This window comes from Zingiber officinale, chromosome 3B, assembly GCF_018446385.1.
Source record: "Zingiber officinale cultivar Zhangliang chromosome 3B, Zo_v1.1, whole genome shotgun sequence".
In the NCBI taxonomy this organism is placed as follows: domain Eukaryota; kingdom Viridiplantae; phylum Streptophyta; class Magnoliopsida; order Zingiberales; family Zingiberaceae; genus Zingiber; species Zingiber officinale.
Genome location: NC_055991.1, coordinates 108,935,731 through 109,007,819, shown reverse-complemented (window position 1 = coordinate 109,007,819; position 72,089 = coordinate 108,935,731). Strand labels below are relative to the sequence as shown.

Sequence of the window (72,089 nt, the reverse complement as noted above, 5' to 3'; positions counted from 1 at the left end):
TAAAATCCTTAAGAGTTGAAGTCGAATTATATTTCAACTAAAATACGGATTAAATCAATGACAAATGATAATCAAAGTGAAGAAATAAATAAGTAGACAACAGGTTCCATTATCACAACAGTTCACAGAACCTAAACATTCTAAAAACACTAAATCTAAGAATTTATTTGTGGTAAAAAATCTAAGCTTGCTGCGCATGAAATGTAATGAATATGGAATGCAAATGCTAAACACACTAGGAGTTGAAGTCTTATGAAAGGTCAGGTGAAAGAAAAGGTGAGGAGGGCCCCTTGAGGAGCAGCACTTTCCATTGAGAATTAGTATTCGGAATCCTCCTAACCAGAAATGTACCAGACAGTAGAATCACAGTATAACAAAAGATAAATTAGACGCACCTTCACATCGCCTCTCTTTTTATCAAAAATCTGGCTCAATATTCCAACGCGCTCCTGGAACCGCCAATTCTGGAACAAGAAAGCAGCTTCCTTGGCAAGCCCTTTGGCATCGGAGAGATTCCCTTCGTCGTTGGCAGGCCCATCCGTGGTCCCGACTAGAGCCTCCATGGCCGAGGGAGAGGCTGGTGAATCCTTAATGATCATAATTAACTTGGTCATGAATCGATTTAACAAGAAGGTCAAAAGAAAATACTCACTTAATGATCAAAGCCTTTAAGTTGTATATGTAGCGCGTCTAAGAAGCCCAACACACAAATCTTATAGAAACAACAACAACAACAACAACAAAAAGAGGTAAATTTATAAACCAGAAAACATGGCATATCAGTGAAAAGAATTAGCATATACATAAAAGAAACTTGATAGTTCAAGGAATACATAAAACCAACTTAGCAACAGGAAATAACAACTCCTCAATCTAGCAAACAAAAATGATAAAATCAACTCAGGGTAGTGTTTAAGGAAATTCATCAAACACATTGCATGCATCAATCAATTAATACTTGCAATCAAGAGATCAAGAAGATGAAACTGTCGAAGATGAGGAAGGACTTCAGTAGCGATGATGGATAAAGGAAAAATTACTGGAATGCCAGCGGCGAGGAGGAAAGTGGTGGTGGCGTCGATCTAGGAAGGGGAAGAGGAAGGGGCGTCGATCATGGCTTACATATAGCATGATAATGTTAAGAAGATGATCTAGCCAGCCAGGAAAATAAGCATATTGTGTTGATTTATAACATCAAGAAGGTGCTTCTCTCAGTCACGATTTCTAATTTCTATGCAAAGCTTGACAAAGTCTGCATAGTTTGATATCTAAATTTAGTTAGTCGATTCTCCGAGACGATAAAATGGACAATAGGAGGTGATCTAGACTCATAATCATTATGGATTACATGTAATATATATCTTGTTATTAAGATGACAATTATATTGTGAAGATTAAGTTATTATAAGAGCTTCAACCTTAAGACACAACCATAGTCTTACCCGACATTCAAATCTACTATGTTTGAAGAGTAAATGTGAAACCAAACCATTTTTCTGAAGCTAAAACATGAGGCGTGAACAAGAGATGACCAAACTAAACTTATTCTTTTAGCAATTTACATTCAATTCAACAAGGATCTCCAGCATGCCCCTTCCAGAGGCGCAGATGAGGAACAAACCCAAACTTCTCCTGGTAACGGATATTCCAGTCCACCAATTCCTACAGTTTGACGAAAGAAAAAGAATTCAAATATCAAATTAAAAGAATGATCTCTAAAATAAAGAGGGGAACATGATCAGATCCACCTGCAACATGGTATCGCTGGCAGTAGCCATTGCAGCAGATTGTTCTTCCTTGGACCACCTAATCTGGCCAACAATAAAAAGTTAAAAGGATTCCATAATAGAAAAAGGAATGAGAGGGATTGGAAGAATAGTGACTGCGAAACGGAGGGAGAGATGGATCCGATCTGCGGGTGAGACGCGAAGGCCTTAAGCCATCCGGCGACGTCGATCTGAAGAATTAGAAGGTGAGGAAAGGGGTCGGCGAGGGTGATCGAGAGTAGAGAAGAGGGGGGCAAAGGTGTGACCTTGTTGAACCAGATCCCGCAGGCGGACTGGATTACGTGGTGGAGGTCGAAAAACAGCGAGGCGGAGGCGAGCTCCTTGGCGAAACGCTTACTGTCGTAACACCGTAGCACATCCTCCTCCTTCCACGAAAAAGGTGCCATCTTTCATAGATCTAGGAAGGGGAAGAGGGAGATGAGGCGAGGAGGAAAGTGGTGGCGACGTCGCGATGGTATACGGTGGACAATGCGATATAGGTTTAGGTTTGGAGGGAAGAGTGAAGTGTTGCAAATTTTGGCTAAGTATTGGTGGAAAAATTAAATTATTTTATTTTGGTTCATTAACACCACTTTTAACAACGATTTTTTACTAGCCGATTTCGTAGATAGAACAAGGAAGCTATCATAGACATCGGGTTTTAAAAAACGTTGTTAAAATCAATGTCTATTAACGAAAAAAAGGCACTCATAGACATCGGCTAAAAAACTGATGTTTATGAGTGAAAACCTGTGCTCATAGACATCGATTTTTGGAAAACCCGGTGTAAAATACTCAAAGACATCGAAATTTGCTTAAAACTGTTGTTGTTCCACCGATGTCTATGAGGGTTTTTCTTGTAGTGCATATATGATATAGATTGGGAAGAGTCCCAAGATGTCTTTCATGAAGATTTGGGAATGTGAGGCTTACGTTCGACGATAAGTCTCCGATAAACTAGGACTCAAATCAAACAAGTACTATTTTGTAGGATATCCCAAGGAAACAAAGGGATATTACTTCTATAATCCCACGTAAGGCAAAGTGTTTGTTGCCAGAATTGGTGTCATTTTAGAAAGGGAATTTATTTCTAAAAGAACTAGTGAGAATAATGTCGATTTTGAAGAAATTCAAGATACACAAACTAGCATTGACACCTTGATGGAAACTGAATAGGTACAACAAGATGTTGTGAATTATGATTTTGTTACACCGCAAGAAGTTGTAGAGCAACAACCTGTTCAAGTAGCACAAGCTCTACGCAGATTTGATAGGACCCATCGTCAACCTGAGAGATATTCTTTTCTCTTATCTGACCATGGTGATGTAGAGCTTATTGGTCTCAATGAGCCTACATCTTATTAGGAAGCTATACAGGGCTTAGATTCTGAGAAATTGCTAGAGGTCATGAGGTCTGAAATGGAATCCATGTATACTAACCAAGTATGGACTTTGGTTGATCCACCTAAAGGGATCAAACTCATTGGGTGTAAGTGGATTTTCAAAGTGAAGACTAACATAGATGGTCATATGTATACATATAAAGGTAGATTGGTGGCTAAAGGATTCAAGAAGATTCATGGTATAGACTATGAAGAAACCTTTTCACCAGTTGTGATGCTCAAATCCATTCGAATCATGCTTGCTATTACAGCTTATTATGATTACGAGATCTGGCAGATAGATGTCAAAACTATATTTCTTAACGGAAATCTACTTGAGGATGTGTACATGACACAACCTGAGGATTTTGTAGATCCAAAGAATACTAGAAAGGTGTGTAAGTTGCAAAGATCTATTTATGGATTGAAGCAAGCTTCTAGAAGATGGAATCTTCTATTCGATGATGAAATCAAAATGTTTGGTTTCATTAAGAATGAAGATGAACCTTGTGTCTACAAGAAGGTTAGTGGGAGCACAGTCATCTTTCTCATATTGTATGTAGATGACATACTTCTCATTGGAAATGATATCCCTACTCTTCAATCAGTGAAGACTTGGCTTGGGAATTATTTTTCAATGAAAGACTTAGGTGAAGTAGCCTACATTCTAGGCCTTAAGATCTATAGAGATAGATCTAAAAGAATGCTTGGTCTAAGCCAGAGTATATATATTGACAAGGTGCTTAAGCGTTTTGCCATGTAGAATTCCAAGAAGGGATTCCTACCTATGTCACATGGTGTGAGTCTTTCGAAGACTCAATGCCCCTCTTCTAAGGAAGAAAGGGACCGCATGGATCAGATTCCTTATACATCTGCAATAGGGTCTATCATGTACGCCATGCTTTGTACTCACCCAGATGTCTCATATGCGTTAAGCATGACAAGCAGATACCAGTTAGATCCAGGTGAAGGTCACTGGACAACAATCAAGAATAGAATATTCTTAAGTACTTGAGAAAGACTCAAGATTATTTCTTGATCTTTGAAGGTGATGAAGACCTTATTGTAAAGGGTTACACCGATGCTAGCTTCCAAACTGACAAGGATGATTATAGATCATAGCCAGAGTATGTATTTTGCTTAAATGGTAGTGTTGTGAGCTAGAAGAGTTCAAAGCAGGACACAATCGCTGATTCTACAACTGAGGCCGAGTATATTGCTACTTCAGTTGCAGCAAAGGAGGTTGTTTGGATCAGGAAGTTCATTACAGAGCTTGGTATTGTTTCTAGTATAGTGAACCCAATAGACCTCTATTGTGATAATAATGGGGCTATTGCACAGGCTAAGGAACCTCGCTCTCATCAAAGATCCAAACCTATACTACGGTGATTCCATCTCATTCGAGAGATCATCGATAGAGGAGATGTGAGTATATGTAGAGTACTGACCGATGCTAACATTATTAATCCCTTGACTAAGGCTTTGGCACAGAGGAAGCATGATGGTCATACTAGGTCACTGGGTATTAGATATTTCAGTGATTTGCACTAGTGCTAGTGGGAGATTGTTAGTATTAGCCCTAGTGCCAATTATGAGATGATTGTAAAGGGCTCCTTTTGTATCATATTTCATTATTAATAAAGGCAAAGTTGGTTATTATATTTACTTCAATGCAGCGCCGAATGAATAAGTATAATAATGTCCTAGAGTAGGAGGTTCTAATCTACAACATATCAATTGGTTGAATTGATAATGAGATATTGTAGATATACATAGAACACTACTCTTAACTATTCATAGTCAAGCATTAATATGCAAGGACAATATTAATGTGTTGAGACTAGCATATAGGCCAACGGATGACTTAATTTCACAAGTCATGGATATGAGATATCAGGTTGACACATGAATATATATTAGAGAATATATACTGAATGACCCACCATGAGAATGTTTCATGGATCGTTATATGAGTGTCATAAACATTCTCATGTGATTATTAGTATGAATAGTCCTTAGACCTGAAGTCACTACGGTTCCCTACATAAGGAGTTGTATACTTTGGCATCGACAAACGTCACCCGTAATAGGGTGGACCATAAAGTCGATCACTGGGTATACAATAAGTTATGCGGAGGGATGTGAGTGATGTAGATGAGATCTATCCCTTTAATATGACAGAAGTGATATCTATGAGTCCCTTGATTAGTAGGACACAAGAATGCATGACCATGCTTAAATGAGCCAATATGCGATATTGAGCTTATTTAATTGAGTGTCTACTTAGAGATCAAGAAACATAAAGATTGATAAAAGGATGACACGATTTATGCCTCATTGATCAATCTAAATATCGAGGATAGAAGGATTGAGTCATACAAGATAATAGCCACGGAAAGGTTAAGTCGGATCTCGACATTCTCGTCACTTAGGTAACAATGATGCCTTGCTAGATGTCACTCATTGCTTATGTATTTAAATGGTGATTTGGATACATTTGCCAACGTTTCGAGAACCTATTGGGTCACACACAAAGAACAAGTCAATGGAGATAGATTCATATGATAGATCATTGGATTTGGATTAAATCTAATTCAAATTAGACTCATTGAGTTAGACTCAATTGAATCCAACTATTGGATTGAGTCCAATTTAAATTAGACTCATTAAGTCAATTAGATTGATGATTAATGAGTTGGACTCATTAAGTGTTTTCATGAATTTGAATTCATGAAGAAAGAGGAGTGAGCAATTCAAATTGCTCATGCATTGCATGCATTGGATGCATTGGATGCATTGGATTCATTGGATGAAAAGTGAACCATTTGAATTGCTCATGCATTGGATGGATTGGATTCATTGGATGAAGAGTGAACCATTTGAATTGCTTATGCATTGGATGCATTGGATGAAGACAAATATTAATGTCAATTAAGGGAATTGACATTAAGGCATGAAGCAATTTCATGAATCTATAAAAAGGGTTTTTTTATTCATTTTGAGGATGAGTTTTTGGTGTTCTTGCTCTTCTTTCTCCTCCTCTCTTCACTTGGCCGAAACTTCCAAGCACAAACTTTGGTTGTTTTCATTCTCCACTTTGTAAGTTTGTGAGACAAACGAGGCTTGTTCGTGTGGATACCATAGATGTGCGACCACTTGATCATGCTAAGATCCACATAGAAAGAAACGTTATTGTCAGGATTGCGAAGGGCACGCAACAAAGGTATTACTCCTTTTTATGTAAAAACTTAGTACTTAGTATATGGTTTCCTTTCGTATGGATCTTCTGGAAAGGAACTAGATGTTTTTCACTGCACTTTTGCGTGTTTAACATCCTAATTCCTTACAGACTCAACAACATTTCGAGTTGGAGACTATAAAAGAACCAACATAGTGTTGGAACCCTAAGGTTGTTTTGGTGTGATCAACAAGTTAAGTTAGGTCATGTTTGTTTCTAACCTTGTGTCTAAGTGTGCAGGAGCTTAGGAGCACAGGTAGTCGAGCGGAAGACGCAGCCAGCAAGAAGGATGGCACGCGGTGCGTCCGAGGGATGAGGCGCTGCGGAAGAGGACACCGGCAGACGAGAAGGAAGCGCGCGGTGGTTCTGAGGGACAAGAAGCCGGAGTGGAAGACTGCTTGAGGAGCAAGAGACGCAGCTAGCGAGAAGGTCGGCACGGGGTGTGACCGAGGGACGAAGTCTGCAGATGAGTATGCTGGTGGACAAGAAGGAAACACGCGACGATTCTGAGGGACGAGAAGCCGGAGGGAAGCCTGCTCGAGAAGACCGGAACCTGGGTTCAGGTGAGCCCTCTTCCGGATGGCAGAGATCACCCAAGCGAGCGGAACCGGAGTTAAAAACCCGGACAAAGGCGAAAAAAGTCAACCGGAGTTGACTTAGGGTCCGAGGTGCCCGGACCAGCCTGGGCCGTCCGGAACCCTTCCGGGCGTCCGGAGATTGAATTTTGTCCAGATCGAGTCAAATCTTGATCTGAACATTGGGGGAAAAATTTTATCCCCCCAGGGTGCCCGAAACCCTTCCAGGCGCCCCGACCGCCTTGGTCCAGAAGCTTAAAATCAAATTCAGAACTCAAGCATTCTTTCTACACTTGTACGCTTTTCTGTAGTTTAGCTTCTGTTGTGCGCTTCATAGCTGTAAAAGGCTTCTCCGCCTGAAAGAGACACTAGCGTTACGCTTTCTTGGATTAACAACCTCCTCGGTTGTAACCAAGTAAATCTCGGTGTGCCTTTTACTTTTCTGATTTTATTTATTGCTTTTATTTTATGCAAGTGTTAGTTTAAGAGTTCGAGAAGGGTTGGTTTTTCTTTTGATTTTGCAGGCTATCCAACCCCCCCCCTTCTAGCCGGCCGCAATGGTCCTACAAGTGGTATCAGAGCCGAGGCGCTTCAGGAGGACTAACCGCCGAACGAATCAACGAGATGGCCGGACCAAGCATTCACCCGCCGAAATACGAAGGGGACTTCGCTACCTGGAAGAATTTGATGCAAGTATTTTTTTTACAACAGACTTTGAATTAACTTTAACAATGGAATCTGGCTTTGTAGCTCCAGAAGGTAAGGAAAAATGTCAATGGACAAAAAAGGAGCAGGCTGAATTCGTGGCGAACGGCAAAGCAGAATACCATCTGCTAAGCGTTCTTCCACCTTAAGAAGTCAACAGGATCGGGTACTACGACTCGGCAAAGGAACTTTGGGAGAAGTTCCTCGAGCTGCACGAAGGGGCGTCCGAAACCAAGCTCGCCAGAAGAGATCTGCTTCGCAATCAGCTCACCAGCCTGAGACTTGGGGAAGACGAGTCAGTCGCGCATCTGCACTCGAGAATAAAAGAAATTATTACCGGACTTTCGAATCTCGGAGAAAAGGTAAGTAACTGAGATTCGCTCAGGTACGCTTTAAATTCCTTTCCTAGAAATACCAAATGGGCATCATTAGTAGATGCATTTTACATTTCTAAAGATTTAGAAAAGATTTCATTAGAAGAATTCTTTTCAACATTTGAAGTGCATGAGTTAAGATGTGCAGGAATGAAGGAGCCCAAGAACAACGTCACCCTCAAAGCTTCGAGAGACAAACGCGAGTCGGAATCTTCTCTCGATGACGAGGAAATGGTGATGATGGTAAGAAGATTCAAGAAACTTTGTAAATCTAGATCTACTAACCATCCGCAGGGGAAGAAGAAAAGGACGATTCGCTGCTACCATTGCAACGAAGAAGGGCACGTCAAGGACAACTGCCCCAAGCTGAAGAACAAGGAGAAGGGTAAGAAGTCTATCCAAAAGCGAAAGGCCCTAAAGGCGACGTGGGACGATACGTCGTCCGAATCGGAAGTCGAGGCATTCTCCGGACTCACACTGATGGCGAGTCATCAAGATGACGACTGTGATTCAAGCTCTTCCGAGATGAGCATCGAGAGCATCGATGAAGGGGGAGCTTCGTCAGAAGAAAGCAGCAGTTCAGGGGGAGACACGGACAACGAACTCGACAAGGTAAGTCAGGTACGTTCTCTTCCTCCCGATAAACTTTTTAAGTTTGTTAAATTATTAACTAAAGACTGCTGTAAATTAGAAAAAGAAATAAAAAATTTAAAAATAATTTTAGCTAAATCCTGCCCTTTAGAAGAATTAGATAAATCAAAATTGGAAAATGTAAAATTACAATTAGAAAATCAAAATTTGAAAAATCAAATAGATAACTTGAAAAACTATGCATGTTCATCTAAAACTAATTTTAGAATATCTAATAATTTAAATTGATATTTTAGATATCACCCGGGATAAATTAGAAACATTTCAAGAAAGTATGTCGTTAAAAACTTTTTAGTTAATCCAGTAGGCTGGAACCTTTATTGGGTTCCTAAATCTTGCTTAGTCTAAATATTAATAAAAATTAGCGCTTTCAGTGAGAAAATTAAACAATGAATTTCTCTATAAGGCTTTGTCTAAGGAAGTGGTTGTTGTTCCAATAACCAAGAAGGCTCAGTGCCTCGCCACGACCTGGAAGCCAAAATATTGAAATAAATGTTTAATTAACTTTCTGTCAAAGCATTAAAATTAAAATTAATTAATGCTTTCAAAGTTTTTCAAACATTTTTTCAAAATATTTTTTTAGAAAAATATTTTTACATGAAATTGACTTAGAAATTTAAATACTTAGAAAATTCTCTTTAATACTTAGAAAAATTATCAGAAGATATTTTGTTTAAGTTAAAGGCTGTTATGAAATAGAAAATTTCTGCTTAAAAGTTTTAAGAATTTTTTTTTAAAAAAAATTGTTTTTGCAAAACTTTCTAAGTTAGAATTTTTTTTCTTATAATTTCACATCGAAAATTTTATTAAAATTTTACTTAAATTTTTTTTTGAGACTATTTATGTGAAAATTATTGCAAATGTTTAAGGATCTCAAAATTTTCTAAGTCTGTAACCCTTAGATTTTTTCTTGAAATCCCATTTTTTTGTGATCAAAGAGAAAGAAGGATTAGTATAAGTCTAGGGGGAGGTAGACCAAAATTTAACTTGTTTTATTTTTTGCACTTAAATACAAATTTAGTTAAGTTTATTTTATGTCTATTTTTACCCTATCTTAACTTGGGTTGCTCACACCAAAAAGGGAGAGATTGTTGGAACCCCAAGGTTATTTTGGTGTGATCAACAAGTTAAGTTATGTCCTGTTTGTTTCTAACCTTGTGTCTAAGTGTGCAGGAGCTTAGGAGCACAGGTAGTCGAGCGGAAGATGCAGCCAGCGAGAAGGATGGCACGCGGTGCGTCCGAGGGACGAGGCGCTACGGAAGAGTACACTGGCAGACGAGAAGGAAGCGCGCGGTGGTTCCGAGGGACGAGAAGCCGGAGTAGAAGACTGCTCGAGGAGCAAGAGATGCAGCTAGCGAGAAGGTCGGCACGGGGTGCGACCGAGGGACGAAGTCTGCGGATGAGTACGCTGGTGGACGAGAAGGAAACACGCGGCGATTCCAAGGGACGAGAAACTGGAGGGAAGTCTGCTCGAGAAGATCGGAACCTGGGTTCGGGTGAGCCCTCTTCCGGATGGCAGAGATCACCCAAGCGAGCGGAACCGGAGTTGAATATCCGGACCAAGGCGAAAAAAGTCAACCGGAGGTTACTTAGGGTCCGGGGCTCCCGGAACTGTCCGGGGCGCCCGGACCAGCCCGGGGCGCCTGGAACTGCCCGGGGCGCCCGGACCAGCCCGGGGTGCTCGGAACCCTTCCGGGCGCCCGGAGATTGAATTTTGTCCAGATCGAGTCAAATCTCGATTTGAATGTTGGGGGATAAATTTTATCACCCCAGGGCGCCCGGAACCCTTCCAAGCGCCCCGACCAAGGCTATAAATATAGTCTTGATCCAGAAACATAAAATCAAATTCAGAACTCAAGCATTCTTTCTACACTTATACGTTTTTCTGTAGTTTAGCTTCTGTTGTGTGCTTCATAGCTATAAAAGACTTCTCCGTCTGAAGGAGACACTAGTGCTACGTTTTCTTGGATTAACAGCCTTCCCGATTGTAACCAAGTAAATCTCGGTGTGCCTTTTACTTTTCTGATTTTATTTATTGCTTTTATTTTATGCAAGTGTTAGTTTAAGAGTTCGAGAAGGATTGGTTTTTCTTTTGCAGGCTATCTAACCCCCCCCCCTTCTAGCCGGCCGCAACGGTCCTACACATAAGTGGCTGAGGCACAAAATAATCAACACAGAATAGTTGAATCACATCCTCTTTGATTGAGCTTTCATTGTTTTGTATCTTATATTGTGCCATTTGTTGTGCTAATAGGTTTCTCCATCTTCGATATTTTACAAAAGAGGTGAGGGACTCTGTGTGTAGGCTAGCTATGGACTAGCAACACCCTAGCAGCTTTGAGCCATATAAATCATCGTGTCTCTTGGTACGTGTGTGTATTTTTATTTATTTATGTTAACTAATATGTATTTATTTTTTCAAAAATATAGCAAAGAAAAAATTTATTTTATAAGTGTGCTAGTCACTTCCTTTTAGCTTCGTTAATTAATCATGTGGCTTGAGAATTATATTATAACTTTCCTTTTTATCAAAATCAGTATAATAATCCGGTTTGGCAAAAGGGAAATAATCTCGCATCTACATGGCTTGATAGGCAAATCAAGACAGTGAAATCAACTCGTGGCCACTATGATCCAATTCATATCATACTGCAATCCATTCTGATCACCAATATCCCTAACACATAACTAAAGCACAGTGTTGTAAAACTAGACGTTCAAAACACATATCGAACAACTACAACATCCAAAACTGTCCAGAATACTCACAGAACAAGTAAAATAGATAGTGGTCCTTGTCCAAATGTGCTTTCACTTCGTCGGATTACTGCAAATAAAAGATGAGGTATTTTATTATGTTTTACGTCTCTTTCCTCTTTATTTTTAGTTCGGCAATTTACCAAAAGGCATATGCTATTTTGATATTTATCAAAAAATATTTTTTTTTAAGTGCATTTCCTATTTTACCCTCCTGACAATTTGACTTTTTTCATCGTTTTCTTTTCTTCACTATATTTCTCTCTCTTCTCTTTTTTTATCAGCAGAACATATGGACAATATTAGTCAATTTTTTCATAACATTTTAATACATTTGAAGAAACAAAAATAAACAACGAATAGCATATTTGAACTCCTTGCAATTTTAGAAATCCACTGGAACTAAAATGAGTGCAATCGGAGCTCTCTAGGTCGATCAGTGGGTTTCGGTCAAAACCCACTGATGGACCTAGAAAGCTCTTATTGCATCCATTTCAGTTTCTATGGATTTTTAAAATTACAAAGAGTTCAAATATGGTGTCCATTATTTATTTTGAATTTTCATAGATGTTAACATGTAAAATCAAAGAATCGGCAAAAAAGCTCACGTTGGGCCTGATATGGAATCATATCAGGCCCGCGTCCCATATCAGGCCCAACGTGGGCCTGATATCATTCCATATCAGGCCCAACGTGGACTTTTTTTTATCGATTATTTGATTTTATATATTAATATATATTAAAATCCAAAATAAATAAAAGACACCAAATTTGAACTCCTTGCAACATCAGAAATCCATAGAAACTGAAATGAGTTCAATCGGAGCTCTCTAGGTCCATCAATGGGTTTTGACCAAAATCCACTGATGGACCTAGAGAGCTCCGATTAAACCCATTTAAGTTTCTATGGATTTCTGATATTGCAAAGAGTTCAAATTTGGTGTCTCTTATTTATTTCGACTTTTCATAGCTGTTAATATGCAAAATCAAAGAATCGACAAAAAACTACACGTTGGGCCTTACATGGACTCATATTAGGCCCAACGTGGACCTGATATGGAATCATATCAGGCCCAACGTGGACCTGATATGATTCCATATCAGGCTCAACTTCCATGTTGCAAAAATTTAATCTTTTTATTGTTGTAGATTTCAGTTTCTAGTATGTTTCCTTCGGCACAGGAAAATATTGGTAACAAAAAAAGAGAGGGAAAATAAAACAGAGCTTTGAAAATTTGTGAAAGACAGTTGCTTGAATGATGTAAGGATCTGACTAACATGCAAGTTTAAACTAATTTACTATCCTCTTGTTTTGTTGGATTAAGCACAGTTAAAATCTCGAATGATTAAATTGCACTTGAATGATTAATCATCTAGTCATAACCAAAGTTAGTTATCTGTTTTGCTGCTGTCACAGTCAGAGAAATTACCACAACGACAGCCTTTTCTCATAATCAATCTTTTTATTGTTTTTCATATACACAAAGCATGTATAATCTCTAAACTCAATATGTAAAAAGTACATTGAGTATTACCGGGTCACATGTAAACCGCGACTATCAGAAAAAACTGTTGAATTTTTACAACATGGAAGTTGGGTCTGATATGGAATCATATCAGGTCCATGTTGGGCCTGATATGAGTCCATATCAGGCCCAACGTGTAGTTTTTTGTCGATTCTTTGATTTTGCATGTTAACAGCTATGAAAAGTCGAAATAAATAAGAGACACCAAATTTGAACTCCTTGCAACATTAGAAATCCATAGGAACTGAAATGGGTTCAATCGGAGCTCTCTAGGTTCATCGGTGAGTTTTGACCAAAACCTACTGATGGACTTTGAGAGGTCCGATTGAACCCATTTCAGTTCCTATGGATTTCTGATGTTGCAAGGAGTCCAAATTTGGTGTCTCTTATTTATTTCGACTTTTAATAGATATTAATATATTAAATTAAAGAATCGATAAAAAAAATCTACGTTGGGCCTGATATGGACTCATATTAGACCCAACGTGGGCTTTTTTGCTGATTCTTTGATTTTGCATGTTAACATCTATGAAAAGTCAAAATAAATAATAGATACCATATTTGAACTCCTTGTAATTTTAGAAATTCATAGAAACTGAAATGAGTACAATCGGAGCTCTCTAGATCCATTAGTGGGTTTTGACAGAAACCCACTGATCGACCTAGAGAGCTCCGATTGCACTCATTTTAGTTCCAGTGGATTTCTGAAATTACAAGGAGTTCAAATATGTTATTCGTTGTTTATTTTTGCTTCTTCAAATGCATTAAAATATTATGAAAAAATTATCTAATGTTGTCCATGTGTTCTGCTGATAAAAAAAGAGAAGAGAGAGAAATATAGTGAAGAAGAAAAAACGATAGAAAAAGTCAAATTGTCAAAAAGATAAAATAGGAAATATATTTTAAAAAAAATATTTTTTTTTTATAAATACTAAAGTAGCATACACTTTTTTATAAATTTAAATACGCTTTTTTATAAATTTAAATACGCTTTTGATAAATTATCGTTTTTAGTTCTTATCGTATTTATACGTATATTTTATTAATGGACCATTCGTCTGCTCACTGCTGTAACCCCGAGTGCCGTGCACGTGATATCCAGTCTTGGTTCCCACTTGTCCGGACGCCTCCGATTCATCATCCACCGTTCGTGCCCACACTACGACGGCCAAGATACGCCCCGCATGAAATTTATATGCCGAATTATTCCGGGGGCCCGCCTCTTGTCTGCTACGTCGCCGTGAACATTTAATTACGGTATATGAATGTTAATATAAATAGAAGAGGGATGGTTCTTCCCTCCCTGTCTCTTTCTTTCCCTCCCAACAAAGGCTCAGAAATGACGGCGACGGGCAACGCCGCTCTGACCCTGGCAGAGAAGGTGCGGATCGATGGGTCGGTGGCGGAGGCAACCCTAGCGTCCGACGGCGCGCTGCGCTGGAGCTCCGAAAACGGCGGGGAGTGCTGCCTCGTCTTCGACAACGAGGTTTTGGGGTTGGAAGCGGCGGGGGTCCGGATCACCATCAGGGCATTCGTTGAGGCGCACAAGTCGCCGGCTTTCTGTGGTGGTCAGGGCGGCCTCGGGAGGCGGGTGAGGAGGGATTATGTTCTGGAGATGCCCACCGAAGAGGCGGCTTCCATATGGATGGATAAGATAAGGGCCTATCTCGATTCCCTTGGTAAATGTGCAACTTGTGTGAAATGAATTGCCGTTTCTTCAAGGAAAGCGTTTTCCCTCCGCTTTCCGATAGTGAAGTTATTTTCTTTTTCACTAATATATATCTATATATTCGGGACAATACTTAACCTAGTCTTTTGTAAAAGATAGTTGACTTGCTTCTATTTTCCTTCTTTTTTTTTCCTTCTCTTTTTAAAAACTCGAATAGAATCAGCTCGACCGATCCTTTACTTGCTTCTTATTCGAATTTTACTGCAAGATTTGAAACCTCGTCCATCCAAATTTTGTAATTTCCAAAGTTCTTGTGGAAGCTTCACCGGTTGTTTTAGTGTAAGCAGAAAAATATCTGAAACGGATAAGCTTGGTTTGCGACTTTTTGTTGGCCAGTCGACATTCTTATTTCCATCATTTGTTTCTCCGTTCCAATAGTAGTTAAATTCTAAAGTTGGCATGTCTTTTGTCCTAACTACAGCGAGGACCCTATGACATCGTTGACTGCAATGAACCACTGTTTCGGAAAACTGATGTTTTCCATTGGGATGTCTTGGCTCTGCCATCTCTGTACTTCTATCTAATTTGTTTTACATTAATTACAATTCCATAATTCTGATTAATTGACAATTTTCACCCTAGTCCTTTTATTGTCTATCACTAATATTTGGACTAGATACTAGTGTTACAAAACAATTATCTTTCACTGCATCTGAGTATCTCTTTGATGTAGGACGGCCAAAGAGGTTGCTTATTGTTATAAATCCATATGGAGGAAAGAAAACTGCACTCAGGATTTTTGATGCAGAGATTAAGCCTCTTCTAGTGGATGCTAATATCATTTATACCATGAAAGGTTCATTTTATTGTTTTTTGTCCACGGTTCATTTCACTTTGTATTTCTCATTCATGTGGCAGACTCCAAACGTTCATTACCTGCTTAACAAATTGAATTTTCTATTTTTATGTTTCTTCAGAAACTAAACATCAGCTCCATGCTCAACAAATTGCTAAGACCGTGGATCTACTAAAATTTGATGGAATTGTGTGTGTTAGTGGTGATGGTGTACTTGTGGAGGTTAGTGGCGTTCTTCAAATCTTAACTAAATAGGCATAGAATAAGCATGAATTTCTGTATCAATGCTTGTTTGTTGTCCACTTGGTGAAGATTTGATACACATTAATAATCCTCCCATATTATAATATTTGAATGATAAATCACTTAGAAATTCTTGTCAGATGTGCATCTCTATTAATTTTTTTACATTTCTCCATTATTTTCATAGCACTGAAAATCCTCCATCTATCTTTTAGTATAGCTGATAATTAGAAAATGCAGAAGTTTAATGCAAGTTCTCATGCATAACTAATATTCTGTCACGTCTTGACGAAAATGCTATCTTAAATCTGTTAATTATTTGTGCATAATTAATGAATTCTTGGAATATGCTTTATGTACTTGCAGTTAGAATACACGCCTTGACATTTGCTTAAGATGGAACATTCACTTTTTGTTCACTCAACTTTCCAACTTTTCGAGATAACTAGTATCGATTGATGGCACTTATGTCATATGTCATTGTGTGTTTTTATTGTTACATCCACTTTTGTAGTGTCCAAAAATGTTGGACAAGAAGTAACCACTGGTGAATTTTTTATCGTTTATTTCTGCACTTCTGCATAGGTTGATTTGTTTCAGTATGATAAATTCTTAGATCTAAGTTTCCACTTTTTTTAATTTCTTCAGTCTAAAACAAGTTTTTTTTTCGTTTTAATTTCTATATCTCATCAGGTAGTCAATGGTTTGCTTCAAAGAGAAGACTGGGATAGTGCTATTCAGGTTCCTCTTGGGATAATTCCGGCAGGTTGTTCCTCAAGCCTAATGCAAATGGTCTATTTGTTTCTGTTTTTTAATTTAGAAAACGAACACAAAACTGGGAGAACAATGCATTTTTTCTGGTGGTGCAAAAGGACATTTAAAACCCTGATTATACCATTCTTCCACAGAGATTCATTATGTTTTGTAATGGCCAACATCTTATAGATAACATACAAAATTTTTAAAAAAAAATCTCAGATTGGATAACGTATCAGTTAATGATTTCTTGTTCCTCAAAAAAGTGATATATTGTCTTTGATGTGATTTTTGAATCTAATAAACTACTATGACATATGTCGCAGAACAATGTGACAGCTATAACACTGATCAGTAGATGTAAGTAGGCATTCTCCAAAACACTAATTCTATCCCGACATCAAATAAGCACACGAGCCCACAATACAGATCATGGTTTGTGGAAGACAAGCATGCACCACTTAGAGGTTGTGTTCACAAATTAACATAAATTTGTTCAAGGAGATATCTTTTCATCATTTTCCTGCTTAAATTAACATAAACTTTATGATCTCTTGATTGTCATAAACTTTATTAGCTTGTTTATCAGGTTGTGGTATTTCCCCTTTATTTAGCTTCTTTATCAATATATTTTGTATATTTTAGTGAAATTGTAACTTAAATGCTTTCTTTTCTTTGTTTGTAGGTACAGGAAATGGTATGGCAAAATCACTTCTAGATTCTGTCGGTGACTTGTACTCTGTTTCAAATGCCACATTTGCTGTTATTAGAGGTTCTGCTTGACTTCATATGTTTTTCCTTCCACAGCACTTTGTTGTCAGTAATCTTATAACATCTTAGTTGTCAATTGTCGTAGAATGCAAAATTTTTAAATGTGTCTATGTTTAGCCATGCAGGTTGCAGACGTTCTCTTGATGTTGTCACTGTTGCACAAGGAAAGACTAAATTTTTCAGTGTTTTGATGCTTACCTGGGGTATGCATAAAACTTAATGCGTGAATTTGTTCTATAGCACCCAATTACATATTCTTTTTATTTTAGCACTGCATGTCTTATTCTTCCTATCACATTATGTAAAGTTATATACCCCTTTCTAATTGTCATATTGGTATTTAAAGGTTTGGTAGCTGATATTGATATTGAATCCGAGAAATTCAGATGGATGGGTAGTGCTCGCTTGGACTTTTATGTATGTATAGCACAACCCTTGACTTCTTAGATGTGTTGTTTGAATTCACATTTTTTATCTCATATATTTTCCCAATATTTTTTTGAGTAAAATTCTCCTAATATTTGGCTTACTTGCTTGCTCTTTTGTAAACGAAAACACCACCTGTCTTGTTTTTTCTTCTGTGGTTTTTGTGTAGAAGTGTTATTACAGATTTTTCTTTGGGTGTTTTGTATCTATGTTCTTGAAACGTAATTGTTTCCTTTTTTTTTAGTTCTGAATTTTTTGTATCGCTTAACTTTTTTGTGTTCAGTTTCAATCTTCAGTATGTCTTGTTAAATTATTTTTCTTATGTTATTAATTGTATGCCACTATCATGGCAACCACTTCAGTATTTTTCTAGCCATTGATGATTGGGCTACGTTATGTGGCAACTAAAGCTCTTATAGAGATTTAAGTGGCCACATCACTGCAATAACTTATGCCCTCTTGTATCAATTTGCTACCATAAAATAAAATTTCTAGTATAAGAAACAGAAAGTGTGTAATCCCAAGCAATTGTTTCTTCAATGCTATCAGTTAGTATTCTGTGGATGATTCAGTGTTTAGCTAGATTGACTATTCAAAGATATGGCAGTTTGTTGACACATGAAACTTAAAATTGACCATGATTAATTGTTTATTATCCTTTTGTCATGAATTTGATTGGTTGAGAAGATTCCCCTGTGAGCTCAAACGTGCTTACCATATCTCTCTTTCTTATAGTCTCTTCTACGCATATTGAAATTGAGAATGTATCAAGGGCATGTTCAATTTGTGCCAGCACCTGGGTATGAAACATATGGAGAACCAGTAAGGCAAAGTGTCTGTGATAGAAATGCTAAACTTTGCAAAGATGACCAACGAGATACAGTAAATTGTAGCTTGTGTGGCTACCAAGGCCTTGCAGTTGGTGCTGATGGATGTGAATGGAGATCTATGGACGGCCCTTTTATCTCAGTTTGGATCAACAATGTGCCATGGGCGGGTGAAGATGTAATGCCAGCACCCAATGCAAAGGTAGTTGCTTATATGTCCTTAAAAATTATAATCTATCTGTGTTGCAACCAAGAGCCACACATAAGTCACCTGCACGATACCATTTCTTTTTATTCCTTGCCCTTTTCTCCTCCTTTTTCTTATCTTTCAAGTACAATTTTGTTCAGCACTTAATACAACGAATTGACTGTTATGGTCTTGACAAACTTATTAATGGAAAATTAGCTAAAGCTTCCAGATCTTTCATTCTAATTATGAAAAAAAATTATATTCTCCAATGTCCAGGATGAGAGCTTTTCTCTGGCACAACAATTTTTGGCTTGTTAAATCACTTAATTTCCAATGCTGTGCAGTTCTCTGATGGCTACTTGGATGCGATCATCATTAAAGAATGTTCAAAGTCAGTCCTCTTGTCGCTGATGCTAAAGATGAGCGATGGAAGTTACTGCAAGTCACCATATGTCACCTACCTCAAGGTGCTTTACACTCTTGCTCTGTTTGAGAAATACTTCATGTTTCTTTCGATATCCACTTTACGACATCAGTAAGCCATGTCCATAAAATAGCAGACATTTCCTCCTGTATCTTTTCTCCAATTTGTTATTCGCTTAAGCAATGTTCTTCTTTTCCCTTCTTTTCCAGGTCAAGGCATTCCGGCTAGAGCCCGGAAAACGAGTAGGGCACCCCACAAAGGGTGGCATTGTTGATTCAGACGGAGAGGTTATTGCAAGGGGAGATTACTCTGATTGCGATAGTAAACAAGAGAACAATCTGATGTCTTATGGTCCTCCCATCCAAATGACAGTGGACAAGGGTTTGGCCACCATCTTCTCACCCAGATGATGAATTGATGATGATCCATCTTGCATATCTTTTGTTCACTGAAGCGAAGTGTAAGAAAATGTACACAGGCGTTGTATGATTACTGTGAAGGTGGAAGAAAGGTGACATAGCATGTGTTGTCGTCCGAGTAATTCTTGCATCCATGTGTATTCTATTGTTTCCTTGTCATATCTGTACCACAGTTAATTAATGAGCAAATATAAATTAGTTATTAATTGCTCAGTGTTGGGAATTGATTCGCCTTGCCAATAACTTTTAAATCGATTAGATTGTAATTAATTGCTCAGTGTTATAATTATTTTTTATCATACTAAGTTTTGCTGATCTACAGTAGATATCATTATCAAACAAGATGCTTCAACCATTTAAGTGGGTAAACGGTGTTCAATTTTTTTTTACTTATGTTTAAATTTATTTATTAAAAATTGTATCGAGCCGGATTCAAAATAATAATAATTATTATTATTATTATTGATAATCTTAATTAGCTTTATTGATTATCTCCGGAGATAATCAGTCCGATTTCATAAAAAAATTTCATCCGATTCAAGTTTAGAGAAAGATGGTAATGTTTAATCCAGATGATTAAATATTATCAGTCCTCCGATTAGATATAGATAGAAAATCATATACAGCTAAATATATTTATGAATTCAAGTATATTGTAGTAAAAAAATAATGATTATGCCTATCTGTCGTCCGTTTTTAATTATAATGTAATCTAGATGAGTCAAAACATTTTTCGATTTATTATAGTGATCGATAATTATTTTTTTAATTGGATTGATCTTATTTAAGATTAGCGGTTTGAAAAGTTTGATAGATACTAGATTAAATGTAAATTATAATTATCTTTTGATTTCTCAATTAAATAAGTAAATATTCTAATAAATTGTTTTTTTTCGACATTAATAAGATTCAATATATTTATTGTTTCAGTAAATCGGTACAAATATGTATAAATTGAGATTTAATGGCTATTTAATGTTTTTAAAAATAAAGCACTCTTTTTAAGGGAGCGGCTATACTTACCCTATGAATTACTAAACACATCCGATTTTCTAAATATACTCATCAAACAAATATTTTATCATAATTCTTTCTAAATACACCTCATAAAATTCCTATATTACCCTTTCTAAAAACCCTAAAAATAGACAAAACCTTAGCATCATCTTCCTACCTGTGATTTTCGTTGTTGCTCCTACCTGTGCCATTTTCACCACCGCCTTCATCATTTTTGTTGTCTCTCCCTCTCATCTCTCCACTTGGGCAACTCGATTTCCAGCCGAATCAAACAATAAAAGTGCTCATTGAAAGCATTATATTGTTTTTGTTAGATTTTGTGTTTAGGTTTCAAGTGTTCATGAAAATCTCTCGAATTTCAGTCGTGCATCGTTCTTCCCTGGTTTGACGCTTGTTCATCTATAATATGTCGAACGCACCAAGATCTGTTCGGTCATGGTCTACCGAATGCAACACAATGTGTTCAATCAATGAACGCCGAACGAAACACTAAACGTTCGGCCTCTAGCAACTGAACACTAACAGATTTGTTGAGTTGTGTGTTGCCGAACACATTGTGTTTTGCTCCATTTTGAGTGGTTGAACATCTTTGTTTCCTTTCAATACATGTTGGTTGTATATCTAATTCATTTGTTTCTTATGTGCAGTAAGAATGTTGAAAACATTTTCAAGGAGGAATATGTAGGGGATCTTGTGGTCGGCTAGAAGGGGGGTTGGATAGACGGCGCCCTCAAATAAATCGCTTCCTACGTATTTCTTAGTTTATGCAGCGAAAATACAAACTAATATGAATACGAAAGTTAAAGACTAAAGGAAAGAATAAGCAAACAAATCGACACGTCAATTTACATGGTTCGGAGATAAGGCTCCTACTCCACGGTTGTCCGTAAGGTGGACGATCCCTATCCGTCGATGGATTATTCCTCGGAAGACCTCCAGCTAGCTCACGTAGCTCCTTGTGGGTGGGGAAAGCTCACCACAACTCTCACAAGAACTCTTGAGAAGCTAGGGTACTGGTAGACTACTAATAAGGGTTAACCACCTCTATTTCATCAGCGTTAACCAAGCTCCTAAGCCTTGATTGTATAGGCCATGGTTTGAAAAACCCCCACCTACTAGGCGACTGCCAAAATCATCAGTCGACTGCCCTTTGTGGATATTCGACTGTTACATCCCAACGGCTCAATACCAATCGACTGGTAAAAGTACCAGTCGACTGCTCCACACTGGTCGAGCGAACAGAAGCATTATGTTCGCTCCCAGTTGACTGCCCGATCGACTGCACTAGTCGATTAATGAAACCACCAGTCGACTGGTACCCGAGTACAATCTCTTAGCACTCGCACCCTCACCCCTTACGACTCACTTAACTCTTCGTTGCAGCTTTGACATCTTGCCTTCAAGCCTACTTCCTTTGGCTCTCGTCCCTCGGATGCACCCAAGCCCACGGCTCGTCCCAATGTTATCCTTCGTGTATGCCTCGAAGTTGCTTCCCTCGGCCTTTGTCCTTGCTGCCTTGTCCACGGTCCCTCGGATGCTCCATCCTTCACCGTACCCGAAGTCATCAACCTGAGTCATATGTGTATCCTGCAAACCTGCACACTCATATACACATATCAAATACAAGGGTGAACCTAACTTAAACCGTTTGCCCAAACACCAAAACACATGGTCACACAGACCATTGGGATTGCTCCAACAATCTCTCTCTTTTTGATGTTTGGCAATACGTTTAAGTTAGGAAAAACATAATAGAAATAAACATGCTAAAACAAATGGACTTACGTTGTCAAAGCTACACACTTGGACTTACACCGCTGAATGGACTTACGTTGCCAAGGATACACATTTGGACTTACACCGCCGAATGGACTTACATTGCCAAGGCTACACACTTGGACTTACACCGCCGAATGTGTAGGACCGTTGAGACCAGCTGGAAGGGGGTTGTTGGATAGTCCTGTAAACACAAAAGCAAAAACAACCCTTCTCGAACTCTTTAAGCTAATACTTGCATAAATAAAGTAAAGTAGTAAATGAAAATCATAAAGAACGAGGCACCAGTATTTACTTGGTTACAACCGATGTGATTGTTAATCCAAGAAAGATTAAGTACTAAAAACTCCTTTAGGCGGAGAAGCCTCTTACAACGTTGAAGCGCAGAAACAGAAGCTTAACTACAACTAAAGCATACAAGTGTTTGGAAATGAAGTACTCGTGATTGTTGAAAAGCTTCTTGACCAAGGCTATATTTTTAGCCTTGGTCGGGGCGCCCTGAAGGATTCCGGGCGCCCTAGGGGGGATAAACTTTATCCCCCAACGATCAGATCGAGTCAAAACTCGATCCTGGTTAAAAGGTTGGTTCGGGCGCCCGGAAGGGTTCCGGGCGCCCCGGTCAGCTCCGGGCGCCCCGGACCCCGAAAGTCAACTCTAGTTGACTTTTTCGTCCGGGACCTCTGCTCCGTTTCAGTCCTGCCTCGGCCCGGGTCTTCCACTCCGGATCCGCTTACTTGGGTAATCTCTGCCATCCGGAATAGGGCTCACCCGAACCCAACTTCCAGTCTTCTCGAGCGGGTTTCCCTCCTGCTTCTCGTCCCTCAGAATCGCTCCGTGTTTCCTTCTTGTCAGTTGCCGTACTCATCCGCAGTCTTCGTCCCTCGGATTCACCGCGTGCCGTCCTTCTCGCTAGCTGCATCTCTTGCTCCCCGAGCAATCTTCCGCTCCGGCTTTCGTCCCTCAGAACCACCGCACGCTTCCTTCTCGTCCGCCGGTGTACTCTTCCACAGCACCTCGTCCCTCGGACTGCCGTCTTTCTCGCTAGCTGCGTCTTCCGCTCGACTACCTGTGTTCCTAAGCTCCTGCACACTTAGACACAAGGTTAGAACAACATATGACCTAACTTAAATTGTTGATCACACCAAAATGACCTTGGGGTTCCAACAGAATGGACTTACGCAGCTAAGGCTACACACTTAGACTTACACCACCGAATGGACTTACATTACACACTTGGACTTACACCGCCGAATGAACTTACGTTGACAATGCTATACACTTGACTTACATCGCTGAATGGACTTAGGCTGCCAAGGCTACACACTTGGACTTACACCGCCGAATGGGCATACATTGCCAAAGCTACACACTTGGACTTACATCGCCAAATGGACTTACTTGACAAAGCTACACACTTGGACTTACACTGCCAAAAGAAAAATAATGTAACATGTATTGTAACCTATCCCAAGGCTCCCCCTACACCTATGCTCCCCATTGAGCTAGAAATTTGACCACAGGGCTTTTTAAGAATCTATCACAAGGCTCCCTCTACGCAAAGACACTTAAGATTTTCTAACTAAACCTTACTTCTTCTCCTTTGACTAACATTAAAAACCTCCAACAATACCCCAATTATTGAAAACTTAATTATCAAACTAACCCTAAACTCATGTATTAATCCTCCAAGTATCTCATACACATACGAGCTGAATCAGTAACAAACAGCACTGAAAAATAGTTTCAGGTTGGTATCAGTCGACTGCCAGAAATACCAGTTGACTGGCCTTATCGAATTCAACACATAGAACCATTTTGTGTTCAAAATACATTATTACCAGTTGACTGGTAACTGTACCAATCGACCGGCGCCCAAATTCCATCCTATCCTGTATTTCTGACTCAATTTTAGAAATGTACCAATAATTCCACGGACATCCAAAAATCCCCCAATTTTGTGGAGAGATCTGTTTTACCCATGTATACTTGGGAAAAATATATTCAAAAATATATCTATCACCAATCCCAAGATTGACACAAAACCTAAAACTAGCTAGATGATTCAATTGAACCTTGACCTAAAGTCCTAGTTTTAACTTCCTCTTAATGTATTTGCTCATACTAACGCACAATGCATCCCTAGCATTGGTTTATATGACATCTCTACATTAAAAACTAATTATCATACAATATGATCCCAATGTCATATTTCCTTGCATGAAACATAACCCATGTGTGCCAATTCCCAAGGTTTGAGACTCAAGTCTGTTTCCAAACTATTTGGTACACTCCATGACTCCCTTAGACTCCCAAGTAAAATCCACTTAAGATCCATTGGCTATGGGTCCTAAATTGACTCTTTGAGCTCCCCCTAGTGCTCTTAGCCTTAGCCACCTCCCTATGTGACTCATCCACAATTGTTAGACCACATCGGTGTACCTCCAGTGACACTTGGCCTACAAACCTAACATTTTTAACCATGGACACCTTGTCCTTGGTTAATTTAACCTTACCTTTAAATGACTTTCTCTTTCCATTTATTGGCTTCTCCTTGTTATAATCATATGCAACCTTAGCATAAAACTTTTCCTTAGCATTGGAGACACTAGATCAATATCTTAAACCTGATCTATCATTGTTGGATTTTTGACTACCCAACACCATACCTAAACCCTTAGATCCAACATTGAATCTTTCTAGGGTTTTCTCCAACTTATCAAGCTTTGCCTTCAAAGTTTGATTTTCTCTTTCTAGGTTCCTAACCCTAGAATTGGCTTGCCTACATTGGACATTCCTAGACCTACCCTTCCTAGGCATATGTCTCTCCTTCTTGGGATTAATGCCTAGGTTCTCCTTAGGTCTATCATGCCTAGATTTATCATGAATGGTTCTCCTAGGGCTATGATCTGCAATTACCCTATTCCTTGTTAGGATCCTTCGTACGGAGGCTAGAGAGGGGGGTGTGAATAGCCGACCCCAAATCGTCGCGTTTCTACAAAACGTGTTAGCGCAGCGGAAAATAAACACAGAAACGAAAGGGAAAGAAGACAAACCTCAAACAAACCGATGTAACGAGGTTCGGAGATAAACTCCTACTCCTCGGAGTGTCCGTAAGGTGGACGAAGCCTATCAATCCGTCGGTGGATGAGTCCCCGGAGAACCGGCTAATAAATGCTCCTTGTGGGTGGAGAAACCTCGCCACAATACTTGTAACAACAAGAAAGGAGTACAAGGAAAGCAAGAAGCAAATACACACAACAATATGAATGCAACACTCGCTTGCCTTATCTGTCGACCGGAGGCGATGAAGCAGCAACTTCACAACCCAACTGCAGCAGCTGATCGACGACTGGAAGCTCACGCGAAGCTTCGGAAGCGAGCTCAACAAAGCTCAGAACCTCAGAGCACAGAAGCAGAAGCTTTTTAATCCGAGGAAGAAGAAGCAGAAGCAGAAGAAGAAGTCGGAGGCTCGCAGCAGCAGCCCTCCTTTTATAACCTGCGAAGAAAACGAAGAAACACAGAAGAAATCTAGCCGTTGCGTCGCAACGGCTAGTGCCGGGATCGGTCTGTGGACCGATCAGGCTCCATGTGGATCGGTCCACAGACCGATCCATTCCCTAGCCTTCGCTTCTGTTCCGTCTCTGATCGGTCCATGGACCGATCAGGAGGTTCCCTGATGACCTGTTGGTTCATCATTCCTAGCATCTGGTCACTCCCTTGACCTGCTAGAATTCTCCACCAAGTGTTCGGTCAATCCCTTTGACCCACTTGGGCTTTCCTCTTCGTGCCAAGTATCTGATCACTCCCTTGATCTACTTGGACTTCCCAACACCAGATGTCCGATCACCCTTGATCCATCTGGATTTTCCCTTGCCTGACTTCACTCACCATGACTTTCACCTAGCTTCACTTACTAAGGTTTTTACCTGGCTTCACTCACCAGGATTTCCAATCTGCCTGGCTTCACTCACCAGGACTTCCAAACTGCCTGACTTCACTCACCAGGACTTTCCCGAATGCCTGGCTTCACTCACCTGGACTTCCACTTTCACCTAGCTACACTCGCTAGGATTTTCACCTGGCTTCACTCACCAGGACTTTCCACATCCGGTCCAGAGAACGAGCTACCGAGCCCTCTCTGACCACAGTCCGGAGAACGAGCTACCGAGCCCTCTCCGTCTTCCCATGTGCCAAGCTTCCATACTTGGACTTCTCCGTGCCAAGTCTCCATACTTGGACTTTCTCCCGTGCCAAGCTCCCTGCTTGGACTTTTCCGAGTCAGGTCAACTCACCTCGGGTCAACCAGGTCAACCTTGACCACGAGTTGCACCCACAATCTCCCAAGCTTGTATCCTTGTCAAACATCAAGATACAACTTTTCTGTTCACGTCAAACATCGTCATAACTCGTCAAACATCAAAACATAACTCGAGTCAAGTCAACTCGAGTCTGGTCAACCAGGTCAACCTTGACCTAAGGTTGCACCAACATTCCTATCATGATATCTAAATCTAAAATTTTGCATGGGAAAATAATAAAAATTATTTCTAGAATTCATAGAAGTATAAGAATTTAAATTTGAATTAACCTTCAAGTTAGGGTATACCTCCCTTACCCTTAAAGCTCACCCTAGACTTGAGCTCCTCTTCTTCTTCTCCCATTTCTTCGATTGCGCTAGCTTCTTGATCTCTCCCTTCTTGGAGCATTTGGTGTGGTAGTGCCCCTTCTCCCCACATGTGAAGCATATTATGCGTATTCTCCTTATTTGGGTCAATGGGCACCTGCTCTTGTAGTGTCTTTTTCATTGCACCCGAAGCACACAATGTGGTCCTTTGACTTTGCTTCGGTGGGGGTGCTTACTAGGTTGACCTTCAAAACTTCCTCTTTACTTGTCTTGGACTCTTCTTCAACCCTTGAGGATGTTGAAGATACTTCCTCATCCTCCTTCTCCTCCTCAGATGTTGAGCATGGCTCAACTTCCATTTGCTCCTCCTCTACTTGAGCAATTAAACTCATCTGCTTGGACTCTTCTTCTCCTTGTGTAGGTATAGGTTCTTCCCATGGAATCTTCTTTATCTTGCTCCATAAATCGTGGGCATTCTCATATTCACCTACACGACTCATCACGTCATTAGGCAAAATATCAATTAAAATTGAAATTACCTTTGAATTTGCCTTTGACCGTGTGGTTTGCTCCTCCATCCAATATCGTGGTCGAAGCTTCTTCCCTTTCTTGTCATTTGGGAGTTCGAACGGCTCCTTGATCACCATCATGGTGTTCCAATCCGTGTCGAAGAAGACCTCCATCTTCATCATCCAATAGGTGATGTCCCATAAGCCTCCACCTTCAAACTTTGGCGGTTCAATCAAGCCGGTCATCCTTGCTTCCTCGGCGGTTAGTTCGAAGGAGAGCGTCTTTGCTCTGATACCACTTGTAGGGGATCTTGTGGCCGGCTAGAAGGGGTGTTGGATAGACGACACCCCCAAATAAATCGCTTCCTACATATTTGTTAATTTGCGCAGCGGAAATACAAACTAATATGCATACGAAAGCTAAAGACTAAAGGAAAGAACAAGCAAACAAATCGACACGCCGATTTACGTGGTTCAGAGATAAGGCTCCTACTCCACGGCTACTCGTAAGGTGGACGATCCCTATCCGTCAGTGGATTACTCCCCGGAAGACCTCCGGCTAATTCACGTAGCTCCTTGTGGGTGGAGAAACCTCACCACAACTCTCACAAGAACTCTTGAGAAGCTAGGGTACTGGTAGACTACTAATAGGGGTTAACCACCTCTATTTCATCAGCGTTAACCAAGCTCCCAAGGCTTGATTATATAGGCCATGGTTTGAAAACCCCCCACCTACCAGGTGACTGCCAAAATCATCAGTCGACTGTCCTTTGTGGATATTCGACCGTTACATCCTAACGGCTCGATACCAGTCGACTGGTAAAAGTATCAGTCAACTGCTCCACACTGGTCGAGTGAACAGAAGTATTATGTTCGCTCCCAGTCGACTGCCCGATCGACTACACCAGTCGATTAATGAAACCACCAGTCGACTGGTACCCGAGTACAATCTCTTAGCACTCGCACCATCACCCCTTATGACTCACTTGACTCTTCGTTGCAGCTTTGACATCTTGCCTTCAAGCCTACTCCCTTTGGCTCTCGTCCCTCGGATGCACCCAAGCCCACGGCTCATCCCAATGTTATCCTTTGCGTATGCCTCGAAGTTGCTTCTCTCGGCCTTTATCCTTGCTGCCTTGTCCACGGTCCCTCGGATGTTCCATCCTTCATCGGACCCGAAGCCATCAACCTGAGTCATATGTATATCCTGCAAACCTGCACACTCATATACACATATCAAATACAAGGGTGAACCTAACTTAAACTCTTTACCCAAACACCAAAATACTTTGTCACACAGATCATTGGGATTGCTCCAACAGAATAGACCAACAACTTCTGACAAAAAGTATCGACAAGAGATACTTGCACGAGAGGTACAATCATTATAAGAAGAGGTACAATAATCATAAGTACCCCAAGAAGAGGTACCACAACAAGAAAATGTGCATGAAGAGGTACCACCACAAGTACCACTACAAGAAGATGTGCATGAAGAGGTACCTCCACAAGAAAATTTACTTTTAGAAATGAATGAGGGTGAAGGAGAGCACGATCCCGTTGGAGGGAACAATGAAGATGATGAAATATTATGCGAACCATTTCTAGGTGGTCCACATGATCCATCACCGTTGTGGGATTTTAAAATGCATGTATAACTATCTTGGATACATTTTCGTGTGATTTTCATGTATAACTATTTTGGATATATTTTTGGAGTAGTTTGATATGAAGTATGTTTGTTGGAAAGAATTATTATTTAGAGTTTATAAATATGAATATGTTTGTCGGACGAGATTGATTGGTAAGTTTGTTAACGATTGGTGAGCTAAAAGCTAAGACATGTGTCAAAAGAATGTATCAATCGATTGACTAATCAATTGAAAAAAGTTCAATCGATTGGGCAATAGATTGAAAAGCATACATACGTGAACAGAGCGCTCTCGAATCGATCAGTTGATCAATTAGATTCCCAATTAATCAGTCAATCAATTGAGAAGCATACTCGTGTGAACAGAGCGCTCTTGAATCGATCAGTTGATCGATTGAATTTCCAATCGATTAGCTGATTGATTGAGAAGTATGCTCGTGCGAACAGAGTGCTCTCTTTCTGTTTTCCTTTTTTTCTATTGTTGGGCTTGATATGAAGAGATATCAGACCCATATTGGCCCTGATATGAAGAGATATCAGGCCCAATGTGGGCCTGATCTCCTATAACAAAGTTGAGAAAAAAAATAAAAATAAGAAAAGAATTTACTTTTTTCAAAATCTTTGAACAACCACTAGGAATGTCGAAAATAACAATGGAGAGCATATTTAGAATTCTTACAATTTTAGAAATTCATAGGACATGAAATGATTACAATCTGAGGCCTCTAGGTCAATTAGTGGATTTCGGTCGAAACCCACTGATCGACCTAAAGACCTCAGATTACAACTATTTCAGGTTCTGTGAATTTCTAAAATTGCAAGAAGTCTAAATATGCTCTCCATATTTTCGACATTCCTAGTGGTTGTTCAAAGGTTTTGAAAAAATAAATCTTTCTTTCTTTCTTTTTCTTTTTTCCTTTTTTTTATTGTTAGGTCTGATATCTCCCCAAATTAGACCCACATTAGGCCTGATATGGAGAGCTATCAGGCCCACATTGGGCCTAATCTCTTATAATAGGGCTGAGAAAAAAAAAGGAAAAAAGAGAATTTATTTTTCCAAAACCTTTGGACCACCACTAGTAATTTAGTTTTTATCAAAAAAAAATAGCAATAGAGAGCATATTTAGACTTCTTGCAATTTTAGAAATCTAAAGGATCTGAAATAGTTGCAATATGAGGTCTCTGGATCAATCAATGGGTTTCAGTCAAAATCCAATGATCGACCTAGATACCTCAAATTACAACTATTTCAGGTCCTGTTGATTTCTAAAATTGCAAGAAGTCTAAATATACTCTTCATTGTTATTTTCAGCGTTCTTAGTGGTTGTTCAAAGGTTTTGAAAAAAATAAATCTCTTTTTTTTTTTTCCTTTTTCCTTTTTTTTTGTTATTGGGCTTGATCTAAAGATATATCAGGCCCAACATGGGCCTGATCTCCTATAATAGGGTTGAGAAAAAAATAAAAAGAAAAGAAGAAAGAAGAGAATTTATTTTCCCAAAACCTTTGGACCACCACTAGTAATGCCAAAAATAACAATGGAGAGAATATTTAGAATTTTTGCAATTTTAGAAATCTACAGAACATGAAATGGTTGCAGTCTGAGGTCTTTAGGTCGATCAGTGAGTTTCGGTCGAAACCCACTGATAGACCTAGAGAGCTCAGATTGCAACCATTTCATGTCCTGTAGATTTCTAAAATTGTAAAAAGTCTAAATATGCTATTCATTGTTATTTTTGACATTCCTAGTAGTTGTTCAAAGATTTTGAAAAAAATAAATCTCTCTTTATTTCTTTTTTCCCTTTTTTCTTTTTTTCCTGTTGTTGGGTCTGATATCTCCCCAAATCAGGCCCACATTGGGCCCGATATGGAGAGATATCAGATCCATATTAGGTTTGATCTCCTATAATAGGGTTGATAAAAAAAAAAGAAGAAACAAGAGAATTTATTTTTTCCAAAACCTTTGGACCACCACTACGAATGTCAAAAATAAATCTCCCAATGTCGAAAATAAATTGACATAGAGACCTCAGATTGCAACCATTTCAGGTCCTGTAGATTTCTAAAATTACAAGAAGTCTAAATATGCTCTCCATTGTTATTCTTGGCATTCCTAGTAGTTGTTCAAAGATTTTGAAAAAATAAATCTCTCTTTATTCTTTTCCTTTTTTCTGTTGTTGAGCATCTCCCCAAATCAAGCCCACATTGGGCCTGATATGGAGAGATATCAGGCCCACTTTAGGCCTGATATGAAGAGATATCAGGCTCAACGTGAGTATGGTTTCCTATGTTGGATCGAAAGCGCTAGAGGGGGGGGGGGTGAATAACGCTCGTGGCTTTCACTTTCGTTTCGGGAAACTTAACGAGTAAACGCAGCGGAATAATAACACAAACACACAGAAAAGACACCAAGGATTTTTTACTTGGTTCGGAGTCTGGGGCGACTCCTACTCCAAGGCCCGCATGTAAGAGTGCTTTCGATGGGCAAACACTATAGCTTCGAAAAGATTACAACAAGTATAATAAGTGCAGTAATAAATTATACCGACAACAATGTAATCTCAAACTCAGAGCTTCTGGTTGTCGAGGTCAAGTTCTGGCATCGTCGGAACGTCTCATTGGCAGTGCGCAGCTGAAAGATCACTTAGAATTTGTTGTTTTCAACTCCTACTCGAGACAGCTTTATAAAGCCCGTTGAGGGCGCCTCCAACACCCTAGAGGGCGCCCTCAACCCCGCCGATTTCGCAACGTGGATGAGATTTGAAAAAGTCGTCTCTTATCTACCTGAGGGTGACTCTAACCCATGGAGGGCGCCCTTAAGCTCCATGAGGACACCCTCTACTCAGCATCCAGGGCACCCTCAAGCTCCATGAGGGCGCCCTCGCGCCTTGCTGCGAGAGGGTCCTATCCAATTCACTTCCTGCAAAATACGTTAGTACAACATATCCTACAAAATAGAGTTAAGACATGATAAGACATAGAATTTGACAGTCATCGGACTGTCCAGTTCTGACTTCGGATCCCAAACTGGAAACCCTAGGTCGAACCGATGCCTACTGTTCCCTCACCGAGGAACGCGTCCTCACCTACTCCACTCAGGAGAGTTTACCTGTTGCCAGTTGACCCTTCAGACCAACTGGACTTTTGTTCAGCGCTTGAGGCTCCAGGACTTTCCGCTGGATGTCCGCTCCATGACCCGCCCAGTCTTTCACCTGGTTTGCGACACTAGGACTTTCCACCTAGAGTCCTCAACTTTAGGACTTTTGCCCGAAGTCCTCGACCCACCAAGACTTTCCGCCTAGGGTTATCACCCCATATGACATAAGGTTACCACCCCCTAGGGCCTAGGGTTACCACCCCCTAGGATTTTCACCTGCCTAACCGTAGGTAGGACTTTTTCCTAAGTACACTTAGGACTTTCTTGTAACCTCATTCAAACACATTAGATAACAAAACAACTTAACTTTGGACCCTTTGACATAATCAAAACCCAGGTTCGATCGTCGGATGCTTCCCGCACCAACATCCTATAATAGGGTTGAGAAAAAAAATAAAAATAAAAAGAATTTATTTTTTCTAAAACCTTTGGACCACCACTAGTAATGCCAAAAATAATAATGGAGAGCATATTTAGATTTCTTGTAATTTTAGAAATCTACTGAACCTGAAATGGTTGCAATTTGAGGTCTCTAGGTCGATCAGTGGGTTTCGATCGAAATCCACTGATCGACCTAGAGACATCAGATTACAACAATTTCAAGTCTTGTAGATTTCTAAAATTATAAGAAGTCTAAATATGCTCTCTATTGTTATTTTCGGCATTCCTAGTGGTTGTTCAAAGGTTTTGAAAAAAATAAATCTCTCTTTTTTCCTTTTTTTTTTTCTGTTGTTGGGCCTGATATGAAGAGATACCAGGCCCAACGTGGGCCTGATCTCCTGTAATAGGGTTGAGAATAAAAATAAAAAAGAGAATTTTTTTTCTAAAATCTTAGGACCACCACTAGTAATGCCAAAAATAACAATGGAGAGTATATTTAGACTTCTTGTAATTTTTGAAATCTACAAGACTTGAAATGATTACAATTTAAGGTCTCTAGGTTGATCAGTGAGTTTCGATCAATATGGGGAGATATCAGGCCCACATTGGGCCCGATATAAAGAGATATCAGGCCCAACGTGAACCTGATCTCCTATAATAGGGTTGAGAAAAAAATAAGAAAGAAGAAAGAGATTTGATCATTCATAATGAATAATTTATACTTAGCACGCAATAACATGTTTTTTTTCTAAATTTAACAGTGATCATCTAAATAAATAAAAATCTCAATGATTATCTAAATGGTTATCAAGTCAAACAGTGATAATCCAAAATGAATAACAATTTCAATGATCATCCAAATGAACAGTGTTTATGCTATGAACTACGCCACTATTTCCTAACATATGATTATACAGTGCAAGTTGATGAATATACACAATATCTCATCCTGCTGCTCATGGAAAATGACATCGATACCACTTGTGAACAACTGGAGGTAATGGATAACCCTTGCGTAAAAAAACCTATATATGAAAAATGAATAATTAGTAATGCAACAAATTATAAATTAAGAAATATATATTGTTGAACTGAAAATAAATGTACCTGAATAAAATGATTTCCATTCACATGTGTAATACAAATACATTTTGAAGGCTCAACCACGGGAGTTCGCAGAGGAAGAAATGTATAACATAATTGAGCAGACAAACTAACCAGGGCAACATTATATTTCGATGCAACAAGATAACCCATTTCCGGCAAAGTCATCTAATATGAGAGTGACGCTGCTTCATCAAAACAATCCAACATGTGCTTTACTTCTCCAACACGACCATTTTCATTAAATATTTCTTCATATAATATTTCGAAATGTGTGATCTCCTCAAGAAGGTCCCGTCACACCCTTGACTATGCATCCTCACCAAAACCAAGTAGGCCAACAATGGAACAAAAACCATAGTGACCATCACTCGCCACATCTTTAGTGCCAACAACATACTCGTGGAGATGAGATGGTAGTTGATCAATATAACCAATAGTGGAAGTTGAACGTGTACGATGACGAACAATCTATTCAAAAGTGATATAAAAAAGTCAATTGCATATGAAAAAATTAATAATTATTTAAATATATTTAAAAAATAGATTTTGTTACCTTTAGCTTTTGCCTCTTCGTTCTAGACAATCCTATAGGTTGTGGAAATGTCAGCCCACTAATAATTAAAATATTTTCCACTTGCGAACAAATATCTTTGATAGACTCGACATACTCAAAAGCACTCAGGTCATGCTGGGTTGATTTTATTTGTTTAGCTTTCGAAGTTTTGGGTCGACCACGAGTGTGAGTGTTTACCTTTGGCACTTGTAGTGAGGTTGTTGTTGGATTGACAATTTCTCTCAATCTCCTTAACATTAACAATCTCTGTGAATCATTCGCCATTGAAAAAACTTTCTCCAAAACTTGTCAACATTATCTAATGGGATTGGCATGTCCACTCGAGTATATTCAGCAAGTTGATATGCACAAGATAAACCACATGTCTTCCGCAATACACAACCACACAACAAAGGATCTACGCCGGTCACACTTATACCCTTCATTTCAACAAAAATCTTGTCCAAAGCTGTAATGGAAACTACACCTCGCAAAAACTTGAACATGGATGGTTTGTATCAATGTTGGACTACATTAATACTCTTTTTAAAGAATCTTTGACTGCGGTGTGAGATAACTCAAGTAAAGAGTGAATTTTAGTCCAACAAGTCTCAAAATTACCCTAGCTTGATCCAAGTTGCCTCTTCAATTTTGCATGTGCACTCCCGGCCCTATTTGTTGTTGTGTTGACAAAATGCATGACATTATTTGTCCAATAAGACACAAATCTTTCTTTGAAAGGATGAATTCATTGATTTATTATATACTGAACAATATCTGAATGGTCTGAATAATCTTGTTGGAATCTCTTAAGCAACTCATAAAATGTAACTTCATTTTCAGGTAACATCAATACATTCCATGAAGATATAAAAGAATCCCATTTCTCCTTGGTGCGAAATCTCTTTTTCTAATTTGCCAATATATTCCTATTAATATGCCACCGACACAATAAATGCTTTGAAGTGGGAAAAGTACTTTCGATCACGTTCATCAATGCGATCTCTCGATCAGTTATAATTACGTTGGGTAAAGATGAGTCATCCATCAACGACCTCAAGATATGCAATGACCATAAGTAGTTATCTTTATGCTCAGACTCCAAACACACGCAAGCAATGGAAAATGTCAACACTGTTGACATCACACTAACTATTTCAAATACCGGTAACCTATATTGATTTGTCTTGTACATACAATCCATCAACAATACACTTGGAAAAACACGCAACAAGCCAATACTCTTCGGGTGAGTAAAGAAAATATCCTTCACCATGTCAGTTTTCTCGCACCGTCTGTGATGGTAGAAATAGTTATACTCCTTCAACTTTGCCATAAGATATTGTATTTGTGATCGACTTCTATGCTCGATTATTTTATGCTTTTATCGTGCATTGTAAATACTCATCATTGTCGACTTATTTTCAGAAAATCTCTCCTTTAACACTCTCAATATGTCTTTCGGTCGACTGTGGCTCTTTAACAAGTCAACCACCAACTCCTCCTCAGCATGTGATAAGCGTCGAGCAAATGAGTGACCTTCCAAATACAACGCGCAAGGATGATTATGCATGCCACAAACAACATTCAAAACCCATGGCCCATCAATGGATATTTACATAGCTTTAATTAAAAATGGACAACCATACTTCTTTGTTCCAGTAAATCTCTCCTTACTCACTTTTCGGATCACATTCATGTCATCTTTCACATTCTCACATCTTTCTTCAGACAATTTCTCTTTGGGCTGAAGATATTGGTCACTTCGTTCACATGTCAAAAACAACCGAGCCCATCTCCCACTATCTCCACTGTCTGACCTTTTCACTATTACAACCATCTTATTCGCCTTTGTCACATTATGTGTCCAAGCAACTAGTGCATCACGAGATTCAAAACATTCATACACCATTGTATAATCTATCACTATCTCATTATTCATAGGACCAATGACATTATTGTTGGAGCAATCTAGGTGCCCTAAGTTTTGATGTTTGGGCAAAGGTTTAAGTTAGGTTTATTGTTATACTTGATATGCATTGTGAGTGTGCAGGATACAGGTACAACAAGGAAAGTCCAAGTGTGATCTTGGCAAAGGAGGAAAGTCCAAGGATGAGTCTTGGCGGTGTAAGTCCAAGTATGTAGTCTTGGCAACGTAAGTCCAAGTGTGACTTGACAATGGATAAAGTCCCGGAGGTGAGGAGCCTCTTGGCAAAGGAAGACCCGACAATAATGACAAGGCCGATGGAAGTTCCAGAAGGCAAGACGTGAAGGATGGGGAGGCATCCGAGGGACGCAAGGCTGATGAAGGAGGCTAGAAGGCTAGGTCTAGATTGGTCGGTCGAGAAACAGTGTTGAGTGAATGTACTCGAGGTAAAATCCTAGAATTAGGGTTTACTGTAGCAGTACTGTAGCGTTACTGTAACAGTCGACTGGTGCACTGTAGAGAGCAGTTGGACTGACACCAGTCGACTGGTGCAAGGACCAGTCGACTGGTAACGGGCAAATCAGCTTACTGATTTGTTCCAAGCTCTATAAGAAGGAGCTTGGGATGACATGCCAAGGTGACAAAATTTGACTTGGTTAAAGCCTAATTAGTAGTCACCAAACGTGCTCAAGGTTCTCTTGTGTCCAAGTATTCTTGGTTGGTGTTGTGGTGAGGTTTCTCCACCCACAAGGAGTTGCTTGAGTAGCCGGAGTTTGCCGGGGGCTAATCCACCGAAGGATCGGGATCGTCCACCTTACGGACAGCCGTGGAGTAGGAGCAAGTTATCTCCGAACCACGTTACATTGATGTGCATTGGTTTGCATTTCCTTTCTTTGTCTTTAGCTTTCATATTCGTATTTAGTTTCGTATTATTCCGCTGTGCAACTAACGAATACGTAGGAAGCCATCGATTTGAGTGAGACGCTATTCACCCCCCCTCTAGCGGGCACATTGGTCCCAACAATTACCCTTCGTAGAACATGTATTTGATTTCTAATAAAAATTAGAAAATATTATAACATTACAAATATAACTTTATAAAATGTAAAAATACGCATTAGTATTGTTCACCCAGTGTTCGACTACAAATGGACGAACATGACTCACATGTTCGGAACTAAGATACCGAACGTATTCAGCTATATTCGGAAACAATTAGCCGAACATATTTTGTTATGTTCGGTTTCCAAAAGTCGAACATTGCTCAAACTATTTGGCCTGATATGACCGAACACTGCACGTTTAAATAACTTTCAGACTGCTATAGTTTAAATCGTAATGATACAAATATACAATTATACTACATGAAAAAAATGAAAAATAAAGCTTACATTGGTCATGGGAATTGGATCTTCATTATCCATCATGTTTGATTTATTACAAAAACAAAGTTTTGAGAGATATTAGATTGTTAGGATTTAGATAAAGAGAAAAAAAAGAGAGCAAAATAGAGGCGGAGGAGAGTGAGATATAAATTTTATAAAAAGGGCATTTTAGACTTTTTATCTAAGGATATTTTTGAGGAAAAAAATAGGATGTGTTTAGTGATCCATGGGGTGTGGATAGTTGCTCCCTTTAATTTTACTCTTATATATATATTTTATTCTGTTCTAGCGATAGTGACTTGATCGACGCACACGACCTTGACCGACTGTCGACGGAGAACTACTAACCTACACCATAACACCCTTCCCTCCTAGCTCCATATTTATTTTTATCTTTATACCCTCCTGCTTATTCTCGCATCCACGTTTTGTGTTTTTTTTTTATTTTTTTAAGTTTTGTGTTTTTTTTATTGGTTTTGTCTTTTTAGTCAATTTTTTTATTTTTTTATTAATTTTTTATTAGCTTTATTCTTTTTGAACAATTTTTTATTATATATTTGTAATCTTTTATTTAAGGGTAGGTAATTTAAGGAGAGAGGGGGTGTTGACATGTGTTAAGGGTTAGAGGGAATAATTTAAAGGGATGTAAGTGTTTTGACATGCACCAAGAATTGGAGGGTGGGTAATTTAAATAAAGTGAGAGGTTCTGACATGTGTCAAGGGTTGGAAGGAAGGTAATTTAAAGGGAGGAGATGTTCTGACATTTGTCAAGGATTGGAAGGGGGTAATTTAAAGTAAGAGGGGTGTTTTGACATGTGTCAAAGGTGGGAGGATATATGGATAATTTAAAGGGAGGAGATGTTTTGACATATATCAAGAGTTGAAGAGGGGTAGTTTAAAGGGAAGAGGTGTTTTGACAGGTGTCAAGAATTGGAGGGTGAGTAATTTAAGGAGAAAAAGATTTTGACATGTGTCATGTGTCAAAGATTGGAGGTGGGTAATTTAAAGGGAGAAAGATTCTAATATGTATCGAGTTAGATGGGATAATTTAAATGTCGAATTAGAAAAGTAATTTAAAGAAATGGAGAGATTCTGGCATATATTAAAAATTATAAAAAATAAAAAATAAAAATATTTGATAAAAAAATAATAAATAAAATTGATTAAAAAAATAAAACTAAATAAAAATTAAATAAAATTGAAAAAATACAAGTATAAAATAAAAAATTTGATTAAAAAAATAAAAATAAATAAAAATTAAATAAAATTTAAAAAATATAAGTATAAAATAAAAAAAATAAAAAATTGTTGGAAAAAATAATAAACAAAATTGATAAAAAATATAAATAAAAAAAAATAAAAAAAAAATACAAATAAAGGAGTTAGGAATATAAAGGCCTATGTAAACATAGGGGACAAAAGGGGGGCGGTGTAGGGAGGGGAGAGAAGCAATTTACCTGTAGGCGGCTCGTTTCGTCCCTAAAAAATGTAAACTCTATCCCAAGCCCAAACCTCTCCGACGATCGACGTCCGCCGTTCCTCTCTAGGGATTATTGGCTTCTACCGGTTGATCCTTCGAGAAACGATAATGGAGGAAGCTCTTCTTTCTGATTCCGTGAAGAAGCGATTACGCATGCAAAATGAGGTCTTTCTTAGCCCTCATCTCTCTTGTACACTTTTTTATGTAATTGATCTTGTTAATTGTGGCACTTGGTTGAATCGTTCTCTTTAACATATCAGACTTTTATTTTTTTGGTTAAGTATGTCCTTTTATCGTTTTGGCAACCGGGGCAGCACCTGCTTGCCATTTCCAATCCGCGCTCTCCCTAGTTTGAGTGAGGAAAACTAGAAAGGCACATAGTCTAGTGATAGATCTAACGAGGTTCATGATCGTTCCCGTGGTTCAATGGTCTCGTCTCTCTGTTTGTTTAGTGCGAATGTGATGATTAATCTGGTGACTACTAATTCAAGATCTTAAACTCATAGCAAAGGGCCGATTTGAGAGAGTTATGGCTTAAGAACCTTTCTCAAGTCCACACCAACTAGGAATTGACCGTTGAAACCTGAAATTACTTCATTATTCCCTTTGGGAACAACACCCCAAGAACACTCATGAGGCTGATGAATAAAGTTTTAAGACCTTTTATGGGACCTTTTTTGGTGGTCTACTTTGATGACAGTTGGGACACTTTCCACTTTAGTCATTTATGACATTATTAAAACCCTTCAAGTTAAGTACTCTTCCTTAGGTTCATTAATTTTGCTCAAATTGACATTCTCATAAATCCTAACAAAATTAGTGTTATTGAAGAATGCCCTAAACTGAATTCCATTCATCAAAGGATTTCACTGTGTTTTTGATAGCTTCACTGTGTTTGTTAAGAGCATTAGTGCCATGATGGCTCTTAAGTACAAATTGTCTCTTAAAAAGAGAATCCTGATCAGTTTCCCTAATGATCAAGGAAAGTATTGACTAAGGCTTCGTTGATATTTGTCCGGATTTTTTTAAATCTTTTGAAATTGTTTTTGCAGATAAATTCTTTTGACTAGAAGCAAGGTGTTGTAAAGATTTTCCCCTCATTTTGACACATTTCAAACACCCAAGCCCACCAAGCAAAATGCCAACCTATTGTACATGGACCCTAAAAAGATCTTAAGATTATTTTGTTTTAAGATTTTTCCAACACTACCTAAATTACAATTCCACTATGGTAGTTATAAATAGATTTCAAATTTAGTGTAATTTCTTCTATGTAGCAAAACAAAGATGCATCACATACAGAAAATATTATTTTAAAGAAGACTTGTAAGCTTCAAGGGTTACCTACATGGAAAATCTTATGCAATACGTATGCAACTTCAACATTATCAAGTTTGAAATCTTTTGAGGTACAAGACTTCTTGAGGAAAGTTGATTTAAGTTGGGAAACAAAGTTGGTTCATAAAATGTTTTAGTACTTTGGTTGGGTAAACAAGCATATGAAACTATGAAAGCTTGATTTTGTAACTTTGTTAAAGCAAATTATAAAGGGGTTCAGCATTTTTTAAATGAGATGAGTTCATGGTTAATCAGAGAGTCAAAAGAAATAAATCTCAGTATAAATACATATAATGATTATCCATGAGAAAATGCAGGTTGCATAGTAAGATTGGTGCTGCCTTGTTTCATGTTCATAGGAGTCATCATTGATGTGATATTGTTCTGAATTGCGACTGAGATAGTTTCTAAGTTAATATTGAAAACATGTGCTAGAATTGACTTCCTCAAGGACTTCTATCAAGGTTTCATACTTGTGTCCATTCTCCATTGAGACCTCATCTTGGTTTGTTGTCTATGCACTCAACACAATTGAGCTTTTCCAGGCGAGATAATTGGAGGAAATAAAATATGACCAATCTAAATTAAATTATTCTGATAAAAATTAACCTATTTAGAAGTCTGATTTTTTATTTTTTATACTTTTACTGTTTCAACTTTCAATAACACATAATGATGTAATCTATTTTTATCTAATCTCCTTCAGATTGGATTATTTAAAAAACCTAAAGAAGAGGCTCTGCACTATTGTTTGAATGCATCCAATTAATAATACAGTTTCTGTTATTCTAGTACTCTCTCCATTCTTATCCCATCAACTAAGGCACATGACTTGTACTGCATCACATATGATACTTTGATTTCACCAATTTTTAAATTATTTATTTTGCTCTCAATCATCAATAATAAGTGGATCATAATGTTGGATGCGCTGATTACTTCTGAATCTTACACTGTGCTTCATACGGGTCAAAGGTTTATTACATTGTTATGTGAGCCTAATGCTTGTGTTATTTTAATTATCAACCAGAAATGCATGATTCACAAGAATTTTGTAAAGGTTTTGTCTGATGTTAGGTTTGTCACTGCCTGCCACTTTGTTGTACATACTTATGGTGGGTACAATGGAAGGAAAGTCAGATCAACTTAATATGCTCAAACTTGTTTGACTTACCTATCTTTAATATACTAAAAGTAAGACAGCAATCAGGTTCTTTTGAGAGTTTGTTTGCCCTGGTACTGCACCGGAAAGCCAGATACAATGAAAGGAAAGTTGGATCAACTTAATATGCTCAGATTTGATTAACTTGCCTATCTTTAGATAACAATACAGTAATCAGGTTCTTTTGAGAGTTTGTTTCTCCTGGTGTTGCATCAGAAAACCACTTTGATTTTGTCCTAATATATGCCTCAGACAGAAATAAATCTTAAACTCAGATAATTGTCCTTGGTTTGGACTGCTTGGGTGCAACTGTAGTGTACTGGAACATGGGAGAATGCTACATTTACAACTTGCGAGGGAAAGTAAAACATGCGATAATTTAAAATGCAATGTTTGGTTTAGAGGAGTGTTAATTTTGTTAATGCTTGGTGAAACTTGAAAGCTGTTAACAAATTCCACCTTGGTTCTTTGTTGGATATAATAGAAGAGTTTATATTGGTGTAAAGTAGAGTGGAATTTGATATATCTGAATGATAGTGTATTAACTATTGGATCTTTTGTTGAAGCAAAAGAGAGCCTTTTTTTTTCCTGTTCCACTTTCTAGTATCTTGAATGTGACAACTACCACCATGCGCCTAACGCCTGAGTACCTGCATTTACCTTTCTCCATATCCGTGGGGCCGGCACTAGGAGGGTTGTTAATGTAGCGGATCTACATTTTTTTTTGAATGCGATAGCTAACTCATTTTGGTGCTAGAGAGTGGGTATTCCAGCTTTAAATTGAGCCATCTATTTTATTTTTGTGCTGTTGTGCTTTCAATCATATTTGTTCAAGTACATATACATAATCATCCTGAGTTGTGTTTGTAGGTCCTAAAATTGGTGGCAGATTTTTCAGAAAAGCTCAATCAGAGAGCAAAAGATATTACTATTGATATAAACTCATTGCTGGATCAGGCTGGAGCTGTGGAACTAGATCTGAAGAACACAGCTAACAACCTCTGGAATCTATCACGTAATCTACTTATTGATCATGCAAGTACAGTTGACAATGGATACAATATTTGAGTTGGTCAATGTTTGTTATTTTCTCTGAAATTTCAACTGGATGTGATTTAGTTTAGGTTAGCCTATGGCCAAGCAACATAGCCACGAGAGTCCAGTATTTCTCAATTCTCATCAGTAGGGTTAGCTTATACTTGCTAGGACATTCATATCCAATTTGGATTAAATTCTGTTCTTATCATAGCAAATTGGGTTGCAAAGACACATGATTTTCAAAAAGATTGCTTATATCAGTAATGAGGAAATTTTGACAATACCATTATACATAGACACCTATAGTAGTGTATAAAATTTGACAATACTATTGCCTGAAGTTGTCCAATAATGTAGAATATCAGAAGTGCTACATATACTATTGTGATTTCTTGGTGTGGTTCTTGACTGTTGAAAATCTTGACTTGTCATTCAACACCCATTTTTAAACTTCATTCTTAGAACAAAAAAAATCATAGGTTGACATAGCTGTTGTTTATGAAAGAGATAACAAAACAAACTCTAGTGAACTAGTAAGCATTGTTCTACTTGCACTATTATTTACCTGTGTGACAACGTCTATCAATAAAGCGACTAGCTTATTGTTTGAGCTCTTTAAATTATGTTGGGCCATTGTATCAAGGCATAAAGTGTGTCATGTTATTATGTAATTTCTAGTTATGCTCATTTTCAATAATTTACCAAATTTAAAATTTATTTTGGAATATGGATTTGTTTAAGGGTTTTTTCCTTGGTGATTCTTGGATTATTAATTTCTGGATTTTATCCTCTGAGGTTGATAGTCCACATTTTTTCTCATTACAGAAGATAGCTGACCAAGATGGTATTTCTCATACCACAAAGGATCATGCTGAAGGTTCAGCTCAAGGCATTCCTGCTCAGGATTATGAAAAAGATATACTACCAAGATATAAGACAGCTTTATCTATGGGTTTGACTTCCTGCAAAAAGTTCTTGAATAATAAGGAGAGAGGTCATAAGACCAACTCTATTTTTAGAGTAAGTTCTGTTTTTGTTATGAATTACTGTATTCATATTTGCTTGGAAGGACCTTTTCTTATGATCAAAATTTGTGCTAAATTTTCTTATCTATCTACATGTGGGTGATCATTCCTTTACACAATTCAGACACTCTCTAAATCCCTTTTCACTGATATCTTTTGTATCTTTTCCATATATCTTCCATTGCTTTTCATTATTTTCTCGGCTATGTCCGTTTAATTACATCAGTTCTTTGTGTCTAGAGAATGGGAACCTTGGCACAACGATAAAGTTGTTACCGTGTGACCTAGAGGTCATGAGTTTGAGTCTTGGAAACAACCTCTTGCGATAGGCTATGTACAATAGACGCTTCCCCAGGACCCAGCATTGGTGGGAGCTTTGTGCACCGGGTTGTCCTTTTAGTTCCTTGTGTCTAGAGGATCTGTCAGTTCTCATGTGTCATATAAGATGGTGGTTTTGACTATTTCAAGAGTTTGTACTATTGTGGTCATCTAGTTTTGGTTACCAATACCACAACATTCATATATAATACTTGCTGATTTGACTAGGGTGGTACTCTTTTTGGTTTCACATATTTGATTTTAAGACAAGCACCAAATTGCTTTATTTCTTTTCATACAAGTGGCATCTATATTCTGATCTGGTTACTTAATTTTTAGCCTGAAAGATAAGTTTTCTGTCAATTGCTGTTGTGCACTAGCAGAAATATAATAGAAGGATACTTACGGTGTTTGTTAGTGTTTGCTAACAGACATAAAAGTAACACAACATTTAGTTCTGGTGTGCCTTAAGCTTGGAATGTCAAATTTAAAATGTTGGTTATATCCGAGTCTTTGTTCATAATATATTTACAATTTCAAATTTAACTCTGCACTATTTGTTTTTCCAAATCATAGTGAAGATTGACTGTCTAAGTTGGAAGTTGTAGAGCTTTCTTCGTTGTTTCCTTTTATCTTTTCATAGAAGTATTAAGAATTGCCACAATTGATACCTAATTGTTCACTACTTTTGATTTCGGAAATTAAGACTGGCTCGTCATGCGGTCCGCTTCCACATGTTATTGGATCTGAAGAATATATCCATGACAATGGCTGCGGTATAACAGGTGCTTATAGTTAGTAATTTGATAAATTAATGAATGATTTGTAATTTACTTTTTATTTACTTAATGATCTGCATTGATGTTTGGTGCGTTTGTTTCTTCCCTGCATCAAGAAAACTCATCCTCCAGAAATCTGAACCTTGATTTTAGCTTGATAATGGAATCACAGCAGGCTTCTTCAGTTGATTCCCCTGATTTGTTTGATCACGATATGTTTGTTGTTCAAAGCGGTTCGTCAGAAAAGGTATCTGTTAACTAATTTTACCACCCAACTACATATAATTGATTTCTTTCTTTTAGTTTCTTTCGATAATAGAAGTTAGCTTGCACTTATTGAAGATTGAGTATGCTTAGTTCTCGTTGTATCACAAGTATTTTCTGTCAGTTCGGTTGCACATTTCTGATATAAGAAATCTACTTAGAGTTGGTTGTACTTGTGAGAATTTAATGCACACCTTTTGGATTCCAATACACAAGTGACTTTCCAAAAAAAAATAAGACGATGCATTTATTATATATGTAATATATATTGGAATATTAGGTTTAATTAAAACCTAATAATTTTACATAACATGGTATCAAAGTAGGGATTCCGTCCACTTGTGTTCGCCACTCATTCTTGCATGAGAATCTGATTGCAGTCCTTTTCTTCTCATCCAGTTCTCTTCTTCAGTTTCATCTTCCAGGGATTTCTTACAGATCTCTTCTCTCTCAAGTCTCGATTCTCACCGAGTATGCGCCCATGACAATACCAAGATTCTGGATCTGAGCCATCCAGACTCTGCCCATGATACAATCTGAATCTTTTCTTTTTTTTTGCTGCCCAGATTCATGTGTGCTAGTTTCTCACTCGTGGTTCCTTTCTTGAACTTGGGATCTTGTGACTGAAAGTTGGGATTTTCCCTATTGTCGACCTCTAATACCTTCTCTCTTTAATCAAAATTCCAATGCAATAAGATCTGTCTAACTCTATTATGTGGTTAATGTGCAATTTAGTTTCTTGACACTGTATGCACATGCATATTTTTCCAATTTTCCTAAATACAAACATCTTTATGAGACAAATGAAATGTTCATGTGATTTCTGATTCCAGTCTTGAGATATAGGTTTTGTTCTGTCAAAGCAGACCAATTTCATCCCAGCCTAAGACATGTTATTTGAATAACTTGACTTGAGCGACTTTAGCAAGTGAAGGGAGTTAGTTGATTGGGATCTGTGAATTGTTTGCTTCAACCATTTATTGTTGTGCGTCTAATACTAAAAAGAAACTGAACAAACACAGATTTCTCTTCTCTGTGCCTTTTATTATATTATGTAAAGACAAGTAATTTAATATTTTGGATCATTATTGTTGTCATTTCTTAATTTACTTTCCTGCTTTGAATGTCTTGTCCACTATTGACCTGTTTTGAATTGTGCTAATACTTATGCTATCTAAAGCTAAAAGGCTCTTATTATGCTTTGCAATTGTTTCTTCATCTATTGTCATTTGGCAGGATTCGGCAGATCCTTTAGCATCTGCTGCAGCAGATTTTAAAGCCATGCTTGAAGCAGCTTTGCTTAACCCTTATAAATTCTGTATGTCCCTTTACTGGTTTGCAATTGTAATTCTATCTATCTAAAACTTATAAGTTTGCTAAGTAAGCCTCCTTAACCTTGGCAAGAGCCTTGTGTGGTAGATTCGCTGTTTTCTAATCTTAAATCTAACTTTCTAAGAAGAAAGACAATAGATATCAATGTAACAACATAAGAAATTTGATGAACTAACTATGCCTGATAGATATTAGGGTATTGTTTTATAGTTGGATTTATCTAATCTAATGCCCAACACAACTCACCTTTGTCACAAATCAGGTCTGGTTGACTATCAGATGTGGGAAGCTTTTTGTGCTATTTTTAGTTTTGTTCTTGCGTTATTTGTTGTGAACTGTGTTTGGAGAATTTGGAGAAATTGAATTGCCAATTTTTTTTAAAAAAAACTTGGTAAGCCAATGAAAAATCTTTTTTTCCTTAAAATACATTAAGGCATACCGATCCAAATAGTTAAAGAATGCCAAAATGTTTGATGCTTTCTTGATCAATTTTTAAAATTTGAATAGAAAAATTGTCTTGCTTGAAGATTGTCCATTACAATTGATGTTGATGTTTTGTCTTATGGCTTAATCTTTCAAATTCATTACTGTATCTTTCTTTGGTTTTTGAAATTGTGAATTTTGATACTTCCCTACATAGATAGAGTTGCAAACTTCACTGCCTGAGCTACTAGAGTCAATGCTGACTTGATGAAATGAAAATAGAAATAGAAATATCTTATTGTATTGGTCCTGATAAAATGAGTAAAGAAAAATTAGTTAGAAAATTTTGATACAAGGAAAAATTATTTGATGGACAAAAGTGGTAATTGATGTTCAAATTGAATAATTGGATTAACTTTCCAATTATATGGTTCTGTGTGAATCAAAATTACTATAAATCAATATATGGCTGTGTGAGACAAAAGAAAACCAAAACTGGAACACATTGCAATTTATTTTATTTCTTGGATTCTATTGGCTACATTTATTTGGTTCTTTTAGTGATTTGTATGATGATTGTGAAATTGAATAACACCCCAATGGTTGGGCTGTCAATGACTTAGACATTATTATCTGTATTCCTTACCATTAGCCTTGTTTACAAAGTTCAGGGGAGCTTAGATGAATCATGTTGCACAGTTTAGTGGCACATCTCATGACTTTGACACGGCTTGCTGTCTAATTTAAGAAAAGTATTATGTAAACTAGTCAGGGTTGAGATCCTACTTGGGAACCAAAGGAGGCTAATAGGTTTAGATCATGAAGTGTAAACAAATGTCTTACCTTTACATAGCAAATAACAACTATGATAGGAGTTATAAGGTATCTATATTGTATCTAGTCAAAGTTGTTGGGGTTGAGATTCTAGTATTCTACATAGGAACAACGGTAATTGCTTGTAAGATTCTAACCCAATTTAAATCTTACTTGGGATTCAGATTATTTAGGTCCATTTGGCTCAAGAGATTGTAAGATCCTAAGGGACAGATCGCAATCTTGACTACCATGGTATTTATATCATTTTCATATCACTTAATGCAGATGACGAGGAGTCTTCATCAGTGGATATCAAGAGTACAATGAACAGTTTTCAAATGCATAACAATACGGTTAGTTCTTTTTCCTCTCTACTGTGAAAACTCTAGCGACTTAAACAGCACATAATAGTTGGATATTGGTATACAGGGTATCTACAAACAGATTTCAGAGTACTAATGAAAACAATGGAACAAAAAAAGTGACGAAAAGGATTTTTTATGGCTTTGCTACAGATGAAAAATGAAGTGCTGTAAATTATGTTTATTAGTATTGCTATTGAAAATTTTCAAGTAGCCTAATAAGTTATTGGAGAGATAAATCTATACATCTGACCCTAACTTTTTGAAACATATGATTTGATGACGTAGATGATTGTGAAATCAATACACGTAAAATTTACTGAGTTTTACTTGGCCACACGTGTTCACCTATCAATGCTGCTCTTTCTTATTTGTTCTTTTGGTTATGCAGGTAGGCTTACAAGGAGAACAAAAAACTGTTACACATGGTATTCTTGATGATCTGAGTAGTGCTTTAGAGGAAGATAAGCCCACGTTGGTACGAGATTTACTCCCTCACACACATTCACACGAATTCTATTCCTCGCTGGTTGGTGGTAGTTTATTCGATGTTGAGGACGACATGCCCTCTGGTGATGGAACAGATATTTCAGCTAATATTGCAGAATCAAATTCCTTGCTTTCTGCAATGCTTGAAACTGATGGGCTTGCTGAAGCTACCCATTCTTTGGACATCACTGAAGCTTATTCTGATCAAAATCTGATTGCTTCTGCTGGTGATTCACACAATGATGAACAAGGAAGTGAGGAAAGGAATTCCCTCGAAGAAGCTAAATTCAAGACGGATAACAGTAAAGAAAATCCAACTACATGCCCTCCAGAATATTAGGAATTAATTATGCGAGCAAGAATTTGAGTTGGTGATCAAGTTTTTATCCACAAACAGTTTACAATAGAGTATGTCTTAGCAGCTTAGAAAAGTTATATGCCTCAATTTTAAGGTGTTTCATATACTATCAATATGATTCACTCTAAGCCAATGGTACATGTTTCAAATTTTTCTAGAAGATGAAGTAATTGGTAGTTTATTCCTATCATAAAACCAATGAAAAAATTGTTCACCGTGGCCATTGAAGGAATGACGCAATGACAAGTGCAGCTTGCTCGGTTAATAGATCTACCCGCCTATGAGTAGTAAGCGATTTATCTGAGAAAACTTTTGTTTGATAGAGTGATAGAGAATGAGATGAAAGATAAGTTGAACAATTGTTTTTCATCTTGTGTGGGTTAGGCTTGCCAAACTTGCTTTATTTGGTCATTAGCTAGGTTGGTTTAGCTATCCAAGAATGACATCAAATGTGTTTAGGTTGTTTTCTTTTTGGATTTCGCATGTTCAAGTGATTTTTTTTGTCTAACTCGCTCAACTTGGCTTGCTTAATTTGTTTGATTCTGGTTGTTCAACTCAGGTTGGTTGATCTATCAGATTAATCAAATGGATTTATCAGATTAGTATGTTTTGTTCAATCATTCACTTTATTCGGATAGCTTGAACTACCTAACCTGTTTTATCAATTTAATGTAATAGACTTGTCTAATTTGTCTGTTTGATCAATTCGGTTGACTCACTTAGTCTTAACTTGCTTTCCAACTTAATTGACAAGATTGATCGCCTAGCCTATCCTGCTTGCCAAGTTCTTCTGCCTTATCCGGTCAAACTGTTTAATTTGCTCACTAGATTGACTAGATTTTCCTATTCATAAATAGGTTCAACCTAATTGAATAGGTCAATCTTCCTTCATCTATCTCATCCTATCCACAACTTGTGTGGCTCATTGAGTCTGCCTAGTCCATTAATTTCACCTGGCTAGTCATCTAATTCATTCATTTAGTTCAACTAATTGACTTGACCACTTTAACTCATCGATCTTGACCATTTTGTGCAGCTTGCATGGTTCAATTGAATAACAGCTAGCATGGTTCAATTGAATAACTCAAAAGGCTCATCCCTCGTATCCAGTTCAGTCATATATTTTAAAATCGATATTAAATATTGTGTGAAATGCCGCATTCTAGCTTAGATTTTGAAATTGATAGAATTGAAGTCAGTCTAATAATTCATCCACCTTAAATAGTTCATTGAATACGTGAATGAGTCCTTGGGGCTATGATATTACGGTGGGACATTCATATTGTCATTTAGGTATTCATAATTTTTACCCCAGTTATGATATATTTACAGAAATTTTTTCTCTAAATGGGGGGTGTAACCAAAGGATGTTGGACTTTTGGGCTGGTGGCATCGTGCGCTTTTCGAATTTATCCTGATGATCGATGAAAAATTTCAGTAGGCCTGGACCGGTCAACCCCAGATATAGTCAATAAGATTAATTGGGATTATCATTTTTTTTTAATACGTGAATGAAGCCTCGGTTCATGGTGCAATGACAAAGATTTCAGGGTATAGTTGAGTTGATTATCATATGGTAGATTTATAAAAATAGGTAAGGGTCAATCTCTGGTGAAGTCAACGGAAATATCCTTCTAAGTGGTGGTCTATTCGATTTTCTGGTTTACCTATTTATAAATGACTATGAATCGGTCATATAGGACGCTCGGGGTCAACGTATGATCTTTTATAGAAAAAATGATAAGGCTCAGCTTAAGTACTATCTTAGTTATAGCATATTATAAGGTATTTTCCTCCAATAAAATGAAAAATTTAGGGCATTGGTTATTTGGGGAGGAACCGTTCATACTTTCGAATTTATTTGATGGTTAATTTGTAGGAGAGGATTGCCTATCTCCCGAACTAGTCGGACCGAAGACGCATACAATTCCATCATGATAGCCAAAACCTCCCGTGACACTATCAGGATTTAAATTTATTCTGTTATTTTCATAGTAATAGATCCATACTTCTAAGGCTTAGAAGAATGATTCAGTCTAGTTTATTTTTTTGGATAATTTAAATATCTAATTTTTTGAACAGATTAATTCTGGAGATAATCGACTTGATTTCACAAAATTTTTTCAAGTAAATTAGGAAACGTTTACAGAAATTCATCTAGGTGGTCAGCGTTCTTAGAGTTATCCCACTAGAGAAAATTTTCTATAATACGTTGCAGTTAAAACTCAACCTTTAAATATCTAATTAATCATGATTTAATCAATGCACTATTATCTGGGGGCCTAAGTTTTTTAAAATATTATCGAGGGAAGGAAATAGAAGAAGAAAAGAAGACAGAATCTCCAATTCTCCAACGATAAAAGTAGCTTTTTTAATTAAGAAGTTAAATATATAAGTATCTCGTAGTAATTTTGATGTGATCAATCAATTTAAGTTAGGTCCTGTTACAATATTATCAAAATCTCGAGTTGACTCGTAAACTCATATAAAATCGCGAGTTTACTTATGAAAATCAAGTGAAATCGTGATAAAGTCGTGTATTAAAGTAAGTAAAATCGGATCAAAAATCATAAAATCGCATTTAAACTTGTAAAAAACATGATTTTTGTGATAATTTTATCGATTTTGTGTTGTTAATAAAAGGGAATCATTTTAGACAAAACGATATCGTTTTGGGATGATTTTAGATTTTTACTTGTTTATGAATGATTTATATTAATTTGTTATCTTGTATTTTATTTATCTTTGGACTTAAACTTTAAACTTGAATTTATGTTTATGTTGTATTTTCATGACAAGTATTTGGTTGTTTAAAAGTTTTAAATTATGAGTAGTTTATAATTATATGAATTAAAATGTTCTATATGTAAATTTATGTTATAATTTGGATTAAAATATTTAATGATCAATTAAAAAGAATATATCAGGTTTCTTTTAAAATTGATTTAAAGTATTATGTAAAATCTTACGATTTGATAATTTAATTTTACGATATGATTTTATGACTGCTCTAACGATTTCACCTAAACTCTCATTTTTACAACACTGTCCTGTTATGTTTTGATGTCATGTGTCTAAGTATGCAGGAACTTAGGAGCACAGGGGGTCGAAAGAAAGACGCAGCTAGCGAGACGGAAGCACTGCGAAAGAGTACGCTGGCAGGAGAGAAGGAAGCACGCGACGATTCCGATGGACGAGAAGCCGGAGCGGAAAGACGCTCAAGAAAGTAGGAAAATGGATTCGGGTGAGCCCTATTCCGGTGGTCGAAATCACCCAAGCAAGCGGAGTTGGAGCGAAAGATCCGGATGGAAAGTCAACTGGATGTTGACTATGGTCCAGGCACTTGGAGCAATTCTAGGCGCCCGGACTCCGGGCGCTCGGACCACCTTGGGTGCCGAGGGCACCCCCGGAGGCGTCCTCGAATGCAGATCGGGTTTAAGCAGGTTTGGGTGCCCGTAGCGGGTCTAGGCGCCTGGACCAGAAAGTTTAAATTTTATCCCCGTCCAGGCGATTGGAACCCTTCTAGGTGCCCCGATCAGGGCTATAAATACAGCTCTGATCCGAGAAGCTAGATACAACACTTGAAAATAACTCCATTTGAGTTTAGCTTTGTAATTGTGTGCTTTAACTCTTGTAAGAGGTTACTCCGCCCAAAGGAGATTTTTATTGAGCTTTAATTTCCATGGATTATCAATTCGCTGATTGTAAACTAAGTAACTCTTTCTGTGTCTCTTCCTTTTAATTAGGTTCTTAATTCTTTATGCAAGTGTTTATTTTAATCAAGCTATAAGTTTTGAGGAAGGTGTTTTATTTGAATTTATTGTGTAAGATACGTGCTTAATGCCTTTCCTAGGACTTCTGAATGAGTATCCTTAGTAGATGCATATTACATCTCTAAAGATCTAGAGGTAAGTATTTTAGAAAAATTATTTTCGACATTTGAAGTTCATGAAACTAGATGTGCAGATCTGAAGAAGGATCCCAAGTACAATATTGCCTTAAAGGCAAAAATGGATGAACCAGAATTCGAAACGTCTCTCGACGATGACGAAACGACATTCATGGTAAGAAAATTCAAAAAGTTGTTTAAAACTAATAAGTTTAGTTAAGTGCAGGATAAAAGAAGAAGAAAGATAAGATATTATCACTGCGATGAAGAAGGACACGTCAAAGACAACTGACCCAAATTGAAGAACAAGGATAAGAACAAGAAGCTAATTCAGTCAGAATATAAAAATCTAAAAGTGACGTGGGACGAAACGCCGTCAGAGTCGGAGATCGAAGCCTAAGCCGGACTTGCATTGATGGCAAGTCACCAAGAAGACGATGAAGCAATCTCTTTCGCAATGAGCATCGAGAGTATCGATGAAGGGGGAGTAACATCAGAAGAAAGTAGCTCTACAGGGGGAGCATCAGAAATCGACAAGGTAAGTCAGGTACGGTCTCTACCTCCTGACTAGTTATTTAAATTCATAAAAACATTGTCAACAAATACCTGTAAATTAGAAATTAAAAATATAAAATATAAAATATAAAAAGGAAAATGATGAATTAAAACTAACCTTAGCAGCATCCTGTCGACTAGAAGATTTCGACAAGATAAAAATTAAAAATGAAAAGATGAAAATAGAAATAGAAAATTTGAAAAATTTTGCATGCTCACATGTTCAACCAGCTCGAAATTATTCAGGACTTAATTGGTATTATAGATATCTTAAGAACTAAATCAGAAAACTATCGCAAAAAATTATTCCAAAAAATTTCTTATTAATCCGGTATTAAGGAATCTATTTTGGATTCCAAAATCATGTTTGGAGTGAATTTTTATGCATATATTACATTTGAATTGGTTTAATATTTTTATTGCTTAGAATTGGCTAAATAAAATTTTCATATAATTTCTGAAATAAATTTGATCTTAATTTTTTCAAGAAAGAGGAATTTAATACTCGTTTATATAAAAAAAATTTCATATTTTTTTACCATTGTATTATTTTTCTATGAATTTTTTAACAAAATCTAAAATTTTCAATATAAAATTAATTCGTAAGGGTATCCTTGCTAACTTTATTTTCCCGTAAAATTATATCATTTTTCTACTTAAAGAATTTTTTTCGAATTTTTTTTATTATTGGTGAATTTTTTATGAATTATTTATCTAAATGTAAAATTTTAATATTAAAATTTTTAAAATTAAAATTCTTGAAAATTTATCTTTTCTATAAAAATGCAGGCTCTATTACATTATCACAAAATTTTTCACAATTGTTTGAGCTCATAAATCATATTTTAGAAAATTTTAGTGAAAATAAATTTTTTATATAGAAATGAATTTATTACTATTTAAATTCAATTCAATTTTTCTTGAATATTTTATTTCAGCTTTGGATATTTAAGTTTTAATCGTTCGAAAAATTATTAGAATTTTTAAATAATTAAAAATAATTTATTTATTTTTTAATTCCAGATTTTTGAAATTTAAATGTTCCTAATTTTTCTGAATAACAATCATATTTTTATCTTATAGACTCTGATTTATATTTATTTTAAATTTATTTTCATGGAATACCCTATTTTTAATGGGATCAAAGGAGGAGAATTAAAGATTAAGTATAAGAGGAGGGTATACTTTTTAAAACATGTACTTGCAATTTTATAACTGTTATTTGTTTGTGGTTCACCCTAACTTAACTTGGGGTTGCTCACATTAAAAAGGAGAAGATTGTAAGTACCTCGTGGTAGTTTTAATGTGATCAACCAAGTCAATTTAGGTCCTGTTATATTTTGATGTCTTGTGTCTAAGTGTGCATGAACTTAAGAGCACAGAAGACCGAGTGAAAGACGCAGTTAGCGAGGAGGATGACATGGGAGAGAGCCAACGAGCTCGGTGCATCCGAGTGACGAGGCTCTGGGGAAGAGTACGCTGGCGGAGGAGAAGGAAACGCGCGATAATTCTGAGGGACGAGAAGCCGGAACGGAAGAACTCTCGAGAAGGTTGGAAAATGAGTTCGGATGAGCTCTATCAAGTGGCCGAGATTACCTAAGCAAGCGAAGTTGGAGCAAAAGACCTGAACAAAAAGTCAATTAGATGTTGACTGTGGTCTGCCTGGAGCAATTCTAGGCGTCTGGATCTAGTCCGGGCGCCCGGACCAGATGGGGTGCCGAGGAAGCCCCCAGAGGTGCCCTCGAATGCTGATCGGATTTAAGTGGGTCCGAGCGCCTGGAGTGGGTCCAAGTGCCCGAATCAGAAAGTTTATTGCAAAGTCAGTTGTCGCGATTCTTTGCGACGGAGATTAAATTTTATTCCCCTCCAGGCTCATGGAACCCTTCCAGGCGCCCTGATCAGGGCTATAAATACAGTCACAATCCTAGAAGCTAGATACAACACTTGTAAACGACTCCATTTGAATTTAGTTTTGTAATTGTGAGCTTTGACTGCTGTAAAAGGCTACTCCGTCCAAAAGAGAATTTTAGTGGGCTTTAATTTTCTTGGATTAGTAATTCGCTGATTGCAAACCAAGTAACTATTTCGGTGTCTCTTCTTTTTTGTTAGGTTTTTAATTCTTTATACAAATGTTTATTTTAATCAAGCTATAAGTTTTGAGGAAGGTGTTTTATTTGAATTTATTGGGTAGATTATTTACTCCCTTCTAGCTGGTTATAAGTAATCTACATAATCCTCTTTTTTGTTGTAATTGTTGTTTTTAGTCAAAATGCTCTCTTAGTTTTGATATCTACGGTAAGTCTTAGTTGTGTTGATGAAAACATAAGGGTGTACAAGCAGTCTCTATACGATGAGGGACCTAAAGAAAGACAGAAAGAAGACAGTGTTAATGGGAATAAGAGGATGAGAGGAGAAACTTCATCCTTTAATCCATTATTACTCCACCACACCTTAGTTCAAGATTTAAAATATCTCGTCCTCTCGGATGGGTTTAGTGGCTAGCGCATGAGGTATTTCCACAATGAGATCTGGGATTCGAATCTCGGCAACGCCGAGGTAAATACCTCTCTTATGTGCTAGTCACTATTCCAAAGGCTAATAGCCGTCCGTGATTTACCTCCTCCGTGTTGACCTTGGGACGGGTTGACGGGGGCGCTGGGGGCGAACGTATTCACCTTTTGCCACAAAGATTTAAAATATCTCGTTAACTCGACATTTTTTTCTAGTGCGATGAGAAACATAGGATGTTAGACTGCTCCATCTCATATAAGTACTTTCGGATTTATTTTAATGGTCGGTAAAAAATTTATATGGGATCAAATTGATCATCCCAAAAATTAGTTGATCTGAAAGACGGGATATCTCATGCTAGCTAAAAATAAATAAATAAATAAATAAAATAAAAGATTTAAAATATCTCTGCTAGATTTTCAATCTCCAGCCACAATGGTATATGACTTTGACACCATACCATGCCAACATTCGCTGAGCTTCAACACGTTTTGAAGTGTGTTTTAAGATCACATCCAATAAGTTATACTAGAAGCTACGTTGTAGTGTTTCTTCAGTGTACAAATATAGAAAATAGGGCAATTTACCAAAGGGCGCACGTGAAAATTTAAATTTACCAAAAGACATACACTACTTTTGTATTTACCAAAGAGCGCACTTTTTTAAAAGCATTTCTTATTTTACCCTCCTGATAATTTGACTTTTTCTACTGTTTTTCTTTTCTTCATTATATTTCTCTCACTTCCCTCTCTCCTCTATCGACAGAATATAGGAATAACATTAGTCAATTTTTAATCACATTTTAATACATTTAAAGAAGCAAAATAAATAATGGACACCATATTTGGACTCCTTGCAATTTTAGAAATCCACAGGAACTGAAATGGGTGCAATCAGAGCTTTCTAGGTCGATCAGTGGGTTGATGGACCTAGAGAGCTCCGATTGCACTCATTTCAGTTTCTATGGATTTCTAAAATTACAAGGAGTTCAAATATGGTGTACATTATTTATTTTAGATTTTTATAAATGTTAACAAGCAAAATCAAAGAATCGGCATAAAAGCCCACGTTGGGCCTGATATCATTCCATATCAGGCCCACGTTGGGCCTGATTTGAGTCCATATCAGGCCCAATGTGGGCTTTTTTGTCGATTCTTTGATTTTTACTTGTTAACATATATAAAAAACCAAAATAAATAATGGACACCATATTTGAACTCCTTGCAATTTTAGAAATCCATAGAAACTGAAATGGGTGCAATCGGAGCTCTCTAGGTCCATTAGTGGGTTTTGACCGAAACCCACTGATCGATCTAGAAAGCTCCGATTGCACCCATTTCAGTTTCTATGAATTTATAAAATTACAAGGAGTTAAAATATGGTGTCCATTATTATTTTTGGCACTCCTAGTGGTAGACCAGAGGTTTTGAAAAACCCTAAATCTCTCTTTCTTTCTTTTTTTTTTCCTTTTTTTTATTTAGGCCTGATATGAAGAGATATCATGCCCACGTTGGGCCTAATATCTCCCCATATCATGCCCAATGTGGGCCTGATATGAGAGATATCATGCCTAATAACAACAAAAAATAAAAAAATAAAAAGAAATAAAGAGAGATTTAGTATTTTCAAAACCTCTGGTCCAACACTAGGAGTGCCAAAAATAATAATGGACATCATATTTTAACTCCTTGTAATTTTAGAAATTCATAGAAACTAAAATGACTGCAATCGGAACTTTCTAGGTCGATCAGTGGGTTTCGGTCAAAACCCACTGATGGACCTAAAGAGCTCCGATTGCACCCATTTCAGTTTCTATGGATTTCTAAAATTGCAAGGAGTTCAAATATGATGTCCATTATTTATTTTGGCTTTTTATAGATGTTAACAAGTAAAATCAAAGAATCAGCAAAAAAACCCACATTGGGCTTGATATGGACTCAAATAAGGCTCAACGTGGGCCTGATATGGAATGATATCAGGCCCAACGTGGGCTTTTATGCCGATTCTTTGATTTTGCTTGTTAACATCTATAAAAAGCCAAAATAAATAATGGACACCATATTTGAACTCCTTGCAATTTTAGAAATCCATAGAAACTGAAATGGGTGCAATCGGAGCTCTCTAGGTCCATCAGTGGGTTTTGACCGAAACCCACTGATCGACCTAGAAAGCTCCGATTGTACCCATTTCAGTTTCTATGAATTTCTAAAATTACAAGGAGTTAAAATATGATGTCCATTATTATTTTTGGCACTCCTAGTGGTGGACCAGAGGTTTTGAAAACCCTAAATCTCTCTTTATTTTTTTTTATTTTTTGTTGTTACTAGGCCTGATATCTCCCATATCAGGCCCACATTGGGCCTGATATGAAGAGATATCAAGCCCAACGTGGGTATGATATCTCTTCATATCAGGCCTAAACAAAAAAAAAGAAAAAAAAAAGAAAGAGAGATTTAGTGTTTTTCAAAACCTCTGGTCCACCACTAGGAGTGCCAAAAATAATAATGGACACCATATTTTCACTCCTTGTAATTTTAGAAATTCATAGAAACTGAAATAGATGCAATCGGAGCTTTCTAGATCGATAAGTGGATTTCAGTCAAAACCCACTGATGGACCTAGAGAGCTCCAATTGCACCTATTTAAATTTCTATGGATTTCTAAAATTGTAAGGAGTTTAAATATGATGTCCATTATTTATTTTAGTTTTTTATAGATGTTAACAAGCAAAATCAAAGAATCGACAAAAAGGCCCACATTGGGCCTGATATAGACTCAAATAAGGCCCAACGTGGGCTTGATATGGAATGATATCAGGCCCACGTTGGGCTTGATATGATTCCATATCAGGCCCAACGTCGGCTTTTATGCCGATTCTTTGATTTTTCTTGTTAACATCTATAAAAAGCTAAAATAAATAATGTACACCATATTTGAACTCCTTGTAATTTTAGAAATCCATAGAAACTGAAATGAGTGCAATCGGAGCTCTTTAGGTCCATCAGTGGGTTTTGACCGAAACCCACTGATCGACCTAGATGCTCTGATTGCACCCATTTCAGTTCCTGTGGATTTCTAAAATTGCAAGGAGTCCAAATATGATGTCCATTATTTATTTTGGCTTCTTCAAATGTATTAAAATGTGATTAAAAATTTGACTAATGTTATTCCTATATTCTGCGACACAGAGGAGAGAGAGAAGTGAGAGAAATATAATGAAGAAAAGAAAAACAGTAGAAAAAGTCAAATTATCAGGAGGGTAAAATAGGAAATACTTTTAAAAAAGTGTGTTCTTTGGTAAATACCAAAGTAGTGTATGCCTTTTAGTAAATTTAGATTTTCAAGTGCGCCCTTTGGTAAATTGCCGAAAATAAGAAAATATAGTAAGTTCAAAGAGAAGATACAACATACATGAGAGAGCATCGCTATTCAGGGGGCAAGAGAAAGCTCAAATTCGCATGAGCTTCAAAAAAAAAATTGATCTGCATGAGATTATACTCGAAACCTGGAAAGAAATGATACAGTAAATGATATCGCTGCTCTCAAAGCGGTTGGAAATTTATGAATGAAAAAAAAGAAGATAGAATTGTGAATGTGACTTTACTCTTATATTGAAAATTTCATGATATATTAGTTAGTTTATATTGGTTTACATATATGTATAATATGAATAAATATATGAGGAAAGACTCTCTCTTGTATGAATGTGTAGGAAATGCAAATCAGTTTTTTCTTCAAATGGCGGCATAACCAAAAGGATATTGGACTTCTGCACTGGTCGGTGGGAAATTTTCGTGAGATCGGACCAACTATCCCAAAGATAATTAATCAGGTTAACTGGAATTAATATGTGTAGAAAGTATAAATCTATGACTCAGATACTAAATCAACTTGACTCGGTACAAATACGACCCAATCATCCATCCCTTCACTGGATTTGGCAAAAGCACGGCACAGGTAAGAACAGGCCAGTATAAAATCAATGAACTTTTTATCGTGGCTAGCAGATCGTGATTTTGGCATGGAATATGTTACAGTGATGAATAATAATATCATTCTTATATAAAAGATATTTCAGAAACAAATCTGTAAGAATAGAATACCCCATGGCGCGACAAAGAGGCTAATACCAGAACACATAGGCTCCTGGTACAACCTGAAATGAAGTAGATGATGGAATTGTGGCACCTAAAGAGAGAGACAAAAAAAAAAAAAAAAAAACAATATCAGCTTCATTGTCGTGTAATGCGATCAGAGTGCACACAAATAATTAAGGTCAAACAAGGGATGGAATCAAACTTCATCAGCACCTTCTCCCTTAATCCAAGCTGCAATAACTGCCAAAATATTCCAAAGTAGGCAGGCAGTTAAATCCTGCAACTGCAAGATAAAAATGTTGATGAATTCCAGATTTTTGCAAGACATTTGCAACAAGTAATAAGTATTCAACAGAGTTGCACGAGATCATCTCATCAAAATGATTTCAGTTCTTTCAGGGAGCACATTACTAAATATCTACATACTAGACATTATTTAAAATTTAATACGAGTTGTATCGAGCGGATCCAAAAGATAATGTGGCAGTCAAGGTCAAGGCGACGTGGCAATCAAGGTCAAAGCGATGTGACGATCAAAGTCAAATTAAAGTCAAGGGAAGAGAGCATTCTTCACTTGGCTTGATTGTTTGCCTAGTGCTAAGGCTTTTAGGTTTAGCCTGACCAAATTGCAAACTGGGCAGGAGAAGACCGATCGGCCCTTGCGTCAGTCGAACATAAGGGTTTAGTGCTTTACCCTGGAACTGAAAGGATAGCATACCCGACCAGATCTAAAGACGATCAGCCTTATTGGCCGGCTAGAATGTCTAACCCACCTAGCAATTGATCAGTCGTGAGTCTGGTAAAAATAATGGTTGGTCTATCTAATTCTCACAAATCTCTCCATGCATACCCAGCCAAATAAAGGTCGGTCAAGCTTAAGACATTTAGCCTCATAAATCTCTCTATGCATTCTCAATCAAATAAAGGGCCGGCCAAACCTAGGACACTCAATTTCATATTGATTCCCAAATGAATTTAGAACATGCACAATTCATCATACGACTTCTTGAACAGATTTGCAGCATGCCCAATGCATCATATTATTAGTCAAATGGATTGCTAATACTGTGCAGAACATAACTAAGCAATTTAATGCAAGGACATGAGTAAAGACGGTCGACCTTAGGGGCTGACTGAGATATACTCAACAGATAATAGGAGAAGAGACTATACAGAACATAACTGAGCAACTTAATGCAAGGATAGACATAAAGATGGCTGGCCTTATGGGCCAGCCGAGATATATTCAGCCGATAACATGAGCAGAGAATCCCAACAACCTGTCAGAATAACAACCACATGTCAAAGAATATTCTTCTGGAACATTTTTCAAGGATAATTATGTTTCCCATCAGCAGACCACTTATGACAACATATTCTTTCAACAGTCTCAGCAATGACATAAACTATAAATGAAAAAATAGGTATACATGTGGGTAAATGAAAAATTTCTCGGACAATTATTGCACATTGCCTAGATTGTACACTTTCGTTTACTTAACAACCTCTGACACACTTGGTCACCTCATGATTGCGGAGGTTATGAGAGGTGGTATATAAAAAGGGTCCTCTCAGTTGACAAGGTACGTTCTCTGAATATCTGAAACTTACTCTTACACGCACGTTCTTTGCGGTTTTCATTCAATTGTCCGGAACTATACTGACTTTGCCAATGACTCCTCCATGATTTCTGGGTGTTGACGCTTTGTCAGCTCATTTTTGTGTGCGCGGGATCGAAAGGAAGCTTCTTTGTGGAGTAGAAAGTCTTCTCTTAGTCAACCGCCTATCCGCCGTGCCTAGTGCGTCATCTCTGAAGTTTTCGAACAGGATCAAATTTGACGTCATGTCCACCGAATGGGACTCAAGCCGAACAAGTACAGAAGGTCTTCACGCAGCCATTTGTGGATTTTAAAGCGATGACCACTTAGCTTAGTGAAATAGGAGATAAAAGCCGGGTAGCGTTTATAATTTCCAAGATTTGGAAGAGGAGGAAAGGAGGTCTGCCATTTGGTAGACCAAGTGACAGGTTCATGCATCTCAATAAAGAAGAAGTGAGATTTCCATTCCTTATTCAAGGAGGGCATATCCTCGAAGAAAATCAATTTTAGACAGGATTGAAAAAGAAAGACCCTGGGCTCCAAATTTTTAGGTAGGAAAATAGAAAAAAAAGATTACGTGGGGTAGAAGTAATGCCGAATAGGCAGAATAACATGAACATGTCATACACAACGCGAATTGTGTTAAGAGAAAATTGTTGTAAAGGAACATTAAAATACTGGGTGGACAGGAAAATGTAAACATATTGCTAACTGGTCCTTAAAGAAAGTGATATGGTTAGCAAGAGGATGATGAGGATGAGTGTTCAGGGAAGGGATGATGATGCAATAACTCTTGGGAATTTCATATCGAGAGCAAATATAAGCCCTATCAGACTTATCAAAATCTGAGACAGTAAAGGTATACCAGGGGGCGAAGGTTTCTTGAGCTATGAGAGAATGCAAACAAAGAACGAACAACTGACTAGGTCACTTAGGGCACAAAAGAGAAGAAGTTTGCAGAAGAAAAGTCATCGGAGAAGAAAATTGGGGAAAACGAAAAACAAAGTGTTGAGATTTTGTGTCGTTTAGGGTTTTTAACAAGGTATCACTTAATTACCGCCATTTGATCAAAATATTGGGCATGCAGCAGATTGTTGATTTGCACGAGGAGAGAGGCCATTGGTTCGTACGAAGAAGCATGAGTTAGAAGCCGTTTCAAAAAATGAGTGGTGCCACGTGGCATCTGCCTATACATAGACATTATGATGGAGGTGACAGCCAAATCATTCCGTTGTCAAAGTGCCTCTCCGCACGCCCTCCATATTCCCTTCTGAACAACACGCCTCTGACAAGCAATTTTTGAAAAAAATTTTTACTAAGGGGGTGTTTGGTTGATGAGTTTGGGAATGACGGAATGGAATGATAGTAAAAGATAGTGTTTGGATTGTGGGTTTAGGAATGATATTTTGGGAATGATTACTAGATTTATGGGAATCAACCAAACCCATATAACTTGATGGCTTTCATTTCCATTCCTATTCCTATTCCACCCTACTATCAAACCCATACCCATAGTCATTTCCATCATTTAACTAAACACTCCCTAAGTGTCCAAGGCACAAGGGAGAACATGAATTTTCGAATGGCCTTAGTAAAAGGGGCGAACAGACAAAAAATCGAACTTGGGTCTAGTAAGTCGGCTACACCTCCTTCGACTAGAGTTGAAGGGGAGACTAATGATACGGGTTGTATCGACTTGACCCAGAGATGATATGGCGATTAAGGTCAAAGTCAAGGGAAGAGAGCATTCCCCACTTTGCTTGATTGTTCGCCCAACGCTAAGGCTTTCAGGTTCGGCCCAACTGAATTACAAACCGGACAGGAGAAGGCAAATGGACCCTTGTGTTGGTTGAACATTGAAGGTTTAGTGCTTTACTCTGGAACTGAAAGGATAGCATGACCGACTGGGTCTAAAGACGACCGCCTTATTGCCTGGCCAAAACGTCTGACCCACCTCGCAATCGATCAGCCGCGGGTCTAGTCAAAATAATGGTTGGTCTCCCCAATTCTCACAAATCTCTCCATGCATGCCCAGCCAAATAAAAGCCAACCAAGCTTAAGACACTTAGCCTTATAAATCTCTCTATGTATGCCCGGCCAAATAAAGCGTTGGCCAGACCTAAGGCACTCAGTTTCATATTGATTTCCAAATGGATTTCTAATATGTACAATTTATCATACGACTTCTTGAATATATTTAAGTACGCCCAATGCATTATATTATTTGTCAAACGGATTACTAATACTGTGCAGAACATAATTGAGCAGCTTAATGTAAGGATAGACATAAAGACAGCTGGGCTTAGGGGTCGATCGGGATATATTCAACAAATAACAGGAGCAGAGACTATGCAGAACATAACTGAGCAACTTAATACAAGGATAGACATAAAGACAACCAACCTTATGGGTCGGACGGGATATACTTAGACGATGATATGAGCAGAGAATCCCAACAACTTGTCAAAATAACAACCACATATCAGAAAATATTTTTCTGGAACCTTGTTCAGGGATAATTATGTTCCCCATTAGCAGACCACTTATGACAACATATTCCTTCAACAGCCTCAATAATTACCTAAGCTATAAATGAAAAAAGAGGTATACATGTGGGTAAATGAAAGATTTCTCGGATAATTATTGCACATTGCCTAGGTTGTACACTTTTCTTTACCTAACAACTTTTGACACACTTGGCCGCCTCATGATTGCGAAGGTTATGAGAAATGATATATAAAGCAGGTCCTCTCCATTGGCAAAGTATGTTTTCTAAATATCTGAAGCTTACTCTCGCGCGCACGTTCTTTACTGTTCTTCATTCACCCGTCCGGAACTATACTGACTTGAGCGTCGGAGGGCCTTCGCCAGTGACTCCCTTAGTTTCTGGAGGTTGACGCTTTGTCGGTTCATCTCCGTGTGTACAGGATCAAAAGGAAGCTTCTCTGTGGAGCAGAAAGCCTTCTCTCAGTCAACTACCGATCTACCGTGTCCAGCGCGTCATCTCTGTACTTTTCAGATATGATCATTTACCTACCTTAATTTCATATTTACAACAATAGTAGCATACATTACCCATGTCGAGCCATGGACAAACAACAAATAATTGGCACATCGCAAGCTTAAGTTTACAAAAAGAACCTGGTAACTAATAGGTTGCAGCTTAATCAAACATTTCAAAGGTAAAAAAAAACCCATGAGAAATAAGCAGGCATAGCATAGTGCAAAAAATTACCTCAAGAAAGTTCTAACTATCCTCTATAGCACACCCATAACACCACAAGCATGTAATAATCAGGTATATTGTATCAAGAATTGGGTAATTGATGATAGACATTTGCTAATATGTGAAGTCTTTGTGAATCATTCCTATATTTAAGCTTGGTTTGCGATACAGAACTATGACCAGGTATCAAAACTCATACAAATAAAGCAAGAAAAAAGGAATATGTGATGAAGCTAAATCTCTAGATTATTGCTCCATAATCATAGTTTTGCAGTACAAATTTTTTCGTTGTTGAGTCTCCTTTAAGTATGGACATTGACTTGTCAAGTCTCATCAAACTAATTTTGAAGTTTGAGTGTTTTCTTTGATTTCTCTATTTTCTTTTTGTGGTACGTCTATCCTGTTGTGTTACTTCCTTACATTCATGCATTAAATTTCATTTTCAGTAGAAAAATATTCAGTCTTAATTTACAATAATAGCTGTTAACCAACAACATCTACAAGGTCCTCGCTATAAGATTTTTAAAAGCAGATTTCTAGAAAATTTAACCAGGTTCTCTTCACTTTAATTTCAAAGAAATTAACAAACAAAAAAAAAAAAAGGCAAAAGCCACGTAGAAAGAAAAAGACTCCTACATAACTATCAAGCAAGTACATTTACAGAATTGGAGTCGAATCAAAGTGAAGAGAAGGAGAAGGAGAAGAAACGGAGAGTGATGGAGATCTCGCAAGCTTGGCAAGGAGAGGGGTTTGGAATTGGAACTGTCGAATCAAATTAAATGAATGCATTTTAGAAACGCGCGTAACTGCCAACTCTCTTTATTTTTCTTTACTTTTTTTGTTCCAAAAAATGGGTTTAATCCAAGAAAAAGCCGACCACACTGGTAAAAAAAAAGCTAAATTGTGATTTATAGAAATATCATAATAATTTTTAGTGTAATGGTAAATGAGTTAAATTTGGATGATTTGTATATATATATATATATATACTCAGTTAATTTCATCCATCATTATAAACTGGTTGAATTATTTGTGGCTCAGCTAGATTTGACATGATTTGGACTATGTTCGATCCGATCTAGATGTTAAAATAGATTATGTTAGGCTCGGTACTAGAAGTTTCTCTGCCAGAGATTTAAGCTGGACACGGTCCTGACCAATTTGAGTTGTATTCGACGGGATCCTAAATTAAATCCACATTAAATAACCAAATCATTACTTAATTTTCTCTCTCTTAATTTAATTTCTATTCAAAGTGACAAAAGATGACTATTTAAAGTGGCAAAAGACTTACTACGAATTTAATTTTTGTTCAATTGTGAAAAAAGGTGAAATGCTGGCTCCCAACGCCCCCGCTATACCTGACTCAAGGCCATCACGAGAAAAATAAATCAATTAATTTTTGTTCAAGCAATTATATGAAAAGGAGTCTTGGCGGACTGCGTGCAATAAATTCTTTTCATGACCCCATATTTGTGCATGTTTTTTTTTTCAAGCAATTATCTCAAACTAGATGTCTAGATCATATTTCTACAAAATATGAATGATTTGAAAATGATCCAGAAATAAAATCACCCTAGTTAAATGGTCCTCGTTGGGAAAAAAACACGAGAAGAACAAACCCGCCCACTGATTAAAAAGGCGTACAAGATCGAAGTCAACTCGGACGCTCACGAGAAGAGACAACGCAAACATGGAGACCACGACAAAGCACCTGACACTGTCCAACTTTTAATTCGAGTGTGATGATGGCCGCGTGAACCTGCTGCCATGCACAGAACTGTTGCCTACCTGCGCTTGCGCACGCAGCCCCAGCCAGGGATTTTACACACCAATGAAATATTAACCTGGGCTAATGCTTGAAGTGCGTGTGGGATTGCGACAATCCTTGAGAAAGCTACCACTCTGCTGCCATGGGCACAACAGGGGCAGCGTGCTTCATTGAAGTCTATAAAACGAGCTATACACAATGTGGCATTACCAAATACCCAAAGAACGGCTCCCAAATACAAGAATGTTGAGATTGCTAAGTTGAACAATTAGGTGGTTTGCTGGACTAGAGAGGCCTCGCTGATCGAGCAATGTTCGTGTGCTGGCCAAGCCATCCGCTCTGGTGGGCAGGGAGCAGGAGCTGGACAAGCGATGAAAGTTGGCGTGCTATGACCAGGCATCAACACGGACACCTCCTTCGAATACATTGATATCTGAAGAGAAATGTGAAAAAAATTAGACGGAAATTAACACATAGGTGGAACTTTCTCTTCCAGGTCGAGTAACTAATAACAAAGGATGCTTTCAGCTTATAGGCATGCCAACTAGATCCTACCTACATTAAATGGGAGGCTGGGAGGCACATTGCCGCATAAAAGCATGATCTGTGGATCATGCACACAAGAATACAAGGATGATGAACGATTCCAACAAATCAGTATCACAATCCGTAGAATGTAAAATAGTTCAACCAATTCTGTTCTGCATAGGAAATTTGACACAATAGTTTGCAACTTGTGAACTAACAAACACTAGATGGATTCACTATTTTATGACACAGGTAAGTTTGAAGATGAATTTCCAAGATCACTGTCTTTTTAGCTTTGCTCTTTTCTTTTATTTCTGAGTTGAGCGTTGATATTAAGTGGTACAACGCTGAAATAGAAAGTATAAGACCACTGAAAATGAAACAACACTCACATGGCATTGAGCCATCTGCAACACAAAGAACATCATATAATTGTTTCAAACCCTAAATGCAACCCCTTTATGAAGTGAGTGATAGAACGGCATTATTTCCCGGTATATAGTTGAGTTGAAAGAATAATATAGTTAAGGATCATTTTCCAACTGAATTAATGAAATTGTTGAAATATGAATGATGCAATCCCAATATGGAACCAAAAATAAAATACAAATAAAAAAGAGTAAATATAATAAATTATGTCACTCAACAACACAACCTGGATTATGGCAAATCATAAATATCTTTACTCATTTATCACCTAGATGAATAAAGAACTTGATACTTTCAGATCATCTAATGTAACTGAATCATTCCATAATTTGCAAGCTCTACAACTGATTTATCTTTATTCATCAAATCATTTGAAGTGCTGGGGATGCAAATTGTCTCCCGTGAATGGTCACACAAAACTCAAAATATAACAAATTTCCCAAATCCATTCCATATAACAAGTTCATTACTCCAGAAGACTCATCAATTTAGCTTTTATGATCCAATATTGGATGGAGTTAACTAACACTTTTGTGATATCTAGTTTAAGCAGGACACACCAACACTGGCATATCACTCTTAAGTAGCAATAATTGGCCAATTGAATCAATCAAACTGGAAATTGGTTGGCTAGCACATTCAACAATTGACTTGAGGGGTAACAATTGGGATGACGTTCAGAATGTAGATCTAGTTTATAAATATCCAACTGTAAGTGACAGAGTTACTCTTTAAGAATGGCATCAAGGACCACAAACAAATGTGGTAAAAGGGGCAACCAAATGAAGCCTCCCCAGTTTAACCTGTGCTGATCGACCATGAAATGCATTACTATTGTACAAAATAGATCATATAACCATCCACTAGAAGAATAGGAGATCACTTTCATACGTGAAGTCCTGAATTGTGCAAATGCCTTACCCATCAGCCATGGGAAGGTAACTCCAAATACTGTTTCTTTGTAAACTTTGGACCCTAGTGAAGGACATTTCATTTTCTAAAGATGCTTTCCTCTTTGTTTGGAGATGACAAAGTCGTTCACTATTTTGTCCTTAACTAGTGCAAAATCCTTAATTGCATTTGATATGAAAAATAGGAGAGAATGTGGAGTTCCTTGTGGTCCTTATAAACCAAGCAAGGATCTTCCTGAATGATTTTACTGTTGTAAATTCTATGTGTTGAGAATCAAGGAGAGAGGACAATAAACTTTCTATTCGAACATTTTCCAGAGTCGTTGGACCAACGGGCCAGAAGCCAACGAGGGATCTTAAATTGTTGCAGACACCTCTACAACTTATAGCCAAGGATCTTAAATGATTTATTGTTGATGAGGGGGGAATAAATCAAGAATGGGCAAGAAGACATTTTGAAACAGAGATTAGGATTCAGGACAGCTTCAGACAGGAAGAAAGGAAACAATGTGGCTGCAAAATCAGTTAAAGTAGCAAGCAGTAAGTACCTTGGGCGACGAGTACTCCATTTTGCCGGCGTGCGCCTCCAGATCCGCCGACGACCCCATCTGCACGCGAAAGTCATTACCGGCGCCGCCTCCACGGCCATCTTCGGCGAGCGGCGACCTCGAGCGAAGAAAGCGCTCGAAGATGGCCATGACGAGGAACATGGAGATGAGAACGGCAGTGGCCACGAACCCAAACGAAACCGCGTTAACGGAGTCGTCAAAATGGCGCCACCTCTCCTCCCCTCTCAAAGCTACCACCACGTTCAGCGGCGCCATCGCCGGCCCCCCGTCCTCCCTCATCGCCTTCGCATAAAAATATCCCTCAGCAGCAACCTATCTCCTTCACTCCATTCCCCCTAGCCTCCCTACTATAGTAGTATACTATCGCCTCCTCCTCCCCCCCTCTTCTCTTCTCTGGCTCAAAACGGCCTCGCCGTGCGCATCATGCCTAGTAGGTGGCAAGAACCAAAGCCAGGAGATGGATTGATAAAATTTGGGAGGAGGGGCGAGGAGGACGAAGAGACCTGATTTAGCTTTGCCGCTGCCGTGCCGTGCGTGGTAAAAGGAAGATGGAGAGGAAGAGAAAGAGAAAGAGAAAGAGAGCGTGGGGACTTTTGAAGCCTCGGGAGGAGAGCGCATGTGAGCGACGATCGACCTGCGATCGCCAATCTCGCTCTACGGCTTACTGTCTGACGAGGCAGCATGCAAAGAAAAGAAGGGCCCCACTCCACTGTTTTCACCGTCTTACCCTTTTTCTGTCACGTTAGCTTCGGTTACGCAATTGGCATTACGAGGCCGCAAATAAGCTGCGATAGCGATGGTGGAAGAGGGTGTTTCGGCCATTTTCGTCCATGACCAGGAGCAACAGGGCGCACCAAGGCTGTAGTAGCCGCGTAGGGGGCGTAGCTCTGCGTTGAAGCGTGGAGTAGGAGGAGTTGATCTGGTACACGAAAAGGTGCTGCGGTCCCGCTGCGCGCACCGAGGCTTCTGCTCTCCAAAACAAGGTCTGGGGAGGCAGACGAGAGCGAAAATAGCGCACAAATCATGGAAATGAGTGGCTGCTGTAGTAAATAATGAAATTATTAATTAAAAGAACACAAACTTAGTGGCCAAGCAAGCCTAGCTGAGAGATCAATGGGCAGTGAACAATTTGCATGGAAGAAGCAGCACCAGCGTCAACACTGCAATGGACATTTTTGGCATTGACTCAAGGCCTTGGTTCGACTTCCTTGCAAAGGGTCGAGCGGCCACGTTATGTCCGCTCAACAGCACTCTGGAATAGTGTCTCATGGGTTTAGGCTGAGATAATAGGTGGATGGCAGATTTGTGCAGGGTTACTTTGCTCGTGATGATCCTAAGATGGACGGACAGCCCACTGGAGTTAATGTAATCTGCTTTACACAGCACTCTAAAACATAAGAGATTCAGCAACGGTCTACAGTAGGCATGTATTCACTCCTGTTTAGTAAGGACAATTGCTGCAAATGGACATCAGAGTAGATGGTGCACGTGCGGCGTGCCCACAATTGAACCAAGTTTTCATCTATATCATGTTCATTTTTTCAGCAAAGGTGAAATTCATCTCTAACATCCTTTCACTATTGTCTGATATCCTGAGAGAGTAAATTAGAAAATCAAAATTCATAATCATATGAGAAAATAATTCCTTAATCTTTATCAAAATTTAATACTTATTTAATTCTATAAATTTATCGTATGATAATCAACTGATCAACTGTCTTCTGAAACACATCTATATCATATTCATGGCCTTTTAGATACTTACAATTGACATGTGTCACGTCCTTCTGATTACCAAGGAAATAACTATGTTTAAGCCAAATGCAACACGAGTCAAACATATTGATAGGTAAGACTCGTAAATGGCTCTAAATGGACCGGGATGGAACACAACCTATAACAACCCCACCCACACCTAGCATATGCTAATCTCGAGACCTATTTTGTAAGGGGGAGACCTATGATTTGAATTAATATTTAACTATTTTATTTAAAAATTAAAATAAAAAAAATAATTATTTAGGAAATAAATAAAAGAAAAATAGGAAACTTTAGTGTGTGTGTAGATATATAAATGTTACCCTACATATCTTTATCCTGCATATTTCTAAACGATCTTCATAGATTTGGACGTCCGGGCTCTCAAAAGTGAATCGAGGCCAGGCGAGCATTCGAGCGCTCGGACCTATAAGAGTCGTTCAAGAATATGTAAGGTAAGGATATACAGGATAACATTTCTTTTATATTCAAAAGTATTATAAGGACAACATTAATGTTTTATTTATTGTAATCAATCATAGACTCTAAGTACTTTCTTAAAATGCTACTTTAATGACACCCTAATTACTTTCCATATCATCATTTTAGATGAATAGAATTGAGCTAAATAATATGAAAATATATTTGAGTTAGAGCTTTAAAAATATATGTTATATTTGAATTTGATTCAAAGCTCGAAAATATAAATAATTTTAGCTAAAATTTGATTCGAAATAAAATTCCATCGAGTTTGATTTAAATTGTTTGTATTGACAGTAAGAAATTTGTACTAAACAAATACTTACATTGCTCTTTGGAGAAGAAACCAGCAAAGATCTTGTCATCGAAAGAACAATTATGAATGAATCGGACAATCTTTCGAATTCCATGAACCAAATCCCTCTCTACTAGATGTTCTCCTTGCACACTCCTTGGATGAACTCATCGTTTTTGGCTTGGGTGCCCTTTTATAAGAGGGAGATGAATCTTCCTCTACCTTCATTAATGGAGAAAGGTGAAAGAGCTGGAAGATTAATGAGAAAAAGCGCCCTTCCACCTTCTTAACTTCAAAATCTCTTACTTGTCCAAGTCAATCCATCAAGGTTATTTAGTCATAAAGACCATGTAAGAATATTCAATTCATATTGCAAGGAAAATAGTTTGTGCGACAACAAGCACACTGAGCAATTATTGCTAAAAAAATTATTATACTTAACTTAACTGCTCTATAGAACGAATCTGAGACATCAATATCTTGCTTTTACCCTAGATTAATCATTTACATCAATATGAGCATCTCTAATCGCTCATAATGACTATTATGTCGAGAGAATATTCTACATTTCCAATCAATACAATTATTCACAATCACATTTTATATATATAATAAAAAAATGATCAACCAGGCATTTTATATATATAAT

At 37.7% G+C, this 72,089-nt stretch overlaps 3 protein-coding genes across 3 annotated transcripts; 2 read left to right on the top strand and 1 right to left on the bottom strand.

The window, feature by feature from the left end:
• The first annotated feature begins 14,274 nt into the window (after positions 1 to 14,274).
• Positions 14,275 to 19,768, top strand: LOC121967268 (sphingosine kinase 2-like). Its single transcript, XM_042517376.1, has 10 exons — positions 14,275 to 14,653; positions 15,377 to 15,499; positions 15,621 to 15,721; positions 16,436 to 16,508; positions 17,184 to 17,270; positions 17,395 to 17,472; positions 17,616 to 17,686; positions 18,431 to 18,724; positions 19,057 to 19,179; positions 19,346 to 19,768. Exons 1-10 carry the CDS (start codon positions 14,314 to 14,316, stop codon positions 19,544 to 19,546), a joined length of 1,491 nt encoding a protein of 496 aa, XP_042373310.1. The 5' UTR covers positions 14,275 to 14,313; the 3' UTR covers positions 19,547 to 19,768.
• A 19,284-nt stretch (positions 19,769 to 39,052) lies between these two features.
• LOC121967267 lies at positions 39,053 to 49,331 on the top strand. The gene is made up of 8 exons (XM_042517375.1): positions 39,053 to 39,284; positions 42,490 to 42,654; positions 43,483 to 43,677; positions 44,707 to 44,785; positions 44,896 to 45,026; positions 46,280 to 46,361; positions 47,900 to 47,967; positions 48,368 to 49,331. The coding sequence occupies exons 1-8, from the start codon at positions 39,228 to 39,230 to the stop codon at positions 48,803 to 48,805; spliced, it is 1,215 nt and encodes a 404-aa protein (XP_042373309.1). The 5' UTR covers positions 39,053 to 39,227; the 3' UTR covers positions 48,806 to 49,331.
• Positions 49,332 to 66,587: 17,256 nt separating this feature from the next.
• LOC121967266 lies at positions 66,588 to 69,483 on the bottom strand. The gene is made up of 2 exons (XM_042517374.1): positions 68,887 to 69,483; positions 66,588 to 66,903 (listed from the first exon to the last, which is right to left on the bottom strand). Exons 1-2 carry the CDS (start codon positions 69,184 to 69,186, stop codon positions 66,739 to 66,741), a joined length of 465 nt encoding a protein of 154 aa, XP_042373308.1. The 5' UTR covers positions 69,187 to 69,483; the 3' UTR covers positions 66,588 to 66,738.
• Positions 69,484 to 72,089: the final 2,606 nt, after the last annotated feature.

Excerpts from the sequence above, each read along its gene's own strand:
- LOC121967266 (XM_042517374.1), bottom strand. The coding sequence starts at position 69,186 with ATGAGGGAGGACGGGGGGCCGGCGATGGCGCCGCTGAACGTGGTGGTA. Across the intron at positions 66,904-68,886 it reads TGGAGTACTCGTCGCCCAAG|ATATCAATGTATTCGAAGGA; the intron begins GTACTTACTGCT and ends ATTTCTCTTCAG.
- LOC121967268 (XM_042517376.1), top strand. The coding sequence starts at position 14,314 with ATGACGGCGACGGGCAACGCCGCTCTGACCCTGGCAGAGAAGGTGCGG. Across the intron at positions 17,473-17,615 it reads TGTTTTGATGCTTACCTGGG|GTTTGGTAGCTGATATTGAT; the intron begins GTATGCATAAAA and ends TGGTATTTAAAG. Across the intron at positions 17,687-18,430 it reads GTGCTCGCTTGGACTTTTAT|TCTCTTCTACGCATATTGAA; the intron begins GTATGTATAGCA and ends TCTTTCTTATAG.
- LOC121967267 (XM_042517375.1), top strand. The coding sequence starts at position 39,228 with ATGGAGGAAGCTCTTCTTTCTGATTCCGTGAAGAAGCGATTACGCATG. Across the intron at positions 43,678-44,706 it reads AGACCAACTCTATTTTTAGA|ACTGGCTCGTCATGCGGTCC; the intron begins GTAAGTTCTGTT and ends TCGGAAATTAAG. Across the intron at positions 46,362-47,899 it reads GCTTAACCCTTATAAATTCT|ATGACGAGGAGTCTTCATCA; the intron begins GTATGTCCCTTT and ends CACTTAATGCAG.